General features: G+C 40.0%; 3 protein-coding genes across 9 annotated transcripts in view; 2 read left to right on the forward strand and 1 right to left on the reverse strand.

Annotated features, from left to right (window-relative positions):
- Positions 1-5,994: 5,994 nt before the first annotated feature.
- LOC127373315 (clarin-3) lies at positions 5,995-8,166 on the reverse strand. The gene is made up of 3 exons (XM_051417678.1): positions 7,589-8,166; positions 7,008-7,193; positions 5,995-6,832 (listed from the first exon to the last, which is right to left on the reverse strand). Exons 1-3 carry the CDS (start codon positions 7,818-7,820, stop codon positions 6,558-6,560), a joined length of 693 nt encoding a protein of 230 aa, XP_051273638.1. The 5' UTR covers positions 7,821-8,166; the 3' UTR covers positions 5,995-6,557.
- Positions 8,167-9,152: 986 nt separating this feature from the next.
- ptprea (protein tyrosine phosphatase receptor type Ea) lies at positions 9,153-60,064 on the forward strand. Of its 5 annotated transcripts, none has more exons than XM_051417674.1 (22): positions 9,153-9,264; positions 33,670-33,940; positions 46,936-47,013; positions 47,637-47,733; positions 48,227-48,300; positions 49,329-49,373; positions 50,412-50,548; positions 51,368-51,458; positions 52,222-52,298; positions 52,592-52,628; positions 52,741-52,838; positions 53,482-53,601; positions 53,955-54,118; positions 54,443-54,578; positions 54,712-54,861; positions 55,353-55,446; positions 55,617-55,693; positions 55,822-55,956; positions 56,228-56,353; positions 57,642-57,793; positions 57,952-58,087; positions 58,220-60,064. In XM_051417674.1, exons 3-22 carry the CDS (start codon positions 46,941-46,943, stop codon positions 58,292-58,294), a joined length of 2,094 nt encoding a protein of 697 aa, XP_051273634.1. In that variant the 5' UTR covers positions 9,153-9,264; positions 33,670-33,940; positions 46,936-46,940; the 3' UTR covers positions 58,295-60,064. The 5 variants fall into 5 exon arrangements, with proteins under 5 accessions (XP_051273634.1, XP_051273633.1, XP_051273632.1 ...); XM_051417673.1 differs by lacking the exon at positions 9,153-9,264 and adding an exon at positions 18,366-18,487; XM_051417672.1 differs by lacking the exons at positions 9,153-9,264; positions 33,670-33,940; positions 49,329-49,373.
- Positions 60,065-69,969: 9,905 nt separating this feature from the next.
- Positions 69,970-72,089, forward strand: part of entpd1 (ectonucleoside triphosphate diphosphohydrolase 1) — a 16,242-nt gene continuing 14,122 nt past the window's right edge. For 2 of the 3 annotated variants that reach the window (XM_051417635.1, XM_051417636.1), the window contains exon 1: positions 69,970-70,210. In XM_051417635.1, the coding sequence (XP_051273595.1) occupies positions 70,195-70,210 (16 nt within the window). In that variant the 5' untranslated portion in view covers positions 69,970-70,194. Of the gene's footprint in view, positions 70,211-70,246 lie in introns of those variants that run through there. The other variant, XM_051417637.1, reaches the window with a different exon arrangement.

Consider the following 72,089-nt stretch of genomic DNA (forward strand, 5'->3'; position numbering starts at 1 on the left):
TTGCAACAACATTCCTTAAGGTAAACTTCAGGTATTGATGCTGTGGTAATTTGTAGTGTCTTGTGTCATGGTTCCAATCTCTCTTTTTTTTATTCCTATTGCTCAAGGTGTTGATGTTGAAGTGAATGACTTGACAGATAAAGTTCTACTCTTTATGACAACAGCCTCAAGGTTTTTTTTCTTCGGTCAGTGCAGTAAATTTCAGGGGGGTGTGACAATGATTGACGGCCCTATGACAGAGCTTTGCAAATCCTTTAATCCGTTCATAAAGCTCAATAGGGGGCACTTGATGCACTTTATCCTAGCACCTCTGCCCATCTGGCTTCTGTAAAAGACACTCAGTGCCGTCAGATGAGATGTTCTGAGAGACTTGACAGGAGCTGATGACATGCAGTGTTGAGAGCTTTTATGAGACATGACGTTTTATCACGGAAACACCCAGTATGCAGTATGAATGGAACAAATAGGTAGAAGAGACACTCTTTACACTTGACATTAACACCATTTATAAAATTCTTTCTTAATACAACTGAAATTTTTGCCCAGAAAAGTGTTTTTTTGTTTCCCAAACACAAGGGTAAGGGAATACTGCACAAGACAGACCAGAATTTATATGTGCTGTCCATGGGTGCAGACTGCTGGAATCTGTGTAGTTTTATGGCCATATGGATTGGAGAACAGCTTGCAGTCTGTGACTGAGTGTCTTGGTTACAGTCAAGTGTCTGTGATCTATGGATTTGTGTCCCGCTCCAGTGACAGTCTGAGCTCCTCCTTCACACAGGAGCCTTTTATCTCATCATGAGCCTGGAAACTGCTGAGAGATATAACCTGATTTTACTCAGTCTGGGAGTGTGATTTAACACTGTTTTCTTTAATATCACAAGATAGAGAATGTGTGTAATGCTTGTGTGATAGAAGCCCTGATTTGCAACATAAAGTACACTCATAGTTTAATTGTCCCCCGTTATAAGGTTACCATAAATGCAACTATCCCTCTACTAGTTTCAGACAGGGATTTGTTTTATTCAGTGGTTAAATGCTGCCACCTGGTGCAAAGCTAGAGTAACTTACTCTCCTGGTAAGAACTCTCACTAACCCTGTGAGAAGTTTATTTTGATGTAGGTCTGATGTATTTTGTGTTTCAGAGTATGAGACATCCTTAGATAGAAATAGAAAAAAATTTAAGATAATCAGTTAAAACAGCACCAATGAGAGCTGCAAGCAGATGTACTGGGGTCCAAGTGCCGGACACAACTCCAATCTAAAGGTGCACAACCTAGGGACAACAAGGAGGTCAAGACCATCCCTGAATGGGGCCCAGACAGGAGGTCTAATACGTGTTTGGACTTGTATGCTCAGAGTTCAGTACAAATGAATCTTTAACAACGAATAAACTGAACTGACCAAATCAGTAACTCTTAGCATTGGCGCTCCACTGATGACTGTGTGCACCGCTGACAGCTCGGCTGTTCAGACACCCTCCTGTAGTGCACACTGCCAGGATCTGCCCCAGCCTAAGACCAGAAGAGCTGTGTAATCTCTATACATGAAAATAAATCATTGTGTGCCCCATTCACTCGTGTTAAAGTGTCTCCCTTGTTGTGCTATTGTTCTCCGCAACAATGGATGCAAAAATAAATGTGTATAAATTATAAGAAAGAAAGAAAGAAAGAAAGAAAGAACAATTCTGTACCACATCTAAAGTTAAAGTTTGTTTATGTCTGCTGGAGGATGTCTGCATGCCCCAGTTTGAAAATCAGCGAGGATGAGTCCTCATAGGCATCCTATCTAGACAGAAATAGGCCATAGACAGCTCTGTATACAAATATGCAAATATGTAAAATTCGCAGACTCAATATCATGTCAGCATGACACTAATAACACCAGAATGTCTGCAGATACAAGGAACATTTAGACCTTAGATTTTTATTTCATATCCTTAATCATTTATCTTTAATCTTCTCTCTGTCTGAAATAGAGAGGATTTTAGTTAATATGCACAAAATCAGAATTAGTATTACTATTATTTTGCCCTGTTACTGTTAAACTGTTTGATTTTCCGCCCGGGTCAAATGGCGCCAGTTCAGTTGAATCATGTGCTGTGTCAGTAGGTTAAATGTGTGTCCCTTTGCGTTGCATCCACTGATATCTATCACACCTGCCAATCAGGGGTGCATTAATCAACAATGGTGTCAAGCGGCATGGGGCAGAGAAAGTGCTCCCCCTCCCCCAACTCCATCCATCAATCTGGCTGTAAACCGCCATTCCAGCATCAGACGTAGATTTTCTTACCATACAGACAGATTGGTCAGAAAGATTCTGTACAGATGGATTAGTTCAGTTTGTCTCCATCCTGGGTTGTGAGACCAGGCTGGATAACCTCTCTGTCTTTTTCTCTTTCTTTTCTCTTTTTCTCTGTCTTTCTGTCGCAGCCAGGTAAAGTGGAGAATTGGCTTCAGGTAATTTGGAGAAGATCTTATCTTTTGTTAACAGTGGAATGACACCATAATGGAGCAGCAGGGGTGCAATTACCTTTTAGCCCTCCTCCTCCTCCTCCCTCTCTCCTTTCCTCCGCCTTCACCTCAGCCTTCACTGACAAATTAAGATTAATGACGGAGATAAGTAGGGAACCTGCCTACCTTCCAATATCACTGTCTGGTTTAGTGTGAGAACACCTCACCCCTTACAGCGAGGTACCTCTCATCACTTGGTGTTATTCTCTTATACCTGTTCCCTGTGAATCCTCCCTCTCCCTTACTGAAATTCCAATTTAAAATCAAAAATGACATTTAAAACTTTTCATATACACAATCACACCAGTACAAAGTCCAGTGAAATGCGGTTGTCTTCTCCAACGACTTAAATAGATGAAATTAAATATAAAATATCAAAGAAAAAGAAAGGAGCAAATACAAACATTTAAGACATATCAAACAATCAGCATTAGACATTTCAATACTGTCACTTTTACTGTTACTTAAGTCATGATGTCAAGACAGGGCAGTGGTGCCATAAATGTGCATTACCTCATGGGAAAATGTAATAGGGACACACCTTGAGAGTCACACACCTATCTTAAAGGGAGAAGGTCACTCAGCAGTGATAAGGACATCAAATAAAAAGGCTCTGGGGCATGAGTGGACTTTCCAGGTTGATAGACTCAAATATTTTCTCTGAGGCTTGTTCTGAATGTATCTATTGTCTTGGCATCTGTGTATCTAGCTTTTTATTTACATTTAGTTTTAATTTAAAAGACTGGATTGTTGTATTTATACGTGAGAAGCCATTCAAGATGTGAAAGTGTTAAAACAAGTGTTGTTGACACTCCCTACCCCCCTACATATATATACCTACCAATACCTCTCAGTTGTCAATGTGAAATTCTCAAAGGTGGAAGGAGACCAGACCCCTTCCCCCAACCCGCTATGCCCCACTAGAGTGGACTCTACGTGGCTCAGTGTGTGCCCCCCCTGCCCTGCAGCTGGAGGTATCTGTTTCACAGGCCTCTGTAATGCGGGACCTGGGCGGATAAGGTTTCACAGGTACAAAAGTTTCCGCTTTAATCCTATCACACAGAGTGAGTGGTCAGGGCTCAGGGCTTCTGCATAATCCCGGGTTTATCCATTCTGGTGAGCCAAGAGACAGAGAGTATGAAGAGAGGAAGAGATTACTGCCCATCTCTGATTTTATTCAATCAATGTTTGCACAGCAAACGGCGAGAGGGGGTCTCTCAATAGCAATTCAGCTATTCCACACCTCAGTGCACACAGGAGAAGATCGGTTATAGATATAGTTAAATATCTCCTCTGGCAGCTGTTAAACAGGCTGATGTTGAATTGAGGGATCCTAAATCAATTTAAAATACTTTTATTCATGTCTATAAGGAGCCTTTTATTTCTTACCTTGGCTAAAGTGGGATAAGTACAGATACCCGCTGCATATATGCGCCACCTGACTAAAGAACTGTTTTATAAATCTAGTCAAGTCAAGTTTTAGTATTTTGACCTTGCAGTCTGTCAGAGGTCAGACTGGCTCAATGATGAATTTCAATGTGTGAAAAATAAAATAAGAGGGTCTCTAATGGCTGAGAGATCTGTGCTGTGTTGTGAAGAGCTTATCAATTTCACAGCAGGCGAGTTTGCGCTGAAACATGCTTTGACGTGGCCTCCTCTAGAGAATGCTACCTGCCCTGGCTTCACACTGGGTCACAGTTGCCGGGTTACCTCAAGTTGCATCATCCTACATCATGAATATGTTGCCAGGAGTAGTTTAGTGACAGATGAGAAAGTAAATGTTAAAGTCTGAACACTGATCATTGTAATTCAGTTCCTTTAATAGACACATTGGAATAGTGCAGAAGTTCTCCTGACTTGAAACTTATACTCCTCAAAAGGCGTTCTGTTAGCAGAACTTCTGCCGGGCCTGAAATGCTTTTGATTCAGTGTAGAAGGCATGCATTCTCAGAAATTTAATACATATGCACACTGACAACCTCGAAGCAGATTGCTGCATCCTTCCACAGGTCCCTTGAAGTGTGAGACTTGAAGGAAGAGTGGTTCTTTTGAAGGCAGGTAGAAGGCGTTGCGGGGCTGAGAGGTGCTGGAAAGGGCATGTCCAAACAGACTTTAGGCCCTGAGTGATGGGACACGGGAAACAGTAACAGGACACCTCGCCCCTGCTCTCATGTCAACAGTCATGTGAATCACAGCTGTGAGAGCGTCTGAAGATCCAGGGGACAATAGAAGCTGACTTTCAGCACGATCTATCTCAGTTTCTACAGACTCAGCAAGCTTTGTTTCGATCACTATATATGTCAGCATTGCTTTTTTTTATCCTTTGAAATGGATTAAACAGATCTGTAATCTGTCTCTCATCAAGGCTTCTCCAAGTTGATTCCACATGGAAGTGGATACAGTTAAGATGCAATGCATCACTGGAGTTAAAAGGGCTCAACTTAAGCACTGCTTCTATCATGAGTCATGAATTAGTAGCCTAAAGGTAAAGTAATCCCTGTGGCCTGTGTTAGGGATTCAGAGGGCAGGGTGTGAACTACAGGGGAGCCAGGAGGAGCTGGGCTACTCTTAATAAGACATGAGTGCCCCTGAAAACACGATTTTGGGGGTCTCTAAGGTATTGCCAATATGCTATTTTTGCCATGCATTTCTATTCTTTATATCTTCATCAACATGGATTATGAGTAAACTTGTTCTACCATTGATGATTTGTACACGAGGGTGATTCATCACTAATTCCCTTTAATAAAGATAATGATATTCTTGCCATAACCATTGAAGTGTGGCACAGTATCATTAACTTCAGATCAGAAAATATACTATTCCTAGTCCCAGTCAAATCGCCATTATTAATTTTTTTTCTCTGTTTTGGAGTCAGCGTACTGTGAAAAAGTGAGCTCACCCAAAAGCCATGGTATAGTTCACACACAGTCAGAGGGTACTACCCCTACATATTTGAAATAATAGAGTTAAGGTATTTTAACCAAATATTCATCATTACATGTATCCTAATGTTATGGATAGATGGCTAACCAGTTGAAGAAGTAATTGGTAAATGGCTAAAGTTTAGGTATTTCATCCGTTCATTCACGAGGTGTAGCCTAAATGTAACAGATATTTTTCTTTGGTCATACCATTTGACTGAAATATACCATGGTTTAAAAAGACCATTAAAAAGAAAACTAGCAGAGATAGGTGATGACTTGAAATTTGGTGTGAGACGTCTCTTTTCATTTACATCATCTCAGAGATAGAGGGCAGCAGAGATCCATTGATCTCAGGCCTCTCCCACTTTTCTCAGTTTTAATTTAACCTAAATATTTTTACAAAATGATGATTTACTTAACTGCATATGTTTTAAAAATCAGAAACATAGAATTTCCTAAAACTTGGCTATAATTATTATTTTAATCCATCCTTTAAAAGGAATCTTTTAAAATAAAAAGGAAACTCTCAAAATAAAAAGAACAACTTCATCTCATCTGTTTATGTACATCCACTTATTTTATGTATTTATTTTATTTTGTTAATTGTTTCAGACACAAAACACACAAAATATGTCACTGGGTCTCTGTATATCTGTTGATTTGTAAGACATGTTGATTGAGTGCCATTTATCTATAAAAAAAAAAAAATACATTAAGTTTTCATCATATTAAACCAGGAACGGTTTAATTATTTTCACACAAAATAAATAGATTTTCAAGAATGTCAGTTCAAATTCAAAAAGTCATAAACCTTAATTGAATTACATACTTGTAAACGTTTAGTATCAGCAAATAATTACAATACAATGTGATAACTTCAGGTCAAATCAGATTAAAACACTGAAATGATAAAACTGTTGCTCATAGTGTAAAGATATTAAAAGCATGATAATGTGTTACATGTATATTCTTATTATTTGTTAACAAGCTGTACATTGATATTTTACTTTACATACATCCAATGTCTGTCTGTTATTCTCCATTACTGTAAATTCCTCAAGAAAGTCTTGATGGGCAATTTATCAATGTCACTGAAAATAGACTCCATTGCAGGCCATTAATACATCATTATCTCCTTGGGTGCGTCCTCTGTAGGCCTCTGCTGTTCCCTCCTTTGTGTGTAGGCTGCATGGTCGTACATGTAGATCAAAACAATGGCGACGAGAGAGAGCACTGTGTAAGGGATGACAAGGTAGTACCCTAGCTGCATCTCTGAAGACTTGTTCTTCAGGTCCACTTCAGTGGTGGCAAATTCATTTACTAATTCCTCTGCCAAGTTGGTCACATTGACGTTCACCACAAACAGGATAAGGACCACAACAGACAAACATGCTGCGAGAGAAAGAGTACTATTAGCACTCTCACAAACTAAAAAACAGACAAAATTATATCCCAACCATCACTAAAATGTCTTCATCAGTGCAACGCAAAAATATTCTGATTTGTTCTTGCAATTCTACTTTTATTACTCCTAGATGCTTAGAGCTTGAACATTTGTGTCACTTACCACAGAGTGAGCTGCAGGCATAGATGCCAACAGGCCCCATGTAGGTCTCATAAGGGTTACTGACACTGTTGTAGAGGGAGATAAGGATGCTGGCGGCAGAGAACACGAGACACAGGACCAACAGGCACAGAGCCAAAGCGTGGAGGACTACAGGGGTGACTCCTGTTTCTACCAACTTAGGAATCACTACACACACACACACACACACACACACACACACACACACACACACACAGAGAGAGAGAGAGAGAGAGAGAGTACAAGAACATTATGGTTATATCATTAAGTAAAGCTTACATGCATTACACTCTATTTCTCCACATTATGAGATATGTCTCTGAAATCTCTCTGGAAAGATTTTTCTTAGGAGCTACTTTAGTATATAGACCTGTTGACTATACTAGATACTAGATAGATACTACATCTGGAGTTTCTGAATTAAATACAGGTTTCAGAGCTGTCGTTTGGTGGCAGGAATCTCAGAGAGAGAGATCTCAAAACGTGGGAAAATAACACCATAACTATCAGAACATATCTTGTAATTTGGGTGAGCTGGCCCTTTGGGAGCCTTGGAAAGTTACCTGGAAAAACAACAGAACCTCCAAAGGATGGGCAAAAGGTTCTCTCCAAATTCCCACTAAAAAGCTCCAAAGTGAGCTCAGCAGTTCCATTGAAGAAGTCACTTCCTCGTCTTGCGCACTCCATGGTTGTCTTAGACCAATCTGTTGACATGCCATACCCCAGGATTCCAACGGATATAGCAGTAACCCACGCACTGGACATAAAATGTAGTATCTTCTTAATGGAAGGCATTATCGCTGTATTCCAGTTGCACTAGTTAAATCTAAATCCCAGCAACTCTTCTCTAAAGCACTGATGAAGCCTCAGAAGCAGATTAGGACCCTCTGATCCTCTAAAGATTCTGTGTATGAGTTACCTTCCTGGGTGGAGTGAAATGTGGACTGCTGGTCATAAAATCTCTTGATTATGGCTGACCTTTGGTTTGAATGGAAAAGACAGAGCTGGTTGTCATGGTAGGGACATCAGTTCCCCCAACAGTGATAACGCTGCCATGTCTGATCCCAGTTATGGGTTGTCTGAATGTGCTGTGAGGGTTGTGCAATGTTTTTGTGAAGAGAACCAGCAGCACTAACAGTAGATTTTAGCCAAACAAAGCAGCTTCTAGACATGTAAAAGACCCTTTTTAAAAATCACTTTTAATAATTTTAGTTGTCTGTATACACACACACACACCAACTTTGATGGAACCACGTTCACAGTCTGGGATTCAAAGTCCTGCTCTTATAATTGTAGCGTCATAAAACATAATGTAGATTAATTATTTACCTGCTCACTGAAGAAAAGTTACTGGAAGAGGAATATATGTGTCATCGGTAAAGCACTAAAGCCATAACAGGGTTTGGTATCATCATTTCACAGAAGACATGAGGATATGTTTGATTTTTTTCCACTTGATATGTGAGACACTAATACAGTGAGACACAATAACACCATAAATAAAGAACAAAATCACAGAGAAAACTGTCATGCTCCTCTGGCCTCTGTAGCTTTCATTTTAAATGGATACCACCTGGTTGTTGCCATTGATTTCTAATACAAAATGAAGCATCCAGTGGCAGGAAAGCTGCAGTATAAAGCTTCAGGAGTTCCTGATAGATAAAAAGTATCAAGAGAATCTGTTAATGCTGTTGCAAAATGTTTCTTCCAATCCTCTTATCTCTGTGTGTCACTGAATTAACAAAGCTCGTTTTTTTATTTCAGATCCTACATAATTTTTTGACTTTGTGATTATTGTTTAATATGATTTATGTAGAGGTGGTGAGTAAGCTCTTGGGGGCTTTTATCACTTTCTTTTAAGAAAAAAAAAAGAAAAAGAAAAAAAGAAATATATATATATATAACTTATTCTAATCATAATTATCAGTGCATTTTTGACCAATCATAAGCCAAAGTTGTATTCCAACATGGATCAAATGAAACAATAATAAAAACAACACATTTCTGTGTTGTTTTTATTAGCGTGTGTGAAGCACACATGTTGTAATAAAGTGTGTGGCCAGACTGTGGCTCCCTCTCTTCGCCGAACAGGGTGAGGATCCGTGTGCTGTCAGCCAGTTCTGTTATGTTGGAGTAAACACAAACTCCTCCTTCCCGGTGACAGGCGGCAACACCGAAGCATCGCCTCGCCTTTTCCAAGACAATCTGCTCTCAGGACTTTAATGTTGAAGCCATCAAGGTGAGTGATAAGATCACTTTATTAAATCCCGCCATCTTTTGCATCTTGACACTCATGTGGCGCGTGGAAAAACGTCAAATTTTCTTCACATACAACGCCGCGTTGTTACCTGTCCGTTACGCACAGCAGCGCACGGTTGGTTTCCCACATGAACCGTCTATTTCAGGTGTGCGTTCGGCATTAGCGTGGCAGTGAATACAATCCACGTTCATGTTTATCGTGTGCTTAAATTCTGGGAGCTATCTGTTTGACAGCCAGCAGCGACTCCAGTCAAGTCAACCCGGTGCGTCAATGTGGGTTAATGGAACAAGCGCTTGGAGTTTCCGTCCTGATCTCCCCTCTTGGTCTTTTATTTCCCCTCGTTTATCTATTGCTAGTGCTTGTCATCCGCATTCATCATAACGAAGATGGTCATTGTTTTCTTCATATTCGGGAGCTGACTGCTTGTCTATATGGGCTGCAGTTGAGCCAGTTTCAACATGTCGGTGAACGGAGGCTGTATTGGTACTTCATATATCATGGATGGATATGCTAAGACTTGTTACTGTAGGAGGAGTCTTGTCCAGCTTTTTCCGCAATGTCTTGAGATTTTGACTGTTGTTTAATATTTATTTAATAAATGTAGCGTTGTATTACGTTGTAATTTTGTTGTGGTTTGTAATTTAATAATCTTTGGACATTACATTAATCCCCATAGGCAGGGTCTCTCCCTTGGGAGGTCAGAGGTCAGGGTCAGGAACAGATCAGCATCCCTGGAACAGAGTGTCTATAGGAGGTGAACCGCTGTACCACGTCTGACATTTGTCTAATCAAAGTGTGGGAATGAAAAGTTAAATGAACCAAGACACCATTAAGATTGTCCTCCACTCACTGTTAACAAGAGAATGGACTTTGACAGCCTATGTACTTCTGAAAAGACTTTAATTGAGACATCATTCTGAAATAGAAAATGCAGTCATAGGGATAATAGTTCTGCATATTTAGTTGGCACATTCTTATGGGATGTGTATGGACAGATTGTGAGGGTTAAATGCTGTGCTGTTACTGTATTTTGGACCAATAGCATAGCAACAGGGCTGGACTATGATCTAAGTTCATTAATGTAAGTAAGATGCTGTTAAATTACTTCTAATAAATCTTATAGTCTGTCTGACAGGGGCAGACGCTAGAGACAGAGCAGCCTCTAGGATCAACAAACGAGAAAAGAAGGCCAATTTGAATGTGGAAAGTTTAACTTCCGAAAATAAGAAATCATCTTGAATACTGCGATTTCACTTTCACTTTACTTTAAAAGGGCAAGATTTTTAAAGATCACAGACACCGGACTGCTCCTCAGTCTAATGTTAATACTCCAGACATGTCAAGCCTGCCAAGTGAGCAGAGATCTCCTGCTGTCTTTTCCTTGGCCCAACACCAACCTCTTCAAACAAACAAATATAGGAGCATTTTCCAGATATTTTCCAACACACCTGGCTGTATTAAACTTGTCTTTTAGTCTCATACATATTCATATAGCATTTAGAAGACACGCGATGTACCCTTCCTCACCTTGAGTTTTTCTTTATTTATTTTTTGTTCCATACGTAGTCATGTCTGTGATATTTTAGAACTCCATTTCAGTTATGGACCCCAGGAAGAAAAGCAACTGCTGTTGCAGAAGCTAATGAGGATGCAGTGAAATAAACAAAAAGTCAGTGCTCGCTGAGACAAATGAGATTGTGTAAGGATAAAGGGAGAAATAAAATTTGACTGCTGAGTGCTGTTGGCAGATTGATTCGGCTTTCATTTTATTATTATTCATGCTTGCATTTGAAACCTGTACGGAAAGATACCTGGTGTGAGTTTAATAAAAATGAATATCATGTAAAATGATATATTTGACTGGGAGAACTGCTTTATCAAAGAAATAAGGGTGAGAAGGTTGGTTGTTGTGCTTGTGTCTGAGTCTCTAAATAAAATGGTGCAAATGCTCAACAGGTTTGTAATTGCAGTAGCTATTTTCAATCTACATTTAATTGCTCTTTAACACACTGCCAAGATGTTCTTTTCTAGTGTTTTGCTATAGTTAGAACTGTAAAATTGCATATTGGAAGGCTTGTGAAGTGCTTGTTATTTGAGCGTGGGTGTGCTGTGCGAAACGAACAGATGTGGTGATTAATGAAATCCACAGTGAGGTGGAGAAGAACGAGTTGTGCATACCTGAAGTTTCTAACAGCTTGCTGGGTATATAAACCTCAAATTGCCAGCCCGGAGTTAATCCCTGCTGCTCGCCCACCCTCTGTCTATCTGCCACCTCTCTCTAAGTCTTTGGAAACACTCTGATTCTAACTTTGAGCAACACGCTGTGCTGTGCTCTCTCTGAGGCTGCAACCACATTAACTACACTCTGCTTGAAGGTATGCTTTTTTCCTCCACAAATAGGTGGAGAAGGAACTAATTGGTATAAAGTCTCGACAATTAGGGATGAGCCCGGTCTGACCCAGAACTTGTCAGATATTTGCAGGCAGAAAACGGTTATAGCCAACCTGGGAGAAGGGCTCATGAATTAGGCACGGGAATTGTAATAGTTAGATCTTACTTTTGATACAAACAGCATTCGTCTCCAACCTGTTTTCTGCTTGCCTTAGTGGAAGCTTCCTGAAGCACATTAAGCTGCAGTATGTTGCAACCGTAGGCTTGTTTGTGCTTGCGGCTAGGGCTACAGAATGCAAACCCTGCAGTCTGCCTTTGGATTTTGGCATCATGCTTCAATGATTTAGTAATGATAAAACATAATATAAGTCATTCCGGGTAAGGAGATAAAAATTTAACCCTCACTTAACCAGTCAATTAGATTAAAAGCTCTTACAAATTAATGACCAATGGGAGGGGTTGTTGCACAGCTTGTGTTAGATGGTCACATTATATTTAAACCCAAAAAAAAAAAAAAAATGAACAGCCATGCAAGGAAAGCAGAAACAGAGCATATGAGTGGTGCGCTGCTTCCTGCTTGGAGTACTTTCGTAGGATCCGGAAAGCCCCGAAGCCTCACAGTGAGGTGGGACCCTGGTGACACAGAGAGGGTGTGTCTCCATCAGAGGAGGCCCTGTTAAACACATGGCTGCCGGGAGGACAGCCTACAGCTGTGCAAACTGCTACCTGCAGCCCTCCCTCTCATTCACCCACCCCCCTCACCATCTCATCTGTGTTAACACCCAGAGTTAACACTACTGTTGCTGCTGCAGGGGAAGGCAAGTGAGACACTGCTGTGGCTTGTGATTGATATCTGTACAAACTCAAACTGTGCAGATTTGTGTTTGTTTACTAGCCGTGTTTAAGACTCAGCTGAGCCACTGCAGCATTGAAAGAGCTGGGCAGAGATCAAGGTTCTTCCTCTTCAGATGCGTCAGAACTCACCCACCATCTGTTCAAAGGAGGCATTGTAAGTTGCTCCTCTGAGATAACAGTAAGGTCGAGCACATGAGGCACAAGAGAGAGATAATCTTTTTTAGGAGAAGTTGGAATTAAATCAATCTGTCATTACAAAATAGTGCTACAACCCCAACAAAAATCTGTCTGAGTCTGTCTCAGTTAGTTAGCAACTCTCTGTCCTTATATTTGTAATATTGGTTGAGGAGTCAACTAGAAAGTTCAGGTGAAATGTGACAATTGGCTTCTTTTCTTGGTCTTTTATTGTATTAGGTTGAATATTTGGGGTTTGGGCTGGACATTGTGTGACATTGTGCTGTAGGATATTGTGAGAAGCATTTTTCACTGATGTTTCATAGACAACAATATATATAAAGAAAATAATCTGCAGATTAATTGATAATAAAAATAATCATTAGTTGCAGTCCTAGAATCAACTTTTGTTAATCATAGCAATATTGGAAATGGCGTATAGTCTGTTGTACTCATTGTTAGCTGTGGTTAAAGTCCAGGGGAGGACGAAGAAAGGAAATGCTTGTGACCCCTTAAAATTAAGCAATGTCTGCTTGTGACCCCCCATCACAGGTTATGGCCTCAGAGCGGCCCTGGATTGTGAGTAGTTTTTTGTCTCTTTTTTGAAGAGGTGAAAGTGTCCAGTATTGAAAAGTCAGAACAATTAAACATCATTCTCTGCAACAGAAATATTTCTTTGTACCCGTAATGAACTTGTGACCCCTCCAAATTATCTTGGGACCCCCTGGAGGAACTAGAACCCCATGTTAAGCCCTTCTGGTTTGAATAAGAGAATATCGGCCTGGGAAGTACTGCATGATGTCACTCCACAACAGCTGCCCAGTAGTAATATGGGTGTATTCCCCCCTTCAGGCAACACATAGTTTCTCTATTGTATTTCTGTCAGTCACTACATGAGCGCATTACAAAGTACGGCACAAAGCTTTTAAAAGACACGCTTTGGGAGATTGAGCTGTGACCTTGCAGTTGTTTTATGAGTCTCCAAATGAGGGTAAACACATTGTTGAAACCCTTCAAGATCTATGTGTTTTTGTCTGTGTTTTAGCTTGTATAAACACAAAACAAAAAAGAAAAAGAAAAAAGCAGCCGACCGCCAAAAAGCGTTTGTTTTAATCATACACTCCTATACTTAACATCAGCTGCTGGTGGGGGCAGCATGTTGACAGATGTGATTTTTACATGATAACTCGTATTGAATTTTTTTAGGCTGAAATATGGCAACCTAATTTGGTGACCTGCTCAGGGAAAGCAGGGTGGAGCCCAGACGAGATTAACTCCCTACTTGCTCTATGTGGCCTGGTTTAACTGAAGTGAAAGCAAACATCTCCAGCTCTGGCTTAAAGCATGTTTCAGTTCACTTTATGTTATCTGAATGTATGAAAAGCAAATATTAGGTTTTCTGCAGAAAACAAAAGGGCAACTCACAGGCTGAGAACATGGTTAATATCCCTTTTGGCAGCCAGGAGGAAAAAGATTCAGCTGTTTCCTCAAAGGCTGCTTGTTTGATTGTAGTGTGAATCTGAGATGCTGTCATCTTATATGCACAGAAGACGTCACACCCACGCATTCCTAGATAGCTCGATGTTTATGATAATTTATAATGTCTCTGGAGTTAAAAGATGATGCAAATCGTGTGAAACTGAGACTACTGCACATGAAATTTCTGATGTTTCTTAATTGTCTTAGGCATTTATTTTGTTGTTTGTCTCTCTAAAATATTCCACTCAAACAGTATTGAACTCCAGTTTCCTTTCTCAGACGCAAAAATGTAAAGTGGCTTTTAATTGATTCCAAAAGCAGCAGGCCTGTGTCTGTGTCTCACGTGGCAATGGTGCATATAGAAAGAGTGATTATCTACCCTCATTTCTGCAGCACCATAAACTCTAAAGCCTGGCTGGAGAGATGCATCAAGGTCTCACCCTGGTCTTGTGACTTATGTTGTCTCTGCATTTTTCCTTGCAGTATATCAGCACATGCAACGATTTTTCTCACGCAGCTCGTAAAATGCAGCTCAGGCTCCCGTCTTTACTGAAACGTTAATGTCAGATCATATTTTTTGAACAGTCTGACATCAAATTCGGCTGCGTTATAGTGTGTGTATAAGTGTTTTGTTGGATGTTTCAGAGTTTACAGACTCTTAGGAACTTGGCGGCTGATCATGTATGAGATGAAAGCTGGGTGTGACTCCATGAGAAATAAAGAGTGAAGTAAAGAGTGAGTGAAAGGGAGAAAGAGGAAATAATGCTTTGGCTGTGTCACTACAAAGGTTGTTGACATGGAGGAGTACAGTGCTTGATGAATAATGGATGCTTACTAAAGCAGCCCATTTCCTATTCATTCTTTCAAGGCTGCTACACAGGGAGTTGTGTGTGATCATCATGTCAGCTCTTCAATATTTTCATTGTGTTTTCAGTAACATGATGCAGTTTGATGGCACTGGAATAGCTCCAATAAACATTTTCACACAAGTACAATAGGCTGATTCAAAAGGACTGCTTGTTTTATTTCAGCGTTGTGTCAAATAAATACTGAGCAACAATTTTAACACACCAACACTTTCCCTGCATACAGGAACTAGTCAATTCTGTTATTTAATTCATTAAAATTCTTATCTGCTCCGAGGTTCCTTTTAACATAAGTTTCCCTGAGACTTGTAATTATTAAAAGTGTGCTGATCACCAAAGTCCTGCGGTGACAGTGACAAGCATTAATTCATTGTCTGCGTTGTCAATTTTTGTGTTGAGCTAAAAAGGATGTGGCGTGGCGAGCAAGTTCAGATCTATTTGATTAAAAGCACCTTTTAACTTCTGACTCTTTTGGAAGCTTTATATTGTTGAGGCCTTTTTTGACTGTGATGAATGTGTCTAAATGAGCGTAGTCAGATGCGGCAATGAGCCCACAGTCAGGGGTTAGCTGACATGCCCTGCATGCTGATAGGCATGTAAGGCTCAGGCAGCAGAAAGCGCTAATGTATGGGATGATAATCAGAGCTGTCCTGGATGATATAAATGACCATGGTTAAAGGCAGTCTAGATCAGGCAGTATGTCGGAAATAAGATGAGAGGATGAACCTTGAACATGCTTTATCTTATTGGATTCCTGTCACTGTTTAAAGATGTAATTTAAGCTGCTGTTATGTGATGGTACTGCGCAACTATCGCTGTGTGGGAAAAAAAAAAAGAGAGGATATGGTTTAGATGAAACAACACCAAGATTCATAAAGATAGAAGGATAAACATGACCGTAAGCCCACAGTAATGCAAGTCTTGTCAACTATCACGTGCAGTTTTTGGCCTTCTCAGACAGACTGCTGATTGGAAAGGAGTAAATACAGGATTAAGTAGAGACCAACAGATCTGTAGACGATTTTAAGGTATCCTAATAAATGTTAGTGCACACCTGTCATTTTGGTTCATGTGTGCAGCAGGGCAGAGTGCAGTTGGGCTGGGTGAAGGTGAATATCAATCAGAGGGTGTGGCTATTTATAAATACACTCTTAACCAGTCACATTGCTGGTCTCATCTCTCTGCACAGCTGTGCCAACAACACTGACGCATGATGGCAATAGCTCAACAAATGAAGAATCAGCTTCTCCCGGAAATCATATTGTTGTCTGGATGGTGCACAGCGGCACAATGTAACCACACAGCACCACAAATGTGCAGATGGGTTGTTTTTAGTGCGACAATGATAAAAACAAATGATGAACACATTTTTGTGAAGCAGTTTATGATGACTTTATCAATCCAACACTATTTCTGTCAGCCTAAAAAAAATGTATGTACTGCACTTGAATGCATGCCAACTATATCTGGGACAAACCAAATAGGCCCCTAATTCTAACTTTGATATGTATGAGTACCCAAATATCTCATCTTTACACATGAAGACTTCTGTCTGTAATTGGCTGCCATTGCTGCTATTTATTCATTTATTTTGTAGAGGGCAGTTTTTTTTACGCCGGCTGTAATGACACAGTTTGATTGATGTGGGCGTTCCATTTTTATAATACTGATCAAAGACATTGTTCCAGATGTCAACTCTCTAATAAAATTCTCATATCTCATAACTGATAAGTCCTTGGCATGCAAGTAACATCATTATGCTCTTCAAACAAGTTATACGGCTGCTTCTGCCCTGTTTATAGTGTCATCACGTAAGATATTTTCCATCAGAAAACAAATCATCCATAGTTATCAATAATAATTTTGAGTAGACAATATTATAGGCCTGGTCCTCTTGGGGAGGTGGAATTGATTTATCCATGTAAGAAGATACATGCTACAACTTGACTTTGTCACGCTGACCTTCAGCTCTGGAGATCTAATCTATAAGTGTTGTGAAACATTTTCACTTTGCTGCATTGTGTTATGTACGAACAAACAGCTGGACTGAACTGGTCACATGTCATAACTCCACATGCATGCATTTCATTCTTGTTTTATGTGTAAGGTTTTCATGCTAATTAACTAAACTAAACTCTGCTGTAAGTTGCTAATCATTGCAACATTTGGTTATTCAATATGTTTTCCCGTTGGGAAAGCACACTGTTGACAATAACACTCTTCTACACACTGCCAAAGCCTTTTTTATTCTCCGCCACAGAGACAATGCCAGATCCACTCAATTCGCTTACAATGATGGGATATTTGTTTATCACAATTAGAGTCTGCTTTGATGCCAGCAGAGACTCAACCATGAAGAGCTAGTTGGTGTTTTTACAGAAGTGAGAACGAGAGATGAACAATGCCAAACATGGTTCCAACAAATTGTTTATTGAGTATTGGTAAAGTAAAATGGTAAAATGATACACAATTCCATGTGAAATTGCTTTATAGCTTTAGCAGTCTGGTGTTTCTTAGAGGATGCATAATCAGCATCATTTTATTTAAAATTTTAAATTCAATTTTAGATTATGGTGGTCAGCATGTTCATGCATCAGAAAACACAGACAACAACAGCAATATCTTTTGGCTGTGTGAGGACAAAGAGTTTTGTGGGAGATCGGCTGGGGTGCAAGTTATGATTTATTTTGGATTGTTTTCTCAATTATTAGATTAGTTGCTTAGTTTATAAAAGTCTAATTTAGCTAACAGCTTCGTACCAGCTTCCTAGAATGTACATTTTCAGATTATATATAAAACAAAGAAAAACAGCAAATTATCAAATTGGAGAAGCAGTTTGACATGGTTGCTTGAAATATGACTCAATTGATTAATTCATTATCAAAATAGTTCAGCTCTAGTTCAAACCAATCTCTATTTAAAAAATCCAGGTTTTTAGAGTGGAAATCGCTGAACAATGAAGCAATATATACAGTTTTATTAGGTATCACTAAAAAATAGACAGTAGTATTATTACATTTTAAAGTACAGATTTTAATGAGCTTGCTATTTATTCTGAAGAAAATCTGCAACAAATGGAAGTAAGACAAAAGCATCCCACTCAAATGAGCATCACAACATTAAAAAAGGCATATTTCCAAATGCACAAACTTGGACGTAAAGGACTCTGGAGCTGTTAAAAGCCTCTTTCATTAATGCACCGCAAGTCTTGGAGATGTAGCACTTACTACATATGCTGATAATAATTGAGCAACATGTGCCAACAGTCTAGTTCCTCTTACATACGCCCACTCGTCCTCTGGGCCTCCCTGTTTCATGGCACCTCATACAGTGAGACAGTTGTGTGTCGGATAAGAAGAACCAGCAATCAGAAGCCGCCATCGCAAAAAGTGTTTTCTCTGCTGCTCCTAGAGAACCAAGACATGGAGGCAAATGAGGTTAGAGATCACGGTAATCATAATAATGATGTGTCCCAGGGCTAAATATCACACAGTGTTTCTCTTTGTAGGCCCAGCCTAGTCAGTGGGTGGCTCTTCACACAAACGTCTATTTTACTGCTGGTGAACTATGAATTGTTCGAATCCTCTTCCTCCCTGCTTTCCTTCTCTCTACATCTGGAGCTTAAACAGAAGACAAACATACATTATGGGATATGTATTTTTAACGCCGGGAGTCTGTATCCCCTGTGGGGCTCCTCCATGTAGTGTGTCTTTGCACACTTACACATTTTTTTTATCCTGCTAGAAATTACACGGGCGCTTTAGAAAACAACCACACTGGATGGCCTCAGTTGGGTGTTGTTCCATGTTGTTTTTATCTATAAATCAAACCACTTCCTGCTCTGCTGTCTGGTCTTTGTAGTTTAAACGTATTCATAAGGAAAAGGGCATTATATTTACCATTACCTGGTTATGGTATACTACTGTATGAGTTGATTGGCACTGCTGCATAGAATGAGGTTTCCTAAACTGTGTGTTGGGAATTCTACACGTTTTCTTGTTTACCTTTTTTGCGAGTGCGATCTCTCTGGTCTGTACATACAGTACGTAGGCCTTTCATCAAAACTGGTAGGCAGCAGAGTGTGACACATGCCTGACATGAGAGACTGAAAAATACCCCCTCTGTTTGAGAGGGGCTCAACAAGGAGACAGGAAAGGATCTGATCATCAGATCTGTCCTCCCTGGAGAGCGAAAACGCCTTGCTCTCTGAACACACTAAGACACTCCCTCATTTGCAGTCTTTTATGACTGCCTGAGATGAACTAGTGTAAGATGAGGAGGCAGACAGTAGATGCAAGGACTGCTGGCTTTGTTAGAAGTGCAGCACGCTGGGATTTTGTCTCCAAACAAACCTGTTTTGTATTGCTGTGGTGTTTATTTGCTGTGTTGTGTTTGATTAGAGACAAATGTGGAGTTTGTTGTGTCCCAGGCAGCATTTTAAACCAAATATGACACGTGGACACAGAGCTCTTAGCCATCAGTGTTGCCTGTCCGACTTGGCTTGACTACAGGAAATAAATAAAAGGCTCTGTACTGCTATAAGTTCATTACTGTACTATCACATTCAGCAGCTGGGGCACAGCGGGGGACTAGTTAGCCGCTTAGTTAGCCAGAGAGATGCCTTCAGTCTCAAGGCAAAAACTCATTAGTGCAGACTAGTTGGAGTCCATTTTCATCATGTTCATCCTGAGCTGCACGCTGTTTCTCATGTGTGGCCGCACCAGCGAGCAGTTGGTCTTTCAGCACTGTGCACTTTTGTCCTGAAAACAGTCAGAGCTCCTGCGGCTCTGCTTGATTGTTTTCATTAGTCTGCCGGTGGTAGCTTGATACCACGAGCTGCCTCTATGGCTGTCATTTTACATGAGGTCCAGATATATGGGAAGGTGAAGCAAAGGGTTGTTTTTATAGTTTTCCCACCCATGTTGTTGCTATCATATCAGTGTGGAGTCTGATATTAAACCTACATGCTCCAGGCCACACATTTCACTCTGCATTCCTCTGCCTGTAATTGGTTATTGTCGAAATACGTAATGGCGGGGGGTTGGGTGTAAGCTGTAGAGGGGAAATGAAGAGAAACAGGGAGAGAAAATAGGGGGTGGGTGTGTATTTTACTTCAAATTACAATCACAAGCACAACTGAGAAAGATGAAACACAGGGAGCAAACGGTTGCTGGTGCCAAAATGCATCCCCCCATGATGAAGAGGAATTTTTAACACATCTTTCATTTGCATGTGTTCAATTAGGTCTCCTTCGAATCCTGCTGGGGTGATGGTGGCAGGGTTGTCTGCTTCTTGGATCTCTTCTCTTAAAGCATGCAGTTGTTGCCAGAGATGACATAGGTGGGCCGGTATGGTTAAGTTTAGGTTCTGAGCTAATTTATCTGGGTTTATCCTCCTTGCAAGCACTGGACTTGTGGCGGTGCATTAATTAACGACTGGTTGTTAGTTTGTCAGATAATCAGTATTCGTGTTCCTGGCATCAAGAATGTGTTGAGGTAGAAGTGACACTTCAGATTGTGTTATTTCAGACTGAATTTAGATGCAATAAGTCTGAGATTTTATAGTTTATTTCTAGTGCAGAACTTTTGTTAATGTAATGATGAATCAGAGAAAGGAACCTTTAACAGCATATTTCAGGGCCATAGCATTGGTACTGTATTTCAAGGCCACTGTCATTAAAATCAGTATCTGTCCTCTTTGTGACAAAGAAATAGATTATTAAACAAGGCCTTTAAATTGTGGTTCTGGAACAGTAGGTGGGTTTATTAGAAGGAGCACACTCTGCTTTTGACCTTTGGAACCTCACCAGTTTTGAAATGATTTTCTGTCAACACTGTCCACCTTATGATGCCCTGAGAAGTAATGCCTCTCCTGTTTTCAATAACAAAACAACATGGAGTTTGTTTAATCTGCTTATTCACATATACATTAAGTTTTGAACTTTCAGAACACAAGTTTGTAGAGTTAGGGATAGAAACATTGCAAATGTAAAGATTTAATTGCAACATTATGTTATTCCATCTGCTGAGTTCAGAATGAAACTAAGTTGTTGAAACTAAGTTATTTTTGGTATGTGACGCAGTTCACACACATCATATGATTTTCGAGACACTGATTTCAGACAGACCTAAACAAAAGCATGCCTCTCATTTCTAGTCACCGACCACTGACCTTGCTAGTTTAAATGAGTCATTGCTGATTTTATCAGCGGTAATTCTGAATGTGTCAGAAGAACCAGCAGAGGGAATGAATATGTAGTTCATTTATTTCAACTCAGCTCCAATTCCTGTTTGGGTGCCAATTAGCTTACATACTTGTACTAGGTTAGATTTATGCTTAATTGTTCCTATTTTCAAACAATATGTTTCAGTTTTAATGTTAAGAGAAATAAAAAAAAAAGTCTTTGAGGATGAATACTAACGGTGTTTGGCAGATGCCAGTTTGGATGGGATTGCTCGAGTGTAAACTTACCCATTTGCTAAAATCTTTTTTTTAATTATTTAACGTTTGCAGCTTACATTAAAGTAGACACTGATAAAACATAAAAACCCATTCCTTATACTTTTCCTCTAGTGACTTTTTCTATATTGAGTATCGCACTAGAGCCCCATGTACACAGCTTCAACATGTGGAGAAATCCTAAGTTTGACAGGCCTGCTGTGCCTAGTTAGAGCTGCTAAGCTATGATTGGACAACTGCTGTTTAGGGAAGGGGTTTAGCAGCTGGTCAACTAAGATCCTGTTTGATTCCTCTTATTTAATTTAACACAAGTGCAGTACATAGATTCACAATGTTGTTTGCTCTAATGACAAGCAGTGATTACACTCAATAAGGGCATGATGAGATTGTTGGCTTTGAAATGGCTGTCAATGGTAGCGCCTGCAGCACTGCCGTTTGTAATGGTTTATGCCTTGTCACCAAAGATGCATCTAATTGAGTTCATTAAATCCAGCCATATCAACCACAGTAATTGCTTTTAAATTTGTCCCTCTAAATTGATTCCCACTAATATGTCTGGAATTGAATTAGTCTGAGATGTCTTGTAGAATCACTTTACTGAAGGGAGATTTTTACATGAAGGATAACAGGCTTCATCAGTCATCAGGGTAGGCTACGATACCGACTATTAAAACACTGTGAGAATTCACTAATCTGTGGTGTGATTGTGGTTAGCAGTTCTTCTTCTTATGATAGGGTTATGGCAGTGTGTTAGAAAAAAAGCTGGAGTGAATTCTGGCAGGCTCTATCTGTGTCACGTCAGCTGATTGGCAGCTACTCTGATGTCATTTGTTTTTGCGGGGCAAGGACAGGTCACGCTGGCTGATCTGTATTCCCTCTTTCTTACTTTCTTTCTCTCTCTGTTTCTCTTCTCCGCCTGCTCAGTCTTCAGATTTTCCTCTCTTCATTTCTTGTTTATAGTAACTCCCACTTATCCTCTCTCTCTACTTTGTGTCTTTCTTTTTCCATTTCTTCCTTTGAATAACAATAATATGTTTAATTGCGAATGAAGGAATGCTAAGGAAACCCCTAGATATTTGAGTATCTGTTTCTTTAATCCCATAAAATGAATGTTATTGCCTAAAATAATACTGGTCCCTTCTGTTTTTTTTTTTTTTTTTAATAAATCACTGTATAAAAGTCCCTTAAAAACAAGCTGAGATAGCAGGAGACTTATTATATTTCTGAGCTTTGGCTTGAAGTCATGATGAAGCATTTCAGTGTTGTTATGAGTGCCACTGATATCTAACACTATGTGCTTTGTATGGCATGTTTTCTAGGGTCTATAAGACTCAGTGTAAAATCTTTTTTGTGGGGGGCTAATAAATTATGCATCAAAAGCACAACAGCGCTCACAAACGCCCATAATGGATATGCTTCCATCACAAGATATGCAAATATGTCTAGACAGTTTGGAGCCATTTGTTTATCACAGTAAAGAGCTACTCGTAACTCTTATGTATCCTTTAAAGATATATTCTGTTAATACTGAATCTGTCTGAATCTGTCTCTAGTCAAAGCCTAGAGACTATATTGCCATTTTAAACCGTTTTACAACATTTAACTACACTAATAGGCTAATTGAAGTTGGTGAGGTCGTAATCTGACAAATCCAGTCTGATTCTGAGGGATTCTGGGGGATCTTGGCCCTCACTATGGGCTGCTAGGCCTGCCGCTTGTCTAATCACTCCTGACCCTATTAGAAATGAGTCCTCCTTTGTTACTGTGCGGTACTGTCAGTTCTGGGTGAACAAAAAGTGCCATTGTCTTTCTTTGCTGCGGCTGGGATAGAAGTAATCTGTAGCTGTAGAGCTGCCTCAGGATTGCTATAATCCAGATTCAGTATTAATGACAGTCTAATCCACACATTTTTGACCCTCTGGAGAGGCTGACATGGCATCTCTGTTGTTATTTGCTTGTGTAATGTCACTGATTCTAAAAATGAGGGGGGTTGCTTACGGCTTATGTCATGAGGGATGCAATATCCTGTTCCAGATTTTGTCTGCCGTGTATGCCAAGATGCTGCACTTGTCTGATACCAGCACAGACAATGCAGGGCTGTCATGTTGCTGGATTTGTCACATATATCCATGGATTCACTATGAATTCAACCAGCTTCCCTGATGGCAAATGCGAATTGTTTTTTTTATATATATTTGTTTTCCTTCCATTCCTGAACATATTCATGCCTGAGACCAGTGTGGCTGACAAACACAATAATTGCATGCCTGTGTTGAGCACGCCGAAGGACCATGGGGGTGTGTTTGCTCACCCATGCACGACATGCAGCGGGGGCAAATGACATGGCAATGGCAAAATGGTGATCCTCTACTGCGTGCACTCAGAAAGAGGTTCTTTTGCTCTTTGTTCAACACAAAGGGACACAGAGGTAGATGAGTAGATGTGTGTGAAATCCATCACACAGCTGCTAGCTTGGCACAGTGATCAGTAAACCCCCCTCCTCCACCAGAACGACTCCTACACCATCTTATCTCGTCTCCTCAGAGCTGTGCACGTGGGCCTTTTGTTTACAGCTCTTTCCAGTGATCCACACCAGTAATCACCATGACAGGTAGCAAGAATCTTTGACAACCCCCCACCATCCCCAACCTTTTGATTCTTTAGTGATGGCCAAGACTGATACTAGCTGGACTAGTGCTAGCACTGACACTGTGTCTATTTTAAACCAAATGAAAAATTAAAGTGCTGTGTGTCTAGGAAAGATGCCCTTCCACACATAACCACCTAAATCTCCTCTTTCTCCTCTTTTACTCAACAACAAAACATAACGAGTGGAACAGACAGTCTGGTGCAGCAACTGTGTTTTATTCCAGCATAACTAATGATTCAGTTGTTTTCATTTACATGTTGTTTCGTTTCTGTTGTAAGAGAACTGAACAAGACGGAAGTACTGATTTGAACATGGCTTTTTAATTGTTAAGACGCATACCCTATGATTTCCTGGTTGTATGTCATATTGCTGTCTCTCTCCCCCATGTTTCCTCTCTGTATGTCTACTGTCACTATCAAATAACGGGCAAATGCCAAAAAACTATCTTTAATAAATGTATTATAAAATGCATACATTTAGACAGCCTCCTGTGCTATCTGTAACTTTCCCAGGCAGAGAGTACGCAAGACTTTAACTTCTCGCTCAAGCTTTCTTTTTTTATTCTTCACACAGCTACTTCTCATTTTTAGTGTGAGCAAATTGTGCAATACAATGTTATTTCAAGTATACTGCCACACAGCCCTTGAGTGTGTCTAAGCAACTGTATGTTGTCATTCTCCCCAACTGCCCTAAAACGTTAGGCTGCCATTTTAAAAAACAGAATCAAGTTTAGTGGAAAAAAAAGTTTGTGTTAGGGTGTGGAAAGCTGCAGCTTAGTGTGGATATAAGGCGAATATGAAGAGAAAAGATGTGTTTTAGCTGACTTAGTGTGAGCTCAGTTGAAACTTTGCACAGGATAATGATAAAGGGTTCCAGAATATCACTTGAGCTGAGCAGAGTGATATTTTCTGTAGCTCTAGTCTGATTTACAGACAGGGGTAAGAAGAGCATGGATGTTTTGGATCAATGGAGGCTAACAACAAAACCCCAACGTGCCTCAGTTTATATCATCTTGATGAACTGCTATGTGGTAAATATTGTGAAATGTCATTAAATGACACTACGGTTCACTTGGTGTGCAGTATTTGACAGTTTTGACAGTTATATGTTTATTACAACAGATTACAACAGCTTTAATTCCAGGAAAACCAGTGTTACATGACCGTAAGAGTTTTGCAACCTTCTCCATAATCTATTTGTGTCTAAAAGCCTGAAACTGTACCAGAAATTAAGCACACATTTAATGATAAGAACTATAAATAATGTACAGCATCCAGACAGATAAATCAATGCCCTGGAAATAAATCTCACCTGCCAATGTTGTCTGAACTCATTTATCAGTTTCGAGGGCTGAATTTATCACCACAATATCACAGCAAAGCCTTTTAAAAATGTAACATTATCTTGAATCAGCAGTCTTGGGTTGTATATGAGGAAAATCAATGGTGTCGCGGCTCGAGTGTGACTTGCCATCCATCAGTCTGTTGGCTGACTGGCGCAAGCTACTGTAGACGATGTGCTGAATGGCCAATTTCCTGTTACCTGTTAGAGTACCGCAGCAGCTCTCCGAATCATGATTTCCCTGTGGGTCATTGTAACTGCTAGGAAATAGATTAAAATAACACATTTGCATCTGTAATCCGAGCCCCTGGATAATTTGTGATCTAAGAAGAAATCCTGGTTTTGATATTGTTTGAAGTGGGGCAGACAGAAACGCTATGCTCTGAAGGAACAGGGCTGAATTCTCTCGGGCCTGTTCATGAAATACACAGCAAGTCTGCAGCAAAAGATGTAATTCCATCTTAACTTTCTTTTTTAGAAATATAGAAATTTGCGGTCAGTGCATCTCCCGCCAACCCTGAAAATCTGATCCGTTTGCCCTTCAAAGCTGCAGCCAGTGGCCTTCAATATGTTTCACGTTACATGTCAGATGATAATACAGCAGCGTATTTACGCAACGACTTCCTGGAAGGAGGGTAGGGTGGGGGACGCAAGTTCCCCTCTATCTGATGACTAGATTACAGTATTTACTCACATGCACAGCCTTTGCCTGTAGATCAGCTGAAGTGATGCCTTTGAAGAGAAAGATACAAAGAGGTTTGAGAACCTTATTTCAGTCGTGGCCTGTTACTGCTCCTGAGTGCAGTGGATGTTAACCCTGTAAATCATCCATATCCTGTTGATTTAAAGTTTACAGGGCGTTCTTCCTATGAGCTCCCACTTCCTGTAGCTGGAATACTTTCTTCAGGACAGTATAGGGTGTCCAGCTGTAGTAGTGAGATCATAGTTCACTTGACTTTTGTAATGTGATAACTTTAAAATGACTGCAGTCTTAGTGTAACGATTAAACTCGATTGAACAGGACAGTCAAGCCACTACCTCACCTTAATACTAACCAGACTAGAGTATTTCAGCTATTCCGAAATGAATGTTAAACCGCTATGTGATAGGGGTCGTTGTCATAGTGACAAATGCACCGAAAAGTTTACAATCCGCTGTTTTTAGCCTAAAGGTTCTGATAAACCCACTGTACACTACCTGCCCAGCATCAAAAGGCAAACCGACAAAGTTAGCAACAAGCTGATGAATGTAGTTGAGCATTTAGCAGGTTAATAGCTGTTGACATGCAACTCATAGAACATTATTAACTTAACTTAAAAAGAACAGTGTTGTGTTTACAGCTTGTTTCTGCAGCCACATCTGTTATTGCAGGTTTAAACCCTTGCAAACACTAAACATTATTCTCCATCAGATGAGAACTGATACAGTCTATGATAATGAGTACATCAGAATCATTCAGTATTATATAATATTATTTATGTAGAAGTTTTTCCTGGCTAAGCTTGCAGTGTATCTCTAGGGATGGCAATGTCAGATGATCCCATCTCCAGCCTGCAGCGAAGTATCTATAAACAACTACTATATAATCTAATATCTAACAATCTAACAACTACTGGATGGATTGAAATTGCTGGGTTGAAAATGCTAACATGCTAATGGAAGTGCCTCCCACAGAGCCACAAGTATTGAGGAACTGAGATTAGTTGTCTCTCCATATTTTATCCAATATAATGGCTACAGACCTTTTGTTGCCATCAAGCCACTGGTCTAAGTCAGTTGTGGTCTGATTTGTTTTGTTTTTTCAATATTTATTACAGAATGAGTCATTTTAGAAAACTAATGCTTGGCTTATGGGTGTGAGGCACACCCACAATAAATGTTCTAGGTCATAGCTCAGTTTTAGTGAGCAGTTTCCCTCTCTAATCTGGCTTAACATGCCACACAACTGAGCCAGCATTGAGCAAACGATGACATCTGTGTTAGTGTAGCCAGAATTGTCGCACTTGACAGGAAGACACCCAGAGCTGTTCCATTTATGGCTCCAATTCTTTCCCTCTCCTGTATCCTTTTCGTCTGTCTTTTTTACATGTGTTGGGGGGTTGAGTCTGTCCTTTCACTCTCTATATATCTACCCTCTCTCTTTCTAGTTCTCACAGTCCAGCTAATTTTATACCCCCCCACCCCTGATGTTTGACTGTGAACCACAGTTCACACACAGGATATGATCTAAACTGTTTCTCTTCCTGCTTGTGGACACCGAGTCTTCTGAGTCAGTTTCATACAATCACAAAGACGTGAAAGAGTTCCTCTGACCAGTAGCCAAAGATGTTGCATTCACGGACAAGAGGGACAGTGGGGCTGTTTTGTGCTTTATTATTAATTCAGCCTACAGCAAGTATCTTCCACAGACAATCTTTAAACAATTCTCATCCGTGTCTTTTTGTTGATGTGTTAATCATTCGTGTTAATGACCTTTCTGTAGCAACAATCTGAAGCGGATAAATAAATTCATTCCTGAAAAAGAGCATCGTTACATATTGTTTCACAGCTTCATTTGTGTTTTGATTTCTCACTCCGGTTCCTACTTTTGGCAGGTCTCTGTGAAAGAAGTGGAGGCGTTCATGGCTCTCTCTCCAACGTGTGAAACATCTTCGTTCCCAGACAAGGTTGTGCAGTCAGACAAGACATGTAGCCTTGGGCTATAGCCAGATATACTCATACGTAGATAGCTTGAGAAATCCACAGGGCGTTTTTTTCTTCCATTTGTGTGGGTGTACTTACATGCCCATTAATGTCACTCTATATGTGTGTTTTTGTCTTTTTTTGTGTGTGTGTGTGTATTAGAGAATGATTTGTAACTACCTATGTGTGGAGACATTTGTGTTTCTTTTCCCTTTTTGTGGAATCCCACTGTTTCTCTGCCATACTAGCTGGGGTTCTAGGAGTTTAAGTGTTGCAGGGAGTCTTCAGCTGGGGACTTGTTTAATCCTAACCCCGTTCTGTCTGAGCTGATCCCAGGTGCCTGGGAGAATAAGCTTTGGGAAAGGATGTGAGAGGAGGAAGGGAAGAGACACCACCACTGAGGAAGTGTGTTGGATTGTGAAATGGAAGACTGAATAATGTCTGTTTTTACATGCTGCAGTTAGAATAAACAGGATTTTTTTAAGGCCTCTGTCTAGGTCTTGCGACTGAGAACTGGATTGACAGGCTATCCAGAATGGTTCCCTTTTTTTATGGTGTTTTAACCAAAATAGTATATAATCTAATGCAAACCCATAAGGCAGGTGCGTAGGAGAATGTAATATAATGAAAAAGCAGTGGATTCCCACACACTGTCAGCACATTATCTGATTAAAAAAGCTGCATTTCACAGACCTCCATCAGACTTTAAAGAAACAGTACAATAAAGAGCTTCTTTATACTACAGCTTCAAGGAGTAAAATCCCATTAACACCTGAGACGAATTCAAATGCATATATAAGTCAGAATACATTGAGCATATCCATAACAATACACAAGAAAAAGAGACTCTAATGCATCTGGCCTCAGCAGCTGTTTCTCACTTATATTCTTGATGCAGTTTGGAAATTTTCTTCATTGCAGGGGCGTATTCCATCACTCTATTGGTTATTGATCTGAGAGAGCCACAGGTAAGTATTAAATCAGGGTTCTCATTTAGCTAGCCACTAAATGAATAACACTATTGATATAGTCTGCCACATACACAGTCTGTCTGTAAGTGATCTAGTCCTGCCTTGGCCCTTTAGGAAATTTCCAGATATTTGATTATAACAGCGATTGCCAAGTTTAGAAGAGCTGCTATATGATATTATCACACTCACATCCTGCTTGTTTTGGCTAAGGGCCACTTAGCAGTTGTGCTCAGCAAACCTGGATGCCAAGATCCAACCGGTGTGTTTGGGGAGTAAGACGGACAGGCGAGGGAGTCTCAGCTAACAGAATCATGCTCCTTGTTGCCGTCTGTCCTCTCGCTCTGGAACATTAAACTCACAATGTGCGGACAGCTCATCAGGGACATGGCTCTATTCACATCCGATCATAGAGGCGTAAAGTCCACAAGCATGCTTTTCTCTCTTGTAGTGCCATTTATTATAATTTCTGCTGCTGCAGTTTTCATCTTCGGGCTTATTTTGCCTCTATCATGCTTGCCTATAAACTCCATAAATCACAAAAGAGCCTCGCCACTTCCCTGACTTTCACATCTCTCTAACACTGACATGGTGAAGCAGGTGCTAGACTGCTGCTGCTGCCGCTCTATTCTAATTAAAGCCTTATCATTAAAAATTCAACACCACCTTATTACTGTACATCTTATTATTTTCCATTACGCAGCATTTACAAAATGGTCTCATAGTTTTTCCCACCTAAGAAATAATCTCTTTATATTGGTGGTTCCCAACCTTTTTATCTTGTTACTCCTTAAAACAGCGGTGTTTAACTGCATGCTCCTCAAGACAGACAACACTGTAAATGTTTAAGCAAAGATTGAGCAGTCTGAAAGAAAACACATTTTGTGTTGAATATTTTGTATCCTTTCTTGTCCTGTCACACAACCCCTGAGGTTTATCTTCTGACCCATTGGGGAGGTCCTGAACTCTTTATAATCTTTGTATTTTTGGAAGTGACACTCAGTGGCAGGTCAGAGACGACGTCTGTAAACACAGTGTTGTGCTGGACCGATGCTAGGCCCCGATAGTGACTCAGATGGCTCCCCAGTGGGCAAAGTGACATCTCTTCCTCTCTTACCCTCAAAGCTTATCTCTATAAATGGATTTGTGTTGGTGCACTCTGAGATCTCAGTATGGTGTAATCTGATTGACCACAACCCTGGAGTGGTGTAAGAGTCAGTGTGTGTGTCTCTGTGCGTATACATATAGGTGAATGAGGTGTCCACCTGTCTTTGAGCTGGTATTTGTCACCTTGGTTCAATGTATTTTCAGCTGAGCTTAGGCTCTTGTCGGGGGAAATAACAGGTATGTGAGAGTTTTGGTGAAACTGTGTTTTTGAGTCTAAAGCTGTAAATCTTACACCTGTGGAAGTCAATGTTGGACAATCTATTACACCCTCAGATGAAGCACAGAGAGGTTACATACAGAAAATACAACATTACTTCTCTGAAGTTGCTCCCACACACACACACACACACACACACACACACACACACACACACACAGACCTAGCATCTGGCCTGCTAGAAAAAAGAGATCTGATACAGTGCCAGAGATAACTTGCCATTTCTGTGTATTTGTGTTATTATGCTGTGAAAACTCTCCACGTTTGTTCATTTTGAATATGAAGCAAATTTTGACCTCATGCTAATTTGAATGCCTGACTGTCTTTGCACTCCATGTTTATTAGCCACAACCAGCTAGTGCTCTGACTACAGATATTAGTGGCTTTTATGGACTGAAAGGTCCAGTGTGTATCATTAAGAAAGATCTATTGGCAGAAATGGGATATAATATTCATAGGGATGTTTTCTCTAGTGTATAATCACCTGATATAGCATTTGTTGTGTTTTTTGTTACCTTAGAATTAGTTGTTCTTATCTACAGACACTGCAGGTTGTCTTCCATGGAGTCCACCATATTGAACTGCTATGTTTCTACAGTAGGTCAGAAGAGCCAAACCAAACACTGGCTAGATAGGGCCCCTCACATTTTTTTCAGCCACTCCCACACACTTCACAGCCTGTTCTCATTCCCAGGATGTCATATACAGATGTCTGCAGTATTCAATTAGTTGCAATCCTCAGCTTCACCACTAGATGCCACTAAATCCCAACACTGGTCTTTTAATGCATCTTAAAAAAATATCCTAGTACTTATCTTCCTAAAGTTTTTCAAATTTTTTCCCTCTCGACTTATTCGTGTTTTCACCTTTTATCAGGATGCCATTTTGGCTGCCAAGTCAAATACAGTCATTTCACAATCAAAATATAATATTAATCTTTTATGAGTAACCCCTATCTATGTAAGGTTTATCACATGCACTGTGGTCACTGATGTATGACTGTGAGGAAGTGATACTGTAGAAGGTCACCAAGGGCTGACTTGGTCACATAATGTCAGTGCTCTTGCTTTCCCTCAAACACAATAATCTTTGTATTAATGTAGCTTAAAAGATAAGGAACTTAGTTGTTTTTTATTAAGATAAGAAAGCATGTGAGAAAGGACATTGAGGTGGGCTGTCTTTGTTTGTATAAGTAAGTTCACCTTTAGGGCGCAACATGGGGAAGCTCTGTTGGCAGGTAAAACCAGTTGTCACAGATGATTCTCACCTCCTACTCCAGTACCCATGGCTGGGTGGGACAAAGCAGCATTGCCTAGTAGATGCTGATTGAGGGAACGAATGGTGGCCCTTTTGAGATGGACTACAGCTTCTTCTTCCACACACAGGAGGGACATAACTAGATTTTTCACACAGAAATCGTATCCTACATTCAGCAGCTTCCATGGGTTTCTGTGTTTTCCTCTGCATCCGATTGCATTACAGGGAGGTTCTTCTATTATTCAATAGTTTGCTTGATCTGATTCCTCCCTGTCAGATCTTCTATTATTTATTTATAAACTTTGAGATGATATGTGACTTGAAATGCTCCCTCACAGTGCTTTTCAGGAATTTAAGACTTTACATATTAACCATACCATATCTTTTTTTGATAAAGTCACTTTTCCACACTATCCTGCCTTCTGAGCAGATTCTTTTGCTCAAACCATTATTTGGCTGCTATGGAAATCCTCAAGCATGACACCTCATTTTCCAGGATGTCATAGAGCAAATGTTGACTGCCTGTTTTCATTGAGCTCCAGAAGAGAGAGGGGTGGAGATTGGGAGGGCTGTAGGAGATCCATTCATTTATCCTTAGAGCCTAGAAAAAAAAAGAAACAGGGAGGGAGGGAGAGAGAGTGAGAGAGATAGAACCCCCCTCCACACCTCCCCTCTGCTCGGCTAGACGAGAACGTCGCCATAGCAACCGCTCGGCATGCTCCCTGCCGCTGCTGGGTGGTGAAAACCTTGTATCTCCAAAATGTCAAAGTTGCAAGAGCGGAGAAAAAAAAATTATGTGAGCTCGTAGTTTTGGCAGTTGTAGCAAAGCTTTCATATTTCCAAGAATGTGATTGGCCCATTTAAGTTTTCACCCAGAATCCTTCAGTTGAAGGTAAACTAACTGTACTTGTGAGGTTTCCACACGGAAGCGCTGCCTCCAGATTCTTTGGCTGCTCAGCGTTCCCAGGTAGATAAATTGTGCTCCTCGTCCCCTTTTTTCTCACACCCTCCTCCCCCCCTCCCCCATAGCCTCCTTTCAGGCCTCCCGTGGGCAATAGCAGGGATTATATATTAGATGGCACCAACCTGCAATTTCTACTACAGCTTATTCACAGTATGTACCAGTATTTTCTCACACAAATAGACTGAAATAGAAAATATATATATATATATATATATATATATATATATATAATATCCAACACGTCTGGGATCAAAATGAATATGTTGGTTACGAGACAGAAAGAGGCTTTATGTAAAACTCCAAATCGGGGCTGATATGCATATTTTTGCCATCAGTAGATTTAAAAATCAGGGGAACCTTTTTTTTGTTTTTAAACGAGGCTGATACAAAGTGATGTGCACTAAGAGTTGGCTGCTGGATTTAATTTGAATTATAGGCGCTCTGTAAAATGTTACCCCTCCAAAAAATTAACTAATTTAACTCTCCTGACTAATTTATACATCTTTTCTTCACCATGGTTACATTTTGTGACCATCTGCATATCACCCTTGGGCACCTTCTTAGACTTTGTACCATTGTCACTGTTCCTTTTCTGATGATGAAAATGTTCATACTTTCTTCTGAATTTCCCTCAATGCTAAAAGTCATCATTAAGCATGAAGGGTAAACTACGGAGGTTATATATGCTGTTTCATAATGCTGTAGGGCCTGTTTATTACTTCACTGCCTCTTCCTTTGGGTAAGCTGTCCCCAACTCCGAACTGCACTCTCTTCTTGCTACACACCGTTTCTGCTTAAGACAGGAACTGCATCACACCTTCCCCATCTTCCAGCTTCTGCTCCTTGTGTGTGTTTGCTGTGTTGTTAACTCTCTAACATGCTCTCTGTCCTTCTTTCTCTCTGTTCAAACAAAGGTGGTGAGCAGCATCCCTTTAAGGCTTGCAGCGCTGCCCTACAAAACTCCGGCTGGCCCCTGGAAGTGAAGCGCTGAGACAGCCGCCTGGATCCACGGATCGTCTCTCCTCGCTGGCCTGTGAGAGCAGACCTCACTCCACCACCTCCAGATTCTGTTCAATATTTCACTGAAGATGACGACAACAATGTGACTGCTGGACTCTGTCAAAACCATGTGACCTGCTATTATGGATCTGAGAATCAGAATACATTGAATCAACACTCATCCAGGTAACTTAGCACACTATGGCCTGCATACATAGCATCAATGTATTTTATGATTAGCAGCTGCAGTTAGTCTTAGGCTGTTTTTTGTCTTTGTATACTAATAGTTAACACTTTACAACAAGTTCCTGGCATCTTTGTGTCTGTTCAGTCATTTCCTCAATCTGAAGATTCATGGCTACAGCTTGTTTTTTGTGTCAGCTGGTAAAAAGGATCAGAAACAGGAAGTGGAACAGTAGTGAGAACAGAGAATTGCACAGTACAGTGCACCGTAGTAAAAATGCCATTATCCTGAATATAAAGTGGTATGGTTTGTCTTTATACTGTGTGAAGTACATCTGATTAGGAGTCTGTGAAATAGATTTGCTTTTGGCCTTGTACTTTGTGCTGATATTTGGAACCTGATTAAGACCTTTTTTTTATGGATTAGTTCGTCAAATGTATTGTCTTGCTCTTGCAGGCATACGAAAAAAAGGCTCTTTATATTTTTTGACTTGAGACTTTGAGCCTATGTTATTGTTGACATTTTAGAAGTAGAGTTTTCCAAGGGTTTCTTGCTCCTAAAAGCATATTGTGAAGTGGCCAGCATAATTAAGACTTAAGACTTACAGGTATCACTGTATTAGGCTTGATAGGAAAATATGGGATATGGAAGTGAAATAAAGCAGACTTTTTTTGTTTAGTTTTTTACTCGACATGGTTCTTTCTCAATTTGTAGTCTGTATACCATCAACTGAGGTCACTGGGGCTGTCCCAGATAGATGGTCTGCTTCTGTCAATTTACATACACACACATGGTCTGTGTATTTAACGAGAGATTCATTTTCCTGTTATTACAGCCCATGCTTGGTGGCTAATAGGAATTTCACTGATTTGATGTCATGATTACAGACCCTACAACACCCATGCTTTTGACTTTTCCTGTATTTAACAATCCCCTTCATTGTTGTGCAATTCAAATATTTAAGTCCCTGCAAGCTGTTTAATGATTTGTGGAGGTGTTTGACCATGAAAAAATAAAGACAAAGGGAACTTACAGTAGATGAAAAACAAAGTCTAAGAAGGAAGGAAAGAGAAAGGAGAGGAGACTGTGAGTGTGTTTGTGTTAAAATGTGTGGCTAAGTCATTGTCTGTCCAGCTGTGTCTGCATGTGTATGTATCTTATCCAGGGTTTTTGTCAGGAGTGTGTGGCAGTCTTGCTCCCATTTCCCCTTTGGAGCAGAGCGGTACAGGAAGGCTGGCTGGTTGGCTGGCTGCACAGGAAAGGAAACAGTCTCTATCAAGCAGCAGATGGAGGACAGCATGTGCTTACATTGCAGAAACACACACACACATGCATACACGCAGGATGCATATAACCCTACATACACTATGTGCAAATACAGTAGCTTTTATTAAGAGTGTGACCCAGATTGCACATCGCAGATATCACCTGTAGAATCTGAAGTTTTCATTCAGTTCTAGGTGAATGAGGAAGACAGAGGACACTTTGACGTTTCAAATGAACTTTGCAAAGACATTTTTTCTCGCTAGAGGGTTGTTTTGCCATCTTGACTTTTCTCAAAGCTCAAAGCTTTTGTTTTCACTTTCATTGTGTTGGCAGGGTTTTGTTCACCTGACTGAAAAAAATCTGATTATGTAAGGTGGAAATGACTTTTTAAATACTGTGTAAACCTTTTTTCAGTGAGCCCAATCCATCAGGTTCTTGGGAAAAAACAGTCAAATACTATTTAGTCTCGTGTTACAGTTATAGACACTAGCAGAGCTGAGATGTTGACCCCTGTGTTACCTCTGTGGCCTGCAGGTCAAATACATTTGTCTGTTCTTGGGATTTAGTGATACCCAATATGTCATCACCTCCTCCTCCTGGTGTTTATGTGCATGATTTCTGATGGCCTGTCATGCTTCCATGCCTCTGTCAAGACCTGTTAGTGGTGGGCCAGTTCTCTCACTGCATGTCGGCCTGTCTCGCAGAGCTTTTGTGGGCAACGTTTGAGGACTGGATGTTGCACTTCCTTTTTCCAAGAGGGCAGCGAGTTCTCCAAGAGGCCTTCGACGTAGAATAGTCATTTGCTCTCAATATGGTGTGTGTCCTTTCTCATTCGCGTAACAAGCCTGCTTAGGAGGGAGGACAATGAGGCTCACTATGGTGCCCAAGGCCCCACTGAATGACTCATATTCCTATAGAATTCAGGCAGAAACCAAACAACAGGGTTACACAATCTTAATCAACAAAGTGCTGCTCATAATGTGCTCTGCTGGGGCCGTGATCCTGCAAAAGAGGATTGTGAAAAATGTGTCAGGTTGGAGTTTGGGTTTGGGTTTGGGTAACATAATTACTGTGCTTCCACTTACAGTTTCTCCTGCAAGGCAGGCTGCTGTTTGAATCTGCAATCACCGCACATCCTCTGTGAATCTGGACTATACTGTGAAAATAGCAGTTGTTTTTGTTTTTCTACATGTTTGTCAGGCCTGTTGTCACAGGATGTGTGATAAGGGAGCATAAGGGGGCTTTTCTGTGGAAGATGAATTATGATACTGCAATTTTGCTATGGCAACCAGAGTTGTTTGAAGGTAAAAACCTCACTTCCTATGTAGACAGTCTGGAGACATGTCAAAAACCAGAAGACTTGGTCCTCATATCCCTCTTTAAAGAGTCACAGGAGGGTTTGCGTCTGGTCGTCTCTATCTCTGCAGAGCAGCAGAGGCAGGCTCCTCATCCTCGCAGCGTGGGCCGTTTACTTATCCCTTCTGGTCCCACATCTCCTCTCCTCCTCCTTCTCTTTTCGCCCCTCAGAATCAAGTGGCTTTTTGTTCTCCCGCAGCGGTGCTTATCACTTGTTTCTCCACCGCTGCCCTCCCCCCTCCTCCCCATCCTTCTCTCAGGGAATGAAAGGATATTTTGGGGGATAGATCTTGTCTGTCCTGCACAGATCCCGAAGGACTGTGGTTATCTCTGTCTCTGTTTTTGAAAATGGGGGTTCTATGCACGATCCCCCCTCTTTCTCTGGGGGTTGGTTTTCCAAGAGCCAGGTCTGTTTAGCCCCAGCCCCTGCATCAACACTGATGTTAAATAAATCTCATGCCAGTTGAAAAGCTTTGTGGATTGTCATCATTACAGGCACTGACACTGCGATTTATTTTAATTCATTTGAGTGAAGTAGGTTTCTTTGTCCCATGGGATTCCTCAATTGCCTGTTATTTCTACGCTTGAATAACATGACATAAAAATGAGCCATTCATTCTCAGGGGAGACAGCCTGGTTGTAATGCTCTAAAATCAGGATCCCAGACGGCATCTGAGTCAGCTGTTATGATTCTGCATAGAACTACATTTTAATCTCCTTAATCCTTTTTTATTGACCATTAAAACTTTCTAAAAAGGACTCTGAAATTATGGTCAGTTAAAGAGGTGATTTACCCACTATGTGACCACCAGTCATCATTTTAATTATTGTTTCAGATTCATTCTGATGTGTAAACAGAATTTAGGAAATTCCAGAGGCTTAAAATCATAAAGGATGTGGTTCCTGAATGGTTAAGGCTTTGTTTCTGCATTGATTCCTGTTAGTAAATGCATGAGAACAACTATAAAGTACCCACACAGTCTAATCAAAGTCATGCCCATAGAATGACTGTTTCAAATTATAAAGAGTCCTGATAAAAACGTAACTTTAAAAGAAAATTCCAGTGTTTGCCAATCTGGGTCTCGTTTTCAGATTTTTGTCCATTATGGCTATTGGTGAGGATAACATTTCACACACCTACATAGCATTGAATGAGGTAAGGAGCGTGAGCCTCTTACAGATTTCCAAAAAAAACTTAAAGGAACAGTTAACCATTTTGAAAAATACTACAATAATACTATACTACATAAATATGTTATGTGCCTTCTTGCTGAGAGTTAGATTGATATCACTGTCATGTCTGTGAGATAAATATGAAGCGAGAACCAGCAGGCTACCATCACGTTAGCATAAAGACTGGAAGTAGGTGAAAATAGCTAAGCGGTGACTGTGTGGACTCACAGCTGGTTGCCTGGCAACTCACTGCACCCTGGTTTCACATATTCCCACAAAGAAACCACAGTTTGTCATTTGTACATTTCAGTTTTAATACAGTTTAACAGGATGTAACATGTTAATTGGTGAGCTTTAGAGGTGCTGATAGTTGTTTTGTTTTTGTTTTATTCACTTTGGACAGGGCCAGGCTAGCCTTTAAGATAAAAAATCTATAAAACATTTCTTCGAGTCAGACTGAAAGTTAACACAGACGATGGTCGCCTAGTGCTCCTGCAGCGAAATGCATATCACATCCACTACCTTGTCTGTTTGCCTTCTGATTTACCTGATGGCTTTGTTTACGCTACTGTGAGGCTATGACTCACTTAAGCTTGTGTGTGCATGCAAGAGAAGTAGTAGCGAAAGCAAGACAGTGTTTTGTGTGGACTTTTCAAATTGCACACATAAAATTATATGGTACACACAATGCATATTTTATTGACTGCTTCTGTTTTATAAATCCAGTTGTGGTTAATTGCTCTACAGCTACTATGCGGTCTTCTACAACAGCTATATGGATTTCCAGGTGACTATTTTCTGTGTTTATGTTTTGTTAGACTCAAATACAAGTGTTTGAAATTTTTTTAGTCCATAAACGTAATTCCCTAACACCCACAAATACCAGAATTTTCCTTTAACCAAAAAATTCAGATCCTGCATATATTCCAAAAAGTGTTAGCCTCATATTCAAGAGCCTAAGAACTCATTAGTTTACCACTGTATGCAACACTTTTGTCGTCCCCTTAATGGCTTTACAAGTTGAGCAGTAAATTTCCCATACATCACCACGCTGACAGTCTCCCAGCTTTACAATCCCAACAATCCCTTCTTCTTCCTTCTCTCTTTTCCTCTACATGTCTTACACACTAATACCTGTTCAAGCAGAGTACCGGTAATCACGGAGTGCTGGGCGATAATGAGAAGTGTCACAACACCAGTCTCGTCATTTTCAGCCCAGCTGCTGCGCATTACACTGGCTATCGACGGCTCTGATTCCAGGCCATAATTGCTCTGCTGCTGAATAATTGAAAGAGGGGTGGAGGTAAATCCCAGAGGTGTCAGGGTGGGAGAAAGATGGATGCCTCAGTGTTCAATTCTGTCAGGTCGAGAGGTGTAAGGGGCCTGGAGGACATGATGAGACCCTCACAGGGAGATTGCCCCACCTCCCTCACGTACACACACACGTGTTGTGGATGATGGACCACTAGTAGAATGATTTCTGGCACAGTGGTTCTCACACAGGCCCTGGCACATGTGTTTGTGGATTTGTGGGTATGCGTACATCCCCATGTGTGTGTATTTCATGCCAAGCAGCTAGGCAGTGTAGCCTTTGCATGCCAATTGTTAGCAGATTTGGTGCAGAAATGTATGCCTGTAGTGCGTTTGTGCAGGCGTGTAAATCTGTGGATCAGAAATGATTGAAAGACCTACTGGCGCCTTGGGAAAATTAGCTGTGACTGTGTGTCTGTGACACACTCATACACGACCACATGAACACACGGACTAAGTGACACTCAAACAAGCCAACCAAGTGTAAGCTCAGATGTGGTGTTTGCTAATGCAGACGACAGACTGGAGTAAATATTTACTACCAATTATGCTCTTGGTCTCCACGCCTCACCAAACAAATGTACAGTAGCTTTTAACTGCTATAAATGCTGAAGGCATTAAGTCATACGTTAAATGAGAGCTGCTCTCAAATGTTACAGTTATGGCTGGAATGTTTTTAAGAGGATTATCAATAATCGCTTCTCATCTAGTACCATGTTATTCTTAACTAATATGCAGCAGCTAAAAGCTCTCATTTCCAGTGAGGACTGCTCTAATGGCAGCGCTTTTAGGGTCTGACACAGTAGCTTCCATATCTTAGGCAACAGGATGTTGTGGCCTGAACCTGGCAACCACAGCTTTTATTTCCTGGCAGTGGTTAACATGGTTTTCTCTTTGTTCTTTTATTCAGTATATGTGCCTCTCCTGCATGCAAACATAACACCAGCATACATAAACACATATGCATTTTCTCACACATTCAGCCGAGATCTCCATGGGAGATGCTACATTTGTTCCCATAGACCTGGAGGGCTGACACTGCAGAGCGGAGCCAGCGGGTCTCCAAGGTCATTACCACTGCCACAGCGTCTGGGCGCCCTGGGAAGGAGGCAGGAATTGATTAATGACAATGCTAGGAGCGCAGGAGGGGAGGAACCCAGATTGGCAAGAGAGCACCGCTGCAGAGGTAGAGTTGTTACTGTACAGTGGTGCTGTAGATAGTGCTAGTGAGATACTGCATAGCATGACAAGGTAGGCTACTCCAAGTACTCCTGATAATTGAAATAGTAATCTTAAAGTATCTAAATTGGATCTTCAGTAAAGAGAATTAAGTTGATGGAAGGATTTTTAAATTACAGACGACATAGCAAATTCAGTATTAATCTCATTAACTTGATAGACGAAATTACTTGCTGAAAAAGTAATTATATTACTTTACTGTTAATTAAGTATGAAACAGATTCAACAAGCAACCAGCCTATAATTTTGGGCTATTTACTGACCATCAACAGTTAATTAATGAGCAAGCAACCAAGCTAACCTTAGCTAGCCACACTTTGCTACTATGACAAAATGCTTTGTTCCTGTTTCATACCAGTGTTCACTTTTGATATATAGCGAAACGTCAATACTAAGCTAGCTATTATTGTTTATAGCAACAGATAGATTGACGATTGCAGGCACACACTATGGAACTGTATTCATTGTGTGAGGTGCAGTCTTCAGGCATAGGAAATGCATTAAATGTGTTCAGTCTGACCTGAAGCAGGGATAACACATAGCTGCTTTATTAATCACACACACAGACATCTCCCCAAGCAATTTGCACCCAGGTTATAATCATAATTTTAGCATGAAGTAGTCAAGCATATAGAGTACAAAGAAGCATTGTATAAACCTCCAAATTGTTAACATAAATGATATCATTATGAACAATTTACTAAATACCAAAACATGCATGCTTGGGCTCTTACTGCTAGTGTTTTTTTTTGTTTTGTTTTTTAAATGGCTGTATCCAAGTGTGTTTAACATTATACAAACACTCTCCTTCCCACATTTTTTTTTACCAAACGTCACTGTTCCTCAGAAGCTGTTAACTTAGACAAAAGGCTGGATTGACATCAAGTTCTCAGGTTTTCAATGTGTGTCTGCATGCTGGCTTTTCTTTTCTGTTTTTTTCTTTTTTTAATAAAGCCGACGTGTTAAACATCCCACAGGTGCCACGTTGGTGGCAGTACTGCTGGTCAGGTTACCATGGGAACACATTGTGAAGAACAGCAATACAAGCGTTGAAACAAATCTACATTTTCCACAGTGCACTTCTTAAAATCTTAGAATGGATAATGAATAAGTGTCACAAATTTGAAATACAGTTTGAATTTAGATCATGGAAGTTGTCTGCGGGAACATATATATACACACACACACACACACACACACACACACACACACACACACACACACAAATATATTATGGGAAGTGGTCGCACATCTGTGTGAGCACATGGACACCCCAGCTTCATTTCCTCTGTAAAGACTGTGAATGTGGTGCGCTCTCCTTTAAATAGCTAACCCGGCCCAGGTTTACACACTGCAGCTCCCCAAAGGCAGACAGCACAGAGACAGAGAGACACGGTGATACGAGGACCACATTCTCAAATAGAAAGCGTGAATTTAAACCTCCTGCAGTGTTCTGGTTCAAACTTACCCTGTGCTTGTTGTTCTTTTAGAGGGGTTATTAATAGCCTCACATTAGATACCCAAACACACACAATTATAAGAGTACTCCAGTCATTTTGTGCGGCATTTCAATAAAGTTGGTGGACTCATAAGAGACACATTTAAAAAATATTAAAAGATTATACCTTAGAGGCTGAGGTATTCTTAATTTTAGTCCATATAATCCAATCCAATCCAATCCAATCCAACTTTATTTGTTAAGCACTTTAAAAACAACCAAAGTTGACCAAAGTGCTGTACAGGAGAATAAATAAGGCATCATAAATGTAAACAGTGATGGAAAATACATGTATAAGTTTGTAGTACTGCCTGACGGCACCGACACATTGTGACCACACACACACACACACACACACACACACACACACACACACACACACACACACACACACACACACACACACACACCTACAACATTACCATCTCCCTCACACATCTTCCCCTTTTTCTACACCTTCTAACCAAACATTACAACTAAAATCTAAAACCTGTTACTATAGTTACATAAACAAACACAATATATCATCCAGCAACAGCATGACTCCATATCACACTGATCAACTCTTGCAGCTTTGCTCTATAACAAGGCTTCTCTATTTTGCTCACAGGTCACTCTGTGGTAGCACCACAACAAGCACGGTGCGAACATCTGAGTTGATCTTGGTTTAAATCGAGGTTCTCATGAGGATGAGTATCTTGAACCTAAATGGTGGAGGAGGGCGCTGCTGACATTACACTAACGCTATCACCCACAACCACACATGCAATGACAAAGTAGGACTGCTCAAGTTAATCTGATGAGGATCCAATACATTTTGCTAATAAAGAATTGCTACCAAGATATGTAGTGAGGGCTGTTGAGGTGCTGTTAGGCAGCCTAGCTGTTTCCAATCTGAATACTAAGATAGGCTAACCATCTCCTAGCTGCAGCTTTACATTTTCCATACTGACATGAGAGTGATATAAATCGTCTCATCTAAATCTCTGCAAGAAAAGCAACTGAGATGGTTGCAAACATGTTTTGAACACAGCAGTGAGAAAATGCACAGCAGGTTTTAGGTTACTAGTTGTTTTGCCTCTAATAAGCCATCTTGCAGGTTTCAAACCTTGTGGCCTGAAGGGTAAACAATCTGGCAGCTTTTTGCTCAGAGGACACAATGTACCTAGTGCCCAGCCCGCTCACCCTGTCACATCGCCCCTACACCCACCACCCATTTTCCAAATTCTCCCCAGCTGATGTATTTGAAGAGACAGAGCGACTCTGTGCCCAGAGAAACCACATTCAGTGGAACTGACAGTGCTCTGTCCACAGGAAGAGCCGATGCCAGGGAACACCGTGTTTCCTGTCAGAGGCAAAGACAGCCAATTTCTCTGTCTTAACTTCTAATTGTAACAAGCTTGTCCTTTCTGATGGTTAGGTTTCTGGGGCTAATTAGTGAGACAATAGTGGAGAGCTGCAGGGGTATCATTATGTCACTTCAGGGTTGTTTTTTTTAAACCCCAGACTGAGAAGAATGACAGAGCTGGAAGCACACCACAAGGAAAACACAAGTCCACAGAGAGTGATAGCTCATCCTCCAAAACAAAACACTGTCAGCGTAAAGCATTTATCAGCTTTTTCATTTGGGACTATAAACGACACAAGATTCACCATGAGTCACAATTCCCACACTGCCTTTTTTTTCATGTTTGGAGAAAAAGAGATGCCTTGTAGTGGCCTGTTTGTATTCTCTGTTGCCTGTCTGTGTACTGTGACATGCTGATATCTGTGCATGTCCACATTTTTGTTTACATGCTTTGAGGTATGCAGGTATTCAGAGGTGGCAGGGTGTAATCAGTGGAGACAGAGCCGTGAGTCACACAATGCATACCAGATGCTGGAGGTCTCTATGAACACATAACAGTGGTTGAGGTGTTATCATATACAGGATCAATGCAGAAATGTACCAATCGGATATGTAGCTGTTGCAGCTGTTACTTTCATTGGGGCAATAAACTGTGTTCTGCTGTATATCAGACACATGTCTTCACCCATCTCAAACAAACAATGTTGGTGCAAGTTTTTAAACGGACAACATCATTTTGTAAAATGATAATCACAATGTAGTCCAATGAAAGTTGATACATTTTTGCCAGCCCTAAGAAGTTTTGTTTTTTAATTGTGACCAAGGTATGTATTTAACGTGATATCTTACATTTGAAAATCAACTTGTTAGTGCTCTCTGCTGGACAAATTATACACTGTTACTAAATTACCTCAAACCTAAATTGGCATTTCTATACTGCAATTTCTTGATACTCATCGGCCGATATACACTAATACTGATATAAATACAGTGAGCTAACATCAGCCGATGTATCAACCTAGCAGATGTATCAGTGTAGCTCTAATCACATTACAATATGCTCATATTTACATTACAGTAGTTTTTGGTGGGGCAAAAAGCAAAATATCCCATTATATCCTCATGTAGCGTATGTTTTTTAAATTATATCTGCAGTGGTTAATTAGGAATAAGTCTCATTCTCTACCTTCATCGTATTAAATTGCTGTTTGACCTGCAGTTCCTCTCAATACAGCTGAGGCCTCCTATTCAGCAGCCCAGGATGACACTGACCCACCGTGAGACAGAGCAAACTCTATGCCTGGGTGACTCGGGACACAAATACCACTGAAATAACTTGCTGTCTAGTTGGCCAGGACAATACCCTTCCCCAAGGCTACTTGCAAATGTCTCCTATCGGAAAATAAGGACGCCTTAGAACTTCCCCCGAGCTGACATCTCCCATGACCTATTTTCATTATGGCTGATGGTTTGTGACTAGCTGCGGAGTGCTAAATAGAGAAAGGACAATACACAGATGAGAGCACACACATACAATGTGATGATAGCTGTTTGCCCAGAGTCTGACCCAATGATGATGTTTAATACTAATAGTCTAATTTGAGACTTGAGGTCCTTGCTGGTACATGCTGAATGAGGAGAAATAAAGAAAAAGAGATTAGATACCCATAGGAAGCAATGTTATTTATAGTTATGTGAGCAACATTTCCCCACAAAGACAGAGGAAAGGAAGTTGGTGATCTCCTCAGAGATGCTGAAGAGGTCAAGCTACAGACCACTGCAGTGACAAGATGTGAAAAGCTGAATCGCAGCGGGGATGAGCAGCTTGTGGTCCCCCAGGAGCAGTTGAGCCACGCAGGGGTTGGAGGCTAAAATGTGACAGAGTGACATCTCCAGAGGTTACGGAAAGGGAGCCAGGAACTAGGGGATGCTTACAAGAAGCAGCAACACAAGACACAGCCTTAGGGCTAGCTTTGGGCACTCTGCTGGGTGTCCCTGTTGAGCCATCATACACACAAACAAACAGACAGCTTGTGTCGTGGAAAGTCCCAAACGGCGTCATGAGTGAACTTCCACACCACAAAACCTTGAGTCTTATACACATAGTCCTACCCTCAGGATTCACACACTGTACAAACTCATCTCAATATCCTCCACCTCATCCAAGCTTGTGACATTTGCAGAGAGAGCCTTAAAGAGGGGGGATAAAGAGGGAAGAGGCCTGGAGAGAAGGGGGTAGCACACTCCTCCTCTTCTCTCATTAGAATTCTCTCATCAGTCTTCCCCATGGAGTGGGGCGGGACATGTCAGGGTTTATTAATCGCTCCAGGAAATATTATTGACCTGGACCTTCTGCTCCCTCTCTCCCTGCTGCAGTCAGTGTCTTTGCTCTGCTGCCTCCACATTCCTCCAATGTCCTGCCTGGACACATTACAGGACACTGCGGCACAGCGTGGAGGCTTCAACACACAGTGTCTTCATTGACTATGCACTTGGCCAGGGCTCTCTTTTCACCGCAGCTGCAAAGCACCACCCCACACACACACACACACACACACACACACACACACACACACACACACACACACACCTGCAGTAGCGGGGACACAAAGCATACTCTGCTCTGCTTCATTATGGGGGTTATAGCAGCTTAGATTCCAACTTTTTTTCCAGTGTTTTTGTGAAAAAAAAAGCACCTTTTAAACCGGCAAACAGCTCAAGGCGTAACAGCTTTCAAAAGAAGGGTGGTGCTTAAATCAATGTGATGTGAAACCCATTCTGAATGCTCACACACAAGAATCGATCTGAGATTCTCCTTTATCCTCCCTCCTCTGCATTCTTCTACCAGGAGAAAATGAGGGAATGATTAGAGTCATTCAACTGAGACTCCTGGATGTCACTGTGTGTAGGGGAGTCTGGACGGAGCTCATGGTGCTGTAGTTGTTGGTCTTTGTGTGCATGTCAACGAGTGTTTGTGTTGGGGTGATGTTATCAAAGCGTGAGGGGTTGTAGGTGTAAAGCCTCTTGCTGCCTGACTCTAGATTTTGCTCCCCATGAACAGATACATCCAGTTGAGCTCGGCTTAATCGTTCATTCGTAGTTCGATGTCAGCTGACATCCAGGCCTTTTGTTGGCATGTATGTTGTGTGTGGGACTGATTTCTAACATATAGCACACTAAGACCTTGAGCATGCTATATTCTGGAAATAACACGTTTCAGCACGGCATTGCCACGGAAACAGCTGATGGAAAACAGCTGTTATTCTCAGCTCAGAGTGTTACTTCAATATTCTCTATTATAATGCACTGATAAAAGCATGAGAATATGCCTGATTGCAGTAATGGTATTTGTGGACACACACAGCTATAACCTTAACCGACATGTTCTTTTCATATTAATTTCAATTAGAAAATGTAAAATATATTTTTCCCTCGCCTGGATGTTATTATTTTTCTCAATGGGTTGGTGAGAAACGATGTTATTGTGGACAGCCTTGTTTTTCATATATTGGAGTATTGTGCCTCCATGTGGACATGTTGGGCATTACACTGTGAGCTTTATGGGCGCACTAATGAATGACCAGGATATGAGTGTGTTGTTCCATTGTGTCGCCATGAACTTTGCACCGATGAGCACATTCCTGAAAGCAACAGTCACGAATAAAGAAATATGCCTCAGATCTGTCAATAGCTTTTGTGTTCCCTAAATGGTGATATTATCTAGCAGTCATGTTCTCATGAATATTGACTTTGCAAACATGTCTGGCAGTAAATTTAATATCCGTATTCATTTTGTTTTTCTGCAGTCACAATGGTCCCACTTCTGTTTTTGGTGGCAACCACAACAACATCCAATTCCACCGGCAATGGCAACAAAACACAAGGTAAGAACAATAACAAGAGCAATGCACCTCGACATGTGAGACTGAACAACACCGAACAATTAGAGATAGCAACGGAATCCCATAGCTATCCACTGCAGTCATCACTTTCCCCTAAGATATGATTATTATGCATCTTTCTCAGCACATACATCTGCTTGATAACAGCCTTTTCTACAGCCTTGTTATTACTGGATCACAATGAACTTCAGCAGTCATGGACAATAATTTACAGCTTATTGTGCGTCTTTATAAACACAGCTAATAGCTGGCTGCGTGGCTGTGACTCTTGGCTGAGTCTCCATTCTTAGAGCCTTAGATTTTCTGTTAGACATACCGACAGGACAAAATGAACTGATGCTTATCTCTGTAGACAAAATACTGCTGAAGCCAGTAATTAAATCAGGCCTATGGCCAGAAGCGAACATGGGAGGTTTGTTGTTATGCCAAGTTTTGATTTCGTTTTATCACTTCATACAAGTTACACATGGCTGAAACACATGAATGCAGCCAAGCAATTGCACACACAAACATAAGCGCATATATCGTTGGCCTTGCCCCCCTCTTCCTGCTTCTTTGTTGACGGTGCTCCCTGACCCCCTGCTCTGCCTCTCCTTCTTCCTCAGAAAACGTTAAGTCCTCCAACAACCACATCCTCCCCATCGTGCTGGTCCTGTCCCTTCTGCTGCTCATCATCGTACTGCTAGCCTGGTACTTCCTCAGGTAAACTCTCCCACCCTGCAAGGACTCACCCACTTCACCTCACCCTCCCAGGGCCTCGCTGACTGGCTGTGAGCCAAGCTCGGGGGCAGAGCTCGGGGTGACAAACACTTCCTCCTTTAGTCATTGAGGCGGAGCCCAGTCAGGAAGCTGCTAGCTGACACTCTCTCATGCTTAGTGAGAAGAGAACAGGCAGCCGAGCTGTGCCAGTGAACCTAGACAGGCAACAGAAGAGAACGAAGAACAAATTCTGTACCACATTCGGACTAGAGCACTGCCTTTCCAAGACATCAGCTAATGAGAAAGAATAGCTTCTCAAGTTTCAGATGGTAGGATGGATATGCTTTTGATGGCTACCTACATCATTTGGGAGATCTTAAATGTTCTTTAGCTATGCTTTTAAACTGAAGTTGAACTTATTTTGCCATGACACCATTGAATCTTATGTTTTATGCCATTATGTTCTTCTCATTTTATTGTCTATTTGGTCTGTCAGGTTAAAAAACCAGAGAAAAGCAGTCGTCACAACAGTCGACAAGAAGATACCAAATGGCATCCTGGAGGAACAAGGTAACATTGTTTTGAATTGGAGATAGCAAACAGCAAGACAGATTATAGATTGTAAGAGCAACAGACAGGCTGGCAAAAGAAGCAGAGCGTGTGAATGCAAAGGACAGAAGCATGAGGCAAAGACAAAGGATGAGATGAACACAGACAGTGGGAGGCATGAAGGAGGCTTCAGGTTTATATTTGTAGCTCTATGTGCAGATTGTCCCACCACTGCATTGTGGTTGCGCTATACTTCCTGTGGTTAATGTGAAAAACATCATCGCCTTTTTGTATATCTTTTTAACACTGCATGTAACATTAGCATACACTATAGTTGGTGCAAAGATCACAAGAACTGTCACTGAGCTTCTAGCTGCATAAGAGCTGCTTAAGAGCTGATATGTGTGAAGTATGCTAATGGATATTGGACTTGACAGGAAACATGTCTTGAGGACCTGTGAATGTTCTTTAGGAAGTACTTTCTTATCTGACATTACAATAGAGTGTACAGTGGAGGTTGTATTCTTGCAGATAGGAATGTAACTTGGATATATGGCTGTAAAACACACAGCACTCCCAAAAGCAGCTGTAACAAACACTGAGCAAAGCTGAGCTGCTAATTACTGTGATTGTAAACATGACGTACCGTCTACTTTTTGTATTTAACTTTTACTTCAATAGTTTACTGTGCCTCGGAGGCATTATAGTATATATTAAGATGTAATGTTAAATTAGTTCAGGAAGTAGATGCTCTGCATAATTTGAAAGCAATTTGTTATAAGGCAGGTCTTATTTATAAAGAAATTGTTAAACAGACACCTTCTCACACTGTTTTATTGAAATTAACACGTTATTTTTCTAGTTGATAGAACTAAAACCATTAGTGTCATACGTGGGCATGGTAACTGCATTCCGTCTTATGAACATGATGTTGCCATAATGCAATTTTGAATGACATGCCTTTATGACTCTGTACGTGTGTGTGTGTGTGTGTGTGTGTGTGTGTGTGTGTGTGTGTGTGTGTACGTGCTGTATGTGTTGTGTTTTAGAGTTTGGATACAGTACTGAGTCGTTATACACCATTGTACCACCAGGTCAGGTATTCAGGGTGGCGGTATCAGGAACCTCATGTTACTAACACTCTCTCAGTACTTTTTCAACCTTCATTTTCCAAATTGTGAACGCTAACCAAATGCGTAGTCGGGTGCTTAAAAGAGGTTTCCATTCAAAAACCTGCCTACAGGGTGCTGTAAGTGGCTTCTCCCTCGGGTCCTTTGGTTCTCTAACACCTGTTGATGTTTGGTGATCATTGAATACTTGGAAATTATTGTGTTGTTGGCAAACACGCATCAATATGTCCTGTCAAGATTTGAAATCAGTGCGGTAATCATTTTGGTCTTTGGTAGTAATAGGTGTTTTTAAAATCTTTACAGCGTAATTCTATAAGCCTATTGTCTAAGTCAGTGATTCCCAACCCGGCTAAATGTATACCAGGGATACACCTGCTGATGCCAGCGAGTACATGGAAATTAAATTAAAAAAGTAGAAATTACGATTTAATTTAAAATATATATGCATATATTAAGTCACCTGTAACGCCTGAAGACTGTGTTGCAATTGAGAGTTTATTGTTTTGTTTAAAGATCCCCATTAAAGGAACGTTCGTCCCTGTAGTCTTCCAGAGCGTGTGAAAACAGATAAATGGTTGAAATATTTCTCAAAACGGAGTGGATAAAATGGTTGAAATAGTTAACTAGAAGTAATGAATAAATGGTTTGACCAAACCAACCTAAACACTGACACTTGTATGAAAACATTATTGTAACAATATCCACTTTTATAGTTTTGATAGTGTTAAATAACACCCAGTTTGAAATTAACTCCAATGGACACATTTGAAACAGGATAGGAGGTGCGATAAAAATGTTTGGGAACCACTGCTCTAATTAAACCCAATCCTGTTTTATATCCTGTTTTAGTTTCTCTGAGACGGTAATTTAATAATAATAATAATAATTGCATAATTTGCAAAGTGAAATTAGTTTCTTTAACCCAACGAATAATTCACCATCATAACATTAAATGATATCAGTCCAGCAGGGATGATAACCCACTGACTATTCTTCCTACAGAACAACAGACGGTGGTCCTTCTTCCAAGATCGCCTTCAGCCTCTAAGACCTACTTACCCCTCCCAGTAGACCAGCTCGAGGAGGAGTACAGGCTTCGCTCAGCTGACGATGGCAAGCTCTTCAGGGAGGAGTACAATGTAAGCATCTCCTATTCTTCACCTGGAGGTTAGAGTAACAGGTGTTCATAAGGCAGTCTCAGCCTACAAGCACTGGACGTAGTGTTTACGTCAGACATCTGGGGTTAAAGTAATGTGTCACTGCAGTGCATACAAACACCATGATTTATAAGATTGCTCAAATCTTGGTCAAGTGAGTTCAGGCCTGTATTGATTTGTACTCATCTGAGACACTATGTAATGGCCACTTCCGTATTATACTTTTTAAAGCTGTGTTTAACCATGTAAGTTAGTTAAGAATTGTAAAATGTCCACTAACAAACACTGTAAACAATAACATATCCATATTATCTTTATTATTAATATTATTATGTGTGTGTATCTAAAATTTTTGTTAAATCATCAACCACTACAACTGCGATATGCCATTTGTTCATTAGAAAATAAGACAATTACTTTTTTTATTCATGAAAACTACGGGAGATATGTGTCACATTGTCCATGACACACACACTGTGTACACATATACACCCACATGCATGAAAAATACCCTGTTGCCTATTTGTGACTATTGTTGAGGATCTGAGTCAAAAATAAGTATGACTCATTGTTCATGTCACACATAAATATGATTTTATTCAGACAGTTTGTCAGCGCAGACAGAGGAAGTTGAAGTGATCTGCTTTTAAACGAGGGCTGTTCACTGAAGGTAGCAGAGGAAGTGCCTTTCATACTTTACATACAGCACAAGACAATGCACATGAGCAGTTAAAAGTCAGCATGTTCGTCTTGTTTTTCAGTCTGGGAGGTGTAGAATCTGACTGTAATTTTGTTTTGTAGTCCTTGCCAGGGGGTAATGCCCAGGGGACGTACGAGGAGGCCAACAAAGAGGACAACAAGGAGAAGAACAGATACCCCAACATCCTTCCTTGTGAGTGTACTTTCTGTTCTGTAGGTTCTTTCTGACTCACACCCAGAGCTCACAGCTTCCTGCCTGCATGTGCACGTGTCTTTGAGTGGGGTTTTTTTACGTTTCAGATACAGTAGAACCTCCCCAACAGCTCATGTATTCATTCACAATGAAACACCTTGGCCTTTAGAGTTTCCTCGCCCTTCTTCCTTTTTACAGTTGCAGTTCCTGTCCCTCCTCTCTGTCTCATTAATAATTAATTGTGTAATGTTTGTTTTTTTTTAGCTATGCCTTCTAGTCCTTAAAGAAGTAGTTGGACATTTTATGAGTTACTATTATGGGCTTTCATGGCGAGGGTTAGATGAAAAGATTGATACCACTCTCACGTCCATACAGCAAAAATCTGCCTAACAGCCCCTCTAAAGCTCAGTAATTAATATGCTATATCATTAATGTTTAATCTGTATAAAAAATGACAATTTGAAGTGGACTGTTCTTTCCCAGAAGCAGTTGCCAAGCAACCAGCAGAAGTTACTCCTCCTGGATTTTGTTAGCTTTGGACAGGCTAGACTTTCCCCATTGTATTCAGTCTTTATGCAAAGCTAAGCTAAGCAGCTGCTGGATGTAGTTTGGGATTTACCGTACAGACATACATCAATCTTAATCCCTAAAAGTCAAACTTTTCCTTTAATGGTTTCTATGCCACCTGCCTAGTCAAACAGACTCTATGTATTGTTTTTACGCTGTAACCCTCTAAACTTTCCAATGGTATTTTCACCAACAGATGATCATTCCAGAGTGGTGTTGAGTCAGCTGGATGGAAATCCCTGTTCAGACTATGTGAATGCTTCTTACATTGATGTAAGTTATCATCATTCTGTTAAGCATGGTAAACACTGACTGTACCAAATTAACAATTATGGTCTTAATTTCTTATGGATGTTCTGCTCCACAGTTTCATCATAAATCAACTTAATATTTGTTGGTTGGTAACAATCTCACTGCAAGGTCCATTAGCTATTCTGGAGCTTTCGATTGTATCACACAGTCGTTCTCGACAGGTGATGTTTGAACAGGAAACAGCAGCTGAAGAGACAGTCTGTTCACAGCTTTATATTCATAATTTTAATTATCTCAATATTCTTCTCTAACAGGGTTTCACAGAAAAGAACAAATTCATAGGAGCACAAGGTAAGATACAGTGCATTTGGAAATGACCTACATAACTATGTTGATACCTTATTAATTTGTCTTAATAAATCATTTGTTACTATAATTAATATTGAACTTTTCTGTCCTACAGGTCCAAAAGAAGACACTGCAGCAGATTTCTGGAGGATGATATGGGAGCAGAAAGTAGCGACTGTTGTCATGCTGACAAATCTGAAAGAAAGGAAAGAAGTGAGTGATTTTCAGCCTGGTTAGATGTGTCTCTGAAGTGTCCATGAACAAAATAACATTGCTACGAGCACCAGGGTTTCTTCTCTAGCCGAGTCTCTGCTTCGACTCTTCGTCAGGATTAATGGAGCATCACAAAAAGATTTGAGATGAAATGTGCTTCAAATAGATTACACTGGTTATGGTCAAAGGTGAAATCACACAGTTTAATCTGAACTTCTCATTTTCACACCTGTAATCTCCCCTCTGACATCTCTTTTTCTCTGCTATAATTGTGCAGTCTTTATTGTGAACCAGAGCTCATTCAATGAACAAGGAGAAGAGAAAAAGGCTAAAAAAGATCAATAAGAAGAGAACTGGCGAAGATTTAAATCAGCATGTGGATGGGTTGAAATCAATGGCCACATAATGTGTTATTAAGTCCTCTAAGTCAGTATCATAATCACCCAGCAACATCTTGTATTGAATGGTCTCACCTCTGTCTTACATTAATCTGGACTGACTGGCTGTGAAATTGAACCGTGTGTTTCTGCTTCTGAACCATTTTGTCTATTGAAAGTAAAGTGTTTGAATATGTTACACAAGTCCTTTTTTAGGTATTTAATTTATTGAATAATGGATATGAATCATTTTTATCTGCCCCCAGGACAAGTGTTACCAGTACTGGCCAGATCAGGGCTGTTGGACCTATGGGAATGTGAGGGTGGCAGTAGAAGACTTCACTGTCCTCGTGGACTACACCATACGCAAGTTCTGTATACAATATGTAAGTTTCAGGAAATGCTTACGTAGTTATTGTGCTTCATCGAAATTGTAACAATGTTAATAGAAACGTGGGTGGTATTTGTAACTGCGTGTTGTATCCTGTATAGTTCACTTCCTTTTTCATTGTAACTAGACTCTACCTCTTTCTACTACTCTTTTTCTACTTTTCAAGTAACCTTTGAAAAGTCTTGCACTAAGGCACAGAAAATATAACTAGATCATTGAGTAATAGCTCTTGCTACTTTGACAATGGTTTTGGTGGAAACAGATTCATAAAAAGATTGCCCTGGGGTCAGACCAGTTGCCATGCAAGTTATGTTGACACTGTTAACTCTGTTTTTTGTTTCTATGTAGCAAGCCACAGATGCCGCTAAGACTCCCAGACTGGTAACCCAACTCCACTTCACCAGCTGGCCCGACTTTGGAGTTCCCTTCTCGCCCATCGGCATGCTCAAGTTCCTCAAAAAAGTCAAGGTGGTCAATCCATCCTTCTCTGGACCTATTGTGGTCCACTGCAGGTACCAAAGGAGCTAATGGGCCATTGTTTATTATTTTGTTGTTTACTTGGACCTACATGCATTTGACAGGACATTCCTTTTAATGGCTTTAACTATTCAATATGTTTCTATGGAGATAAATATATTTATGGTTAAATATCCTCTTTGTGTGTCTGCTGGGAAACAAACTGTAAACTATGGCTGGAAACATTTTGTGTGACTATAGCAATACATGTGTTTACAAACACAGATGTTCCTTTGTTTCACTGCTGTTGTCTATTAACATGCAAGTGTCAGCTGAGGATTGGGGTCATTCACTCTGTGGTTTGTATTGTGTCCCTGCAGCGCTGGTGTTGGGAGGACAGGAACCTTCGTCGTAATAGATGCAATGATCGACATGATGCACGCAGAGCAGAAAATTGATGTGTTTGGGTTTGTCTCCAAGATACGAGAGCAGCGCTCCCAGCTCGTTCAGACAGATGTAAGTTGGAGACGGGACAAGTTCCCACTTGTTTATCATGTCAGCCATATGACACAGCACAAATATTTGTAAAGTTCAAATGTGTCAATGCATAGCGTGTGTGTTCATCTGTTTTTGTGTATTCTCACCCCAGATGCAGTACTCATTCATCTACCAGGCCCTGCTTGAATACTACCTCTATGGAGACACGGAGTTGGACGTGTCATCTCTGGAAGGACATCTGCACAAACTGCACAACACCTTTGCAGACGGTGACCGGGTCGGCCTAGAGGAAGAGTTTAAGGTAAGACCAATTATTTTACATTCTGGTGCATGAAAGATCACAAATATCAAGCCTGTTTTATTTAAGATATTTGTACAAAAACCACAACCATGTACAAGAAACTACCTCAACCTAAAGAGCATAGCATTTTTAAAAGTTTTAAATGCTTTCCATTTATAGTCCCTGGCAGTTAGACACGAAAACTAAAAAAAAAGCTACATAATACAATGATATGATAGATTGGAATAGCTCCTTCAGAGCCATATCTGTAGTATATACCAATTAACATGTACCATTAGAAAACACTTGTTTGAATGGCCTTGTTGAAAGGTGCTATAAATATAAATGTCCCTTGCCTATATTTATCACTGAAAAATCTTGCTAATACAAGAAATTTGTTGTGTTGGAAAACAGCCCAGTGTAACTTGTTTTATTTTCCTTTTAAATTTGTGCGTAAAAAGGCTACTGAACATTTGCAACAGTTTGACTTTGTTTGCTTGATTTCTGCCAAGAAATTGACCAACATGCGAATAATGAAGGAGAACATGAGAACGGGGAACCTTCCTGCCAACATGAAGAAGAACAGAGTTCTTCAAATTATTCCATGTAAGAAAGAAGGAAAAACATAAAATGGATTGGATGTCTGTATATATGAACTCATGGCAGATTTTGTCATGGTTATTATTCCACTTAGGCCACTCCTTATACCTTATTCTCTGTGAACATGTTTATACTATTAACTTTCTCTATTCTAAAAGAGTCTGTTCCCATTTCAGATGACTTCAACAGAGTTATTCTCTCCATGAGACGAGGCCAGGAGTTCACAGATTACATCAATGCATCTTTCATAGACGTAAGAAGATTTTATTAACGAATGCCTCCCTTCTTGCATTTATATCTACAGTAGTTCATAGGTATTGCCATTAACACACATTACTGGACCTATACGGCCTAAGCTGTGTGTGTTTTACTGTAACTCAGGGCTACAGACAGAAGGACTACTTCATTGCCACCCAGGGCCCTCTATCACACACAGTAGAGGATTTCTGGAGGATGGTGTGGGAATGGAAATGTCACTCCATTGTCATGCTCACTGAGCTCCAGGAGAGGGAGCAGGTAAGCTGTGATACCTGATGGCTGCAAGCAAGCTATGATTAATGTCTTCAATAACCACTACAGGACTGCAACATAAACCATCTGTGCTCTGATTTCCTGCTTCTATCAAAGAACTGTACTTTTATGCTAGTTCATGTTTGTGCGGTATTTCATAGTTTGAGCAAAACTACTTTTGAATATTTACATTTCATATACGATGGTGCAGTTGCTGTTTAACTTTTTGCCTGTTTTAAACAGACACTTGCCTCTGTTTTTGTCTGTTTTTTTGCAGGATAAATGTTACCAATACTGGCCCACAGAGGACACAATCACCCACGGAGATTACACAGTAGAGTTGAAGGGAGACACTTTGTGTGACACCTTCAGCCTACGAGACTTGGTACTCACCTTTGTCCCGGTAAGCAAATTACCTTGCACTATCACACAGCTGTTATTGAGCCAGTAACGCCACAATACATTTACTGTTTTACTGTAGCTGGTAGAAGTGGAGCAGGTTTTAAATACTGTATATACAGTTAGGTACTTTAGTCCAGTTTTTCCCAACCTCGGGTTTGGACCCTCTCCAAAGGGCACCCCATTGATAATCTCATAACCACCAAAGTTTAGACCACTACATTTTTTGTGTTTTCTGTAATATTTGCTTTTTCATGATTGCATAATTTTAACACTTTAAGCCTCAAACTGTTATGAAAACAAGCATTTGAGAAGAAGTCTGTCCTGGAAAATTAGCTATTGTTCAATGTAGATGAGAGTTGGTAATCTAATACCAGATCACAAAATATTCAAATCCTCCAACAGATGTTGCTTCCAAGCAAGAGTCATCATCAGCATTGACTTTGGAATAATGCACATATATTCATTGTAGCAGCAGGAAAGCACAACATTTCCCTCAAGGTGTTATTTGACCTTCAAAATATTGTCAAAACTTCTTCTTGTCTTAGGACTCATTGTTCTCCTCCTATCTTCTATCCACCAGCTGCGCCTACTCCTTAAACTTCCTACATATCTTGTTGTTATGCAGACACATTCACTTTCTCAGGCTAAACTTTTACAGTGAGCTTTCTCGTATTCAGATTTCACAATGACTTTAACAATGTTTTATTATAACATCTACCTGTATAACAGGAATTTCCCTCACAAGACGAAATGTCTTCTTGGTGGAACTAATAAGTCACAGCCTACCACAAACCTTTAACAGTGAAGTAATGTGGTGTGGAGACTATTGTTACATTATTGTGTGAACATTTGGAAAATTAAACTTAATTTAAATTTAAGATAGCATCATGCAAAATTAAATTTGATTAATTTTAACAGCATTTTTGTATCTTACCTTCTAAACCTACACAGGATCTAATGTAATTATCTTACAAAGAACAAGAATGCAAGTGAGTACATAGAACTCTCTCTGCTGCCAGAGGAAATGTGGTGGGCAGGATGTGTTTAGGATTATCAAGTGTGAGCCTCCCATCTCATATATTTCATTAAATTCGACCCACATCACCTTTCAGAGGTTCAGGAGTACATCCCTGCCTCACGGAGCAGCACCCATCAGTCCACCACTCATCTACCGCGCACTTAACCTACACTGACATTGCACCTGCCATTATACACTTTCATATACTGCTAATAAATCATATTTGAAAGGTATTATGATCTCTCGTCTGCCTGTGCATTTCCTCTCAAAGGAGAAACAGACGAGGGTGATCAGGCACTTCCACTTCCATGGCTGGCCGGAGGTTGGCATCCCGGCCGAGGGGAAAGGCATGATCGACATCATCGCCTCAGTGCAGAGACAGCAGCAGCAGTCTGGGAACCATCCCATCGTCGTACACTGCAGGTAACTTCAAATCCCTCTTTTAGGCACATCATTTTTACATTGGTATTGTCTACTGCAGAGTTTTGCATAAGCCAGTTTAATAGAATTGGTGTTTGCAAGTCACTGTTCGTGCTTGAATTCATTTCTAAGATTTTTTTGTGTTTGTGTGTGTGCTGCAGTGCTGGTGCAGGGCGAACAGGTACATTCATTGCACTGAGCAATATCTTGGAGCGAGTCAAGGCAGAAGGCCTGCTGGACGTGTTCCAAACTGTGAAGAGTTTACGCATGCAGAGGCCTCATATGGTCCAAACTGTGGTAAGTATCAGCAGAAGTGCATCCTTAATAAGTGCTAAAAAAAAGCCCCCATTTCCTACTTTATCTTGACTGAAATCGATTTTACAAGCTACCTACTAAACCGTCGTTTTTGTTTCCCCGTTCTTTTCACAGGAACAATATGACTTCTGCTACAGGGTGGTACAAGACTTTGTTGACATTTTCTCAGACTATGCCAATTTTAAATGATGAGATTTGCCTTAAACATGGTTTTTAATGTTGTTTTCTAAAGCTGGTTTGTCAGTTTTATGTGTTTCTTTAACTTGGTCAAATGATCTATTTTGCTATGCACTTGTCCTACCATTAACTGAAACTCCATCCTCGCTGTAATATACTGTATGTCAGTGGATGAAAATTGTAAATGAAAAAAGTTAGATTAATAATGTATATTTCACATCATGTATGATAATTATTTTGTCATGAAGTGTTGTTCTGAACTTGGTCTCTTATTTCAGTTTTGTTGTATAATACTGTACTTTAAATGTTTATCTAAGTGTTATTTTGGATTGACCACGTAATATTTTTAAAAATTGTAGTTATTGTAAATGTATTTATGTATTGATGATGACATTCCATTCTTGAGTTTGGAGAACACGACGGGAATGTTAAGACTTTTTTTAATGTAAAAACACAGTCCATTCTTTCATTTATTAATGACTTCTATCTGAGATTAGAGGCGATATTTAAACTATTTTTCATTGTCCTTAAGCTACATGCCCATCACGAATGTGATACTCTTTCCAATGGAAATATTGTCAGAAAAAGAATGAATCACTTCAGCCATAATGCAGAGAACGTAAAGTTATGCAAAGAGGCCGAGGTGATGATACAAGGGTTGATTTCCAATAAGGATTCAGGCAGAAGTTTTATAGTTAGACGTTTAAGAGTCGTGAAAGACCATTAAACTGGTTTTATACCTCAAAAAAAGTGGTATGCAACTGCATTTAACAAGGATGTAACATTACTACAGTCTGCCTTTTGTCTGTAGACAGCAAAAATATTTTGCTAAAATGACTGCACATTAAAAAGCACATACAACGCAGCCTTTTGCCAAGAACCTGCAATACTCAAGAGTATGCTTATTGCTTCATTTATATTCTAGATTAGAAAATGTTCACAAATCAGTGCCATATGTACATTTTTAAGACATGGAAAAATAGAGCAACCCTAAGTTGAAGGCCAAGCACTGAAAGGTAATCCTAAGAAAAGGTAAGTGTGATCACTTAATGCAGTAGAGTCAGTACGATATAATGACAACTTGTGTCAGATGCACAGTTAAGACAGGTATTTAAAGTGTAACATTAGATGAGTCCAAAACCACAATACTCAAATGTGGTGCTTCAGTGCCTGCTTAATGCCAGAGCAACAAAAAAAACACCCCATACTATCAATGTTCAGTTACTTTATGTTATAAAATAAGTGGGTTTTCACATCAAAATGAGGAACCAGAAGGTTTCATAGAAAGGATCTAGAGGTAGTTTCATACATAGGAAAGTATCTGAATGTGAAACTGCTTTCCTGTGCATTTCTTTGGAGACAGCAACCCCCATCCATCTGGTACTCCAACATTAAACCAAATATTTGGAATGATTTGACCCGGCTCTAATTTAATCCTCAAAGAGATGTGTAATTTTGTTGATGCTGTATGTAAATACTACATAACAAAGTGCTAACATTGTGAAAGTGGCTGAGCAGCAAGGAACTGTCACGTGATTGGTTATATTTTGTGTTTCATCCGTGGGAGATTTGAAATGCAGCACAAGAAGAGACTTAACAAAACAACCCGAGTCTACTTTCCCCATGGCTTCATTTCTGTCTATGCTGTCCTTTTAAGAATATTGAGGAGAGTCTGTTTAGACTACACCTCTTTGCCTTTGCTCTCTCTGTGGGTGGTCTATCCCCTTTGGATTCTCAATGTCTTTGAAATGCAAGTTGCAATATTAAATTCATTTGAAAATGCTTTGGGGGTCAATGAAAGTTTTCTTCAGAAGTCAGGGCTAGCATCTGGAAAAAAAAACGTACTGCAATTGCAACAACTTATACGTATTTCATTTCAACACATACTGGGGACTGCTCAAGCTACAGCAACTAGATATGATTCATGTGAATAATACACTGCATGCACTCTGCTTAACCCTTTAACACTTAACATTGTGACCTTAACAGTCAAACAATGGTTTTCTCAATTTATTGGTTAATTATTCAACCCAAAGTGTCAGAAAATAGTGAAAAATGCCTATCACAACTTCTCAGAGCTCAAGCTGATGTTTTCATACCTATATCCTGTTTTATCTGTTTCTTTTTGCTTAAAAAATGACAAACTACTACCAACTACTACTACAACAAAGCTCTGAACACTACTTTTTAATAATACATTTAACCTGCAACCTCTTTGTTACCAAAGCTGATTTGCATTGAGAACAGATAATAATTAGTTAGATATACAAATCTTAATATGTAGTTGAGATGAGACCATCAGCTTGATCTTAATGTTCCTCAGAATCATTACTTTAAAAAATCTGATTCTCATTATTATTACAATTACACCTGCGGAAAATGTTTTTAATGATTGTCTAATCGATTAATAGCCTACTCATTTAATCTATACGCTACATTATTTTTAGTCTGGATATTCAGGTGCCCATATGATCACTGAGGCAGGTTTGCTGTAATCTTTTCTCCTGTTCACACTGACCATTAATCGATCCTTTCCTAATTCACTTCAGTGTAAATGATATCAGGCTTTAGTGGCTCAGTTAATCAAATTAAGTGGATAAGTTACAATGTTTTTCCCCCAAACAGTGTTTCCTTGTTGAGCTGCAGTGGAAGGATAGAAACAAAGTGAGGGAATTTTGTATTTAAAGGGCCATGGTGTAACATTTAGGGAGCTCTGTTGGCAGAAATGGAATAAAACATGTATAGGTATGTTTTCAATAGTGTATAATTAACTGGATATAGGAGTTATGTTTGTGTTACCTCAGAATGAGCTGTTTCTATCGACAGATGCTGCAGGTTGCCTTATATGGAGTCAATCATGTTAAACCACCATGTTTCTACATTAGCCCAGAAGGGACAAACTAAACACTGGCATTCACGTTTCTTTACACATTTCATAGCCATCACAGTTTCTCCTTTGGGCTTAGAAGGGGAGGGTGAAGTGACAGAGTTGGAATCTGTAACTACACCACTAGATGCCACTAAATCCTACACTGGACCTTCAAAAGGTCGTAACTTTAGAGTATATCCACTTGATTTGTATAACTTATGTGGCTGAAGCCTAATTTGGTTTCAGATAAACTAAACTATTTCAGATGAACTGCCTATTGTTTTCAGACAGCCATGAAAATTGATGAACCTACCCTTCAAGTTCATTTTGTTTCTGTATATTATGCAGTTTTTCTCTTCTTTTTTTAACCCACAAAGGCACACAAGACTATAAAAATGTGGGATTAAATACCAGCAGGAACAGAGGAAAGACAATAGTGAAAGGATGCAAACAGCCAAAGGTGGTTTGGACAAAGAACCACAACCAACTGTGATGCAAACAAAACAGAAAGACCTCAAACTAATTCAAAACACGTGCAGAAACAAACAGAGGTTCAGTTTCATCATTTCATTCAGACTCATTTCCATCCTAGTCAATGAAAAAGATACCTTACATCATCTGCTTTAAGACTGTCAGAAACACTGGTTTCACCGGTTATGCGACATAGTTTGAGACATAAAGGCAGATTTCTTGACCTGCATAAGTACTAGTTTACGCCAACAGGGGGCAATGTGCCTCAATCTATATGTAGATGGCGAAAATTCTATTAATGTTAGAGAAAATTCAGCTGATAATACAATGTTAATTTCTGTAATATACCAGTCAATCATAATGTGCCAATTTCAGTGTCTTTATGCTGACCACCAAAGAGCGAGACTGTTTGATGATGCCACACAGAGACAATTGCTGACACTGCTCTATAGACGGTGAATGATGAAACAACTCCAACATGTCAGCATGATGAAACTGATAAAAGTCAAATAAAGCTTTGGTAAAAGTCACAACCTCACTAGATTGCTTTACTGTTTTAACTTGTTCAAATCAATTATCATAATTTTAAAAGCAAGCAGTTCTTACAACATATTTGGAGGATAATTCATTGTTAAGTACTATTCTTAACTGTCTCAGACAAGAGATAAGACAACAGACAAAACAAGACGTGTTGAATCCAAATCAACAGTTTCACATCCCCATAAATTCAAAGCATTGTTTTCGAGTAAACACCTCTAAGCAACAAAATCTGATAATTCATCATTACAAGACAAGAAAGAAAGTTCCTCTTTCACTGTGACAAAGTACACAAACAGAATAAAAGAAAAGAAGTGAAATGAAATGAAAAGAAAATCTCCTACTTACAAATAGAAACGTGTGAGTAAAGCTTTTACTCAAGTGATTGTCACCAGTCAACAGGGAGGAGTAAATTTAACCTATTTTGCCAAACAATCATGTTTATTATCTCGCATAAAAAACCTAGTGACAAAAAGCCTCTTTGTTGACAATTTCCATTTCCTCTGAGACCCAGTGCCATGGTAACACTCTTCAGCGGGTGGGGCTGTAGCCCAAAAAAAGGTCAGCATGAGTGAAGAGGTCATATGAATTATGTATTAACCCTAACTGACTCTCTTATTTTGATTGACCCCTAACTAATTATATTTGGTCTTTCACAAGGCTTCCCCTTTTCCTTCTAATATAATATGGAACACGAGCCATTTATCGGCATGGTGGCCTCCCCTGTGACCCCTCCGCTGAAATGCTTTCATGTGTGACTTCGGAAACTAATTTCTGATTAGAAGTCTTTTCACTTGTTCCGTCACTTTTTCCCAAACATGCTCACATTCCTTTCACCGTGCCCTAAACGGAGCAAGAATTCAAACCACAAATGCATAAGAATGAAGTATTTGGGACTATACAAACATGTTGTGTTATCTTCGGCATTTGTAAAGAAATTCTGAAACGTGTTTGAATAATGCTGTTTAGACCGACACCATTTTGCTCACTGCTTGCTTATTTAAAGTAGTGTGCCAGAGATGATCACTTTCATTCATATCTACACCATGATCAGTAAGACGTAAAAAACAGAAGTATTTCAAATGAGCATTTTAAGCAATCAAGACTTTAAAGTGTTAAGTGTGAAGTGCTGAAATAAGACCACGACCATGCTAGCAGCTCTGTGAGGCTGCTGGCAGCATAACAGTGGTTTTGGTTAAATCCTAACATCAGCATGTTTATATGCTTACACAGACAATGCTAACGTGATTAGTAGGTATAATGTTTACCATGTTCACCATCTTAGTTTTGCATGTCAGCATGCTAGCATTTGCTGATGAACATTAAACAAAAAGTAAAGCTGAGGTTGATGGGAATGTCATTAGTTTTGTAGGTATTTAGTCATAAACCAAAGTATTGGACAAACTGAGTTTTTGACCTGATGATGGTGCTAGATATAAAGTCAGGGTATGCCCAAAGTTAGTAGGATTCATCCTATGAGGACCATGAATGTCTCTTCATGGCCGTCCATCCAATAGTTGTTGAGATATTTCAGTCTGGACCAAAGTGGTAGACCAACCGACCATCCACAGAGGCATAGTGCCAGCATGGCTAAAAACCCAAAGTGACTCTGTATCTGCAAAAAGCAGGAAAAAACAGAAGATACAAGTGTCTGAATTTTTTACATTTTTTATGCTACAAAAGTGTGGTTTCTAAGATCTCAATCTAATAGTGTTAGCATGCTCTTTCTCTTGCTTCTGTGTGGTTGTGGCTGATGAAAAGAGACAGGCACAGGGTAGAACTTAGAGACTGTGCCATTAAAATCCTAAGAATGAACCGGAGATCCTGTCTGTCTGTCCATCTGTTGTCTGTTTCACATATCTGAGTCACTGGCTGGATAATGACTTGTTGTTAAATGTGTTCTCTCACCGTCTCTTCCTCTTTCTGTCTCTCTTTCACAGTGTAGCATCTTGCTTCAGTAAAAACATTCTCAACAAGAGCTTCAAGTCTCACGATAATTCAATCAGACAGCTCTTACTGGGATGTTAATGTGACACAATGCCCCCAAAAATGCATTACAAGTGTTATTCTATTCCTCCCTTGTTCCATCAGCCTAATATGGTTTACAAGGTGCTTTTTCAGGAAATTCAGTGGAAGCACAGATGAACCAACGGCCACCTAATGTGGATGGAATGATAATAAAATCATAGCTGGTATCCGTGTAATTTTTGAAATATGTTGTGAAACTGCTTACTTACATACTGTATATAGCATCTTTGTTATTGTGAAAAAATTTAATAAGAGGACCAAAGACGACAATGTATCTGTCCATCTCCATAGTACTTTTCAAATTCTTTACTGTATCGGCTCTAAGTAACAAGCCCATTGATTGACTGATTGATTGATTGAAGATGTAAATCTTGAAAAAGGCGACAAAAACATTTCATTTTTAAATTTAATGTAATGTTATTTCTAAAATGACTGGGCACTGCTGTTTTTAGCATGACTGGTGCATTTGATGGGAATTATTTCCAGCTGTGGATTTGGTGTGCTAGTGAGTATTTACATTAACAGGAAGGTGAATCTGGGAGCCACAACAGGAAAATAAAAATCATAATGAAGGAATGTGTCATCCAGTGCTATGGTGTGGCTCATTGATGTGTTAATGTTTTTGGGAGGCAGGCTCAGAAATGACAGTAGTCTTGTTTGGTGTCAAAGGCATGAAAAGTTTTTGTTGTGTGCAGTATATACGACCTATTATTTTTTGCAAAGCAATGTGACATGGATGATAAAAATTCAATGAAATATGCTGTTGACTAACTTGATGACAATTTAGTGTAATATTGTGAGTTCTCAGTATAACTATTAGTTGGGGACACCACAATGTTTCTGATATAAAGTTACCAAGGGAGGAAGTTGGCCACAGTTAAAATATGATATAATGTACACATAATTGTGTCAAATCAAGTAAACCACAACAACACACATACTGGCATCTGCAATAGTTTGCATTAAAACCTAACTGGAAAACATCCAATTACAACAGAATAGTTGCTCGAGGACAGTATTTTAATGATAAAAGGGAAGTCAGTTATAGGCCTATAATCACTAATTACAGAGTTTGTTTCAATATTGTATTGCCTTGTTAACATTGTTGATGAAGTTAATTGCTTTAATGAAGCCCAATAAAAGAAGAAGGCATCAAAACACATCAAAAATAATTAACAAGAGGGCTTCAAACTACATAACAAATTATTTCACATATGTCAGTGAGAGACACAGCTGCATAACAAGCTGCATACCAAAATATTGCATAGCTGATCTTAGCCTGGTTAGATTCCACACAATGAGTGGCAATTTAGATACTGAGGAGAATGGGACAGTTTGCCTGTTGATGTTAAGTGCATTGCCTATCCATCAAAGTCAAATTTGGATTTGTGTTTTTTGCTAATGTTATTTTGTTCTATTCTTTTTCTTGCTAATATTCGTTGTTGCCATAATCCCATGAATTGTTTCTGCCATGTCAATCGTATCCATATGTTATTCTTGCAGATTATATCTAAAAGACCACAATGTAAATGGTGTTGTCTTTGGCAACCAAGCTGAGATCTAAATCTTGCTTTTTATTGTCAGAAAAACTGAGCTAAAATAAACCCTACTGGCAAACTTCCTCTAAGAACTACCCCCAGTGGTAATGCATGATCAGAGTGCCTACTGTCCCTCCTAGAGAGTGCCTTGTGCATCTGGGTTAAACAGCCGAACAGCATCAGGATAAAGACTCTGTGAGGCAGAGGTCTGTCACCACGGAGTCAGAGGTCTCTGACCAGAGGGAGGAATTAGGAAAAAAAAGGAGTGAGCGTCTGTGATGTATGTGTCATAAAGGCTTTAAAAAAAACTCACAGTAACAGCAAAGATGTTTTATGAACACCCCAGTCCAGCTGTCTCCTCACTCAAGCAGTATAATTGTCATTCCTGACTGATTTGAGAAGTGGTATGTACGGTAAAAGTCAATCAATACTTCTTCAACCAAGCTGAACCTTTTAAACCACCGCAGAATGACCTTCAATGTGCTTTTTAAATAACTGTGTTCAGGTTTGCCCCTATTTTCTGAGTGGAAGAAGTGGTGGTGTGAAGAAACCACATTCCCCACTAACTGGTCTGTAATAAACAGTGGGGGTCCATCATCTTTCAGTTTATGAAAATCTAACACCATTTTATTGTTTTTGAAATGAAATACAAATGCTTGTTATGGACCATTGGCAAATGCCACCACCAGAGTTTGACCGATGGCACTATTGTTGCTACAGACGGGTTTATGGTAGCCTACTCAGTTTAAAACATAAAAAAAAACCTCTGTTAGTTAATAAAACAGGAAATAGAATATTCCATGACCATGCAGCTTGCTGACATCTGTTATTAGAGTGACAATATACATGAACTGAATTATGTACAGGGTTCCTTTCAAAGAGGTCAGCTCAGATGAACTAAAGACACTAAACATGAAATATTGTTGTTATGGTTGTAATTCATTAACCAACCGCTCTTTAACTAAAAGCCTACTGGGCGCCACTCAGAGAGAGAGGATGTAGAATTAAAAGTTTGATTTATTGATTGCCCTGTTTCAGGGCTGCTGGAATATGTGGTCCAACAGACATCATGAACCCTGCCTGGTGACCTCTAAGTTCCTTTCTCCTCTTTGTCTGTCAGTTCTCCTTCTTATTGTTCTGAGGCACTGTTAGATGTTGTGTCATTAGGCCATTTGTAAAATGAGGAAACAATGAAAATTGTGAAAGGCCTTACACAAGGCAGTTCTTCTTCTCTTCTTCAATTCTACTTGCAACAGTTCCAGCAAGTTGATGTTATTTCTGATAACTAAAATAACCTAAGGAGTGCGGACAAACTTATACATCATCAAGGCCCACAAGAACTCAATATGGTAGACATTGATCAAATCGTAATCGGATTATCTTTCTGTTTGTTGAAGGATGAAAGGGTGCAAGTACTTGCCAACACAAATGTTACGAAATTAAGAAATTATTCCTGAGTCTCATGAAAACACATAAAAGCACTGAGCAAGGAGGCAAGTGATTTGGAGTGATCAATGATTATTTTTTCTGTGATCTATGATGAGGTCTGTGAGAGGAACATAATGGTACTTTTATTCAAAGCGTTCAAAGCATCAAAAAGGAATAGTTTGACAATAGTTTGCTTTCCTTTCAAGAATTAGATGAGAAGAACGATACCACTCTCATGCCAGTTGTCTTAGCTTAGCATAAAGACTGAGGGCAGCCAGCCTGGTTCATACTAACACCTCTGAAACTAGGTTATGTCTCATATGTTTAATCCATAAAAAATCAAAAGTGTAAAGATGCATTGTAAATAGCTGTTTTACATGTGGCAAGAATAACCCGGCACATAACCTTGCTATAAAATGTAACTTGACCTTTTTAAACCTTTTTCTTTTATGGTAAGGACTTAAAATAATAAGATATATGATGTCTGTCTTTATGCTAAGCTAAGATAACTAGCGGCCCACCATAATATTTACTGTACAGATATGAGAGTGGAATAGATCTTCTCATCTAACCCTCTGCAAGAAAGTGATCAAGCATATTTCCCAAAATGTCAAACTATTCCTTTAAGTGACCAGAGGTGCAATTGTGCAGACCAGCAGGATCAGAAGGGCTTAGGAGACACTAGTGATGTACTTAGACCGAGCAGTAGGACTCTTGGACCAACTAGAGGGGTACACGGGGGTAATTAGCAGTGTTGTCGTACTCGAGATCCACTTTTTGAACATCTCGGTCATGTCTCGGAATCGACCGCATTTTTATTACATCTTGTCTCTTTTATTTTAAGACCACATCTCAGAAGATATCACTGAATTGCCTGTGATTCATCTGATTTATTTGTTGACATTTTTATTGTGGTTGGATGTAAAACTTCCTGCTTCAAATGCAACCAATAACAGCCAAATGTTGCTACCTAAGCCACAAAGAATTAATCTGCAAAACAGTTACATTAGCAATCGGCCTTTGTACCAGAACTCCTCAGAAATCACCAAAAGAGATTTTGATATTAGCTATACATATTAGTTACTTAGGCTACTGTATGTTTCAGGGCGCTAGTTCGCTTGTCAGCTATTTGTCACCTACCTACATATGCAAGCTATCTCATTTCTATTTCTTCTTAATTCTAACATATTGAGGGATGTAGATTATGCAGTGTGATAGATTGAGGACACAGGACATGTGATGAACTGTTGTTCCTAAATTATGTTTTTGCTTGTTGAATTTCTCACAGTACATATATATGGCATTAAAATAGATGTTTTTATGGGAACATTGATCTTTCAGATCAATTTAGGGAGTGCCTATGGTTTGCATGTTCCACATTTTATTGTAAGTGTGTCATGCAGTCTGTCACTGGTCTGGTCTTGAGACCAGTGACTTAAGACTCAGTCTCACCCTGCCTTGGTCTTGTCTCGGCCTCAATACACCCTGGTCTTGGTCATAAGTTAGTTTTGGTTTAGGTAGTCTTAATTACAACACTAGTACTTAGACTCCGCACTGCAGAGGCAGTAACCCCCCCTCCTGCCCACTCACTGTGCACACCACTGGATAGATAGATATTTACCGTGACTAATGATGATTTTCATATTTAGTGACAGACTGATGGAGCGTTCACAGATTCAAGGCGAAAAATTTGACAATACTGCCATCTTGAAGGAAATATTCTGCATGTCATTTAGAATATCATTAAGTGAGGATTAATGTTGTCATCATTATATGTGCTTTTTTTTCTATAATTACACAAAATACTGGGAGTGGTCCAAGCAGAATAATACCTCTGTCTGCGGTCTCACCATAAAAACAATACAAAACAAAGCATTCCCCCGATACCACTTGTAGTGATTGCATTATACACATTAGCATGCATACTGATCACACCCATATATTAACTGTTTCCTGCTGACAGTGGCAGATTTTTTCTCATACACATATCGGCGCTGAGGAGTGGTGGTTTATTGTCGTGGGTTAAGTGTAGCCTTGTGTGTCAATTTGAACTGGACTCCTCCTGTGACCACAGCTCAAAACAGACAGAGCTTTGTTATTTAGCCTTGGTAAAAGTGTGTAACAAGCACACACACACACACACACACACACACATACACACAGGTAGCAGTGTCGTGCCATGGACCTGCACTCAAGGTTTCTTTATCAGTCTAAACAGGAATTCACATGCTACTCTGTATGAAGAAATCGTACATAATGCCTCTTAGAGTTAACTTTACAGGCTCTGTATTTGAGGTTAAAGACTTCACTAGATCCATTAAGGGACCATTTACTTTCCACAGAGTTAAGATTACATCTATTACAACGAGGGCACCAGGTATCAGGGATTTAAGCAGGAGACTGAGTTCACCAGCTGCCTTTTCTCTAAAATCCCTCCAGCTTCAGCTCCAGCTCCCATCCAGATCTAACAGTGCTTTCATGTTTGACCCACTTTTTCAAGACAGAGAAAATGACAAAGAGAAATACAGGCAGAAGGAAAATGATGAAAAACACACCGGTAGAAGAGAGCGGAAGAGTTAAGGCAGAGAGACAGATTAAGAGGGAAATGCAGAAAGTGGGCAAAGGCAGGGACAATGAATGAAAGAGTGACAGCAGCAAAGAGAATGAAAAAGGTGTAAAGAGAGAGAGGAAGAGAAAGAGGTAAACAGAAGGCAAAGCTAAAGGCGCCTGGGAAGAAGGGGAGTGGGCTGAGCAGGAGGGAGGAGGGAAGCTCTGCTTCTCCTAATAAAGCGAGTGTATGTGAAAGGAGGTGCTGAAAAACGTTAGACGGAGCAGAGAGCTGTGTTAACAGAGAGAGAGAGAGAGAGAGAGAGAGAGAGAGAGAGAGAGAGAGAGAGAGAGAGAGAGAAAGAGAGGAAGAGAGATAGGAAGAGAGGGCTAGAGAGAAAGAGAGAGAGAGTGAGAGAGGGGGGAGACAGAGAGGAGAGAGGAACAGGGGCAAAGAATAGAAAGAGCATTGTGTTGCTGCTGAGAGAGAACCCATGTCTGCACAAAGAGGTAGGTGTACTGCTATGACTGGCACACAAACACAAATACACACACATTCATGCACACACAAGAGCAGGAAATCCTTCCTACTCAGTGAACCAGCAGTAAGATGTACCAGAAGTACGTACAGAAAATGTTAAGTATCAGGTGAGTGTGTGTTCTCTTCCAACTGTGTGACTTGCTTTACTGCATGTAGCAGCTGTGTAGCAGTGTGGGGCAGGTGTGTGACTTTTCCATAGCATGTGTGGAGTGTGCGTACAGCCAGGCATAAGCAAGTGTGTGTTTTGTATATAAAACTAACAGGGATTTGAGGTCTGTGTATTTGTTTTGCATATACACACTGTGGCACACTTACAGAGAGGCACTCTTTAAGATCATGTGATGTTTATGACAGTTTATCTGTCAAACTGCATGTGACTGACGGTAACTGTGCAACGTTATCTGGCTAATTAAATGCATTTAATAGGGGTTGGTTAAAGTTTCCTTCTGACGTGATACAATATTTTTATTGATGTACAGATCACTCAACAGAGCAACTAATCAACTACTAATTACTGTGTCAGCAATTGTTTCATGCTCAGTACGAACCTGAATGGGTACTGTATTTGAGTTTTCAAATGAGCCAAATATTATTTGCACTTATATGGTTTGTTTCTAGTCATTAGTGAATTCAAGAAGGTTCAGACAGTCTCATAATTGTATAGACAAAGTGTAAAATGTAAAACCTAGAACCTAGAGACATTGAACCAAAACTATGTTTGTTTCTCAAAATCTCAAAAAATGTATTCAAAAGTCAAATAAGAGGCTGCTATCTCATCTAAACTGAGAAGATAAGGTGCATGCTTCTCCAGGTAGATTCAAGGGTCAGTTCACTCAAATGATAAAAAAGAAAAAGTAATTGCCATGCAGATGGTTTTAGATTTATAAGTTGAGGTTTTAAGATATCCCAAAAATGTAAGCAAACACCAAATTTGCTTTAGTGACTGATCCCTTATCTACTGTGTCCAGATAAGGCTCTGACTATCCACACAGATGAAAATAAACACAAAGTCACCACCGAAGGAAGAATATTAGCTTTGTAGCTGTTATTTCCCTCTGACCCAGGATGTTCGGCAATATTCTTTAGAATGAAACTGCAACTGTTTTTTTTTTCTCTGCTGAAGGTCAGGGTAGACCAGTCCAGCCCAGGGTTAGCGTCAGTGTGTCCTGTAGGCAAGGTCAGACTGGACTGAACACCAGTGAGAACAGAACAACTTCCCCGTGGCAGACAGAGATGCTTCCTTTCATTTCTCATCATATGACACCGCCAGAGGTTCCCTTTTTACAGGACGCAGTAGACAATGTTATTTCACAATGGCCCGAACAAGACAGTATTTATAGAGCTGCCAACAGAAACAAAACTTTGCCTGATTAATTGGAAAAAGCAAGAAACCCAGTGACAACTCAAGGACACTGTGTTCAGAGGCACAATGGTGTGTGGTGCGTGGGGACGATGAATGCGTTTCCCCGTGAGGAGGTTATGTGGATTTTTGTTTGTGTATATGCATGTGTGTTAAGCTGAAGAGGAAAATAACATAATTTACTCAGAAGGAAATAATTGTGTACATCAATTCAGAAATACACATTACCATTATTTTTGTTAGAGAGCTGATATTGCTGTGTAGCACACTATGTTCAAAACATTAAAGGCTAACGCTTTCAGGTAAGGAGTTAAATAAATATAATCATAGCTTGTAGGGGTAGGCTTCCATCTTTATCGTTCAGTCTGTGTCATCTGTCATGAAGATATAGCGTTAGCATTTTAAATAAATATCCAGACAAATGATCCATCACCATGTCAGTAAATTTAAACAACTGAACTTGAGTTCAAAGTATATTCAGAGTTCAG

The sequence above is a fragment of the Dicentrarchus labrax genome, unplaced genomic scaffold (genome assembly GCF_905237075.1).
Source record: "Dicentrarchus labrax unplaced genomic scaffold, dlabrax2021, whole genome shotgun sequence".
Taxonomy (NCBI): Eukaryota; Metazoa; Chordata; class Actinopteri; family Moronidae; genus Dicentrarchus; species Dicentrarchus labrax.

What these genes read in the sequence shown, in the direction of transcription:
- LOC127373315 (XM_051417678.1), bottom strand. Translation starts at nt 7,820, where the DNA reads ATGCCTTCCATTAAGAAGATACTACATTTTATGTCCAGTGCGTGGGTT. An exon ending in AGGTTCTGTTGTTTTTCCAG is followed by an intron (nt 7,194 to 7,588) that starts GTAACTTTCCAA and finishes GTGTGTGTGTAG; the next exon opens with TGATTCCTAAGTTGGTAGAA. An exon ending in TGCCTGCAGCTCACTCTGTG is followed by an intron (nt 6,833 to 7,007) that starts GTAAGTGACACA and finishes TTTCTCTCGCAG; the next exon opens with CATGTTTGTCTGTTGTGGTC.
- ptprea (XM_051417674.1), top strand. Translation starts at nt 46,941, where the DNA reads ATGGTCCCACTTCTGTTTTTGGTGGCAACCACAACAACATCCAATTCC. An exon ending in CAAATTCATAGGAGCACAAG is followed by an intron (nt 52,629 to 52,740) that starts GTAAGATACAGT and finishes TCTGTCCTACAG; the next exon opens with GTCCAAAAGAAGACACTGCA. An exon ending in GCAAGTTCTGTATACAATAT is followed by an intron (nt 53,602 to 53,954) that starts GTAAGTTTCAGG and finishes GTTTCTATGTAG; the next exon opens with CAAGCCACAGATGCCGCTAA.